Source organism: Bos grunniens, chromosome 16 (assembly GCF_055505025.1).
Source record: "Bos grunniens cultivar Pamir isolate PY7600 chromosome 16, Bosgru_T2T1.0, whole genome shotgun sequence".
NCBI lineage: Eukaryota > Metazoa > Chordata > Mammalia > Artiodactyla > Bovidae > Bos > Bos grunniens.
The window spans coordinates 74,832,464-74,904,552 of NC_141180.1; the positions used below are offsets into that span (position 1 = coordinate 74,832,464).

Consider the following 72,089-nt stretch of genomic DNA (forward strand, 5'->3'; position numbering starts at 1 on the left):
GTCTTCAATCTGTCACAGCATCAGGGTATTGTTCAGTGAGTCAGTTCTTCACATGGGGTGGCCAAAGTATTGGAGCTGAAGCTTCAGCATCAGTCCTTCCAATAAATATGCAAGATTCATTTGCTTTAGCATTGACTGGTCTGATCTCCTTGCAGTCCAAGGGACTCTCAAGAGTTTTCTCAAACACCACAGTTCAAAAGCATCAATTATTTGGCACTCAGCTATCTTTATGGTCCCAATTCTCACATCCATGCATGCCTACTAGAAAAACAATAGCATTGACTAGACTGACGTTTGTCGGCAAACTAATGTCTCTGCCTTTGAATATGCTGTCTAGGTTGAATCATAGCTTTTCTTCCAAGGAACAAGCTTCTTTTAATTTCATGGCTGCAGTTACCATCTGCAGTGATTTTGGAGCCCAAGAAAATAGTTTGTCACTGTTTTCATTCCTTCCCCAACTATTTGCCATGAAGTGATGGGAGCAGATATGATGATCTTCGTTTTTTGAATGTTACACTTTAAGCCAGCTTTTTTACTCTCTTCTTTCACTTTCATCAAGAGGCTGTTTAGTTCCTTTTCACTTTCTGCCATAAGGGTGATATCATCTGCATATCTGAGCTTATTGATATCTCTCCTGGCAATCTTGATTCCAGCTTTTGCTTCAGCAAGCTTGGCATTTTGCATGATGTACTCTGCGTCAGTTCAGTTCAGTTCACTCGCTCAGTCATATCAGACTCTTTGGGACCCCATGGACTGCAGCATGCCAGGCCTCCCTGTCCATCACCAACTCCTACAGTTTACTCAAACTCAGGTCCATTGAGTCGGTGATGCCATCCAGCCATCTCATCCTCTGTCGTCCCCTTCTCCTGGCTTCAGTCTTTCCAAGCATCAGGGTCTTTTCAAATGAGTCAGTTCTTTGCATCAGGTGGCCAAAGTTTTGGAGTTTTAGCTTCAGCATCAGTCCTTGCAATTAATATTCAGGACTGATTTCCTTTAGTTAATTAAGCAGAGGGACAATAGGCAGCCTTGATGTACTCCTTTCCCAGTATCGAACCAGCCTGTTGTTCAATGTCTGGTTCTAAATGTTGTTTTTCCTGCATACAAATTTCTCTGGAGGCAGGTAAGGTGGTCTGGTAATCCCATGTCTTTTAAGAATTTTCCACAGTCTTTTGTGATCCACAGAGTCAAAGGGTTTGGTGTAGTCAATAAAGCAGAAGTAAATGTTTTTCTGGAACTCTCTTGCTTTTTCTATGATCCAGCAGATGTTGGCAATTTGCTCTCTAGTTCCTCTGCCTTTTCTAAATCCAGCTTGAACATCTGGAAGTTCACAGTTCACGTTCTGTTGAAGCCTTCTTGGAGAATTTTGAGTATTACTTTGCTAGCATGTGAAATGAGTGCAATTGTGTGGTAGTATGAACATTTTTGGCATTGCCTTTCTTTGGGAATTGGAAGGAAAACTGACATTTCCCAGTCCTTTGGCCACTGCTGAGTTTCCAATTTTGCTTACGTATTGAGTGCAGCACTTTCACAGCATCATCTTTTAGCATTTGGAATAGCTCAGCTGGAATCCCATTATCTCCACTAGCTTTGTTCCTAGTGATGCTTCCTAAGGCCCACTTGACTTCACACTCCAAGATGTCTGGCTCTAGGTGAGTGCTCACACCATTGTAGTTATCTGGGTCATGAAGATCTTTTTGTGTAGTTCTTTTGTGTATTCTTGCCACCTCTTCTTAATATCTTCTGCTTCTGTTAGGTCCATACCATTTCTGTCCTTTATTTTGCCCATCTTTGCCTGAAATGATCCCTTGGTATCTCTAATGTTATTGAAGAGTTCTCTAGTTCTTTCCCATTCTATTATCTCCTCTATTTCTTTGCATTGCTCACTGAGGAATGCTTTCTTATCTCTCCTTTCTATTCCTTGGAACTCTGCATTCAAATGGGCATTGCTTTCCTTTTCTCCTTTGCCTTTTGTTTCTCTTCTTTTCTCAGCTATTTCTAAGGCCTCCTCAGAGGCATTTCTGCATTTTTAAAAATGCCTTTTTTTTTTTTTTTTTTTGCCTTTTTGCAACCATTTTGCCTTTTGCATTTCTTTTTCACAGGGATGGTCTTGATCACCGCCTCCTGTACAATGTCCCAAACCTCTATCCATATTTCTTCAGTCACTCTCAGATCTGGTCTCTTGAATCTATTTGTCACTTCCACTGTATACTTGTGAGGGATTTGATTTAGGTCATAACTGAATGGCCTACTGGTTTTCCTTCCCTTCAATTTATGTCTGCATTTTGTGAAAAAAGAGTTCATGAGCTGATCCACATTTAGCTCCTTTTCCTGTTTTTGCTAACAGTATAGAGCTTCTCCATCTTTGGCTGCAAAGACTAAAATCAGTCTGATTTTGGTATTGACGTTCTGGTGATGTCCATATGTAGAGTCATCTCTTGTGTTGTTAGAAGAGGGTGTTTACTATGACCAGTGCATTCTTTTTGCAAAACTCTGTTACCTTTGCCCTGCTTCATTTTGTACTCCAAGGCTATAATTGCCTGTTACTCTAGGTATCTCTTGACTTCCTACTTTTGCATTCCAGTCTCCAATGATGAAAAGGACCACTTTTTGGGGTGTTAGTTCTAGAAGGTCTTGTAGATCTTCATAGAACTGTTCAATTTCAGCTTTCTCAGCATTACTGATTGGGGCATAGATTTGGATTACTGTGATATTGAGTGGCTTACCTTGGAAAGGAACAGAGATCATTCTGTCATTTTTGAGATTGCACCTCAGTACTGCATTTTGGACTCTTGTTGACTATGAAGGCTACTCCATTTCTTCTGAGGGATTCTTGCCCACAGTAGTAGATATAATGGTCATCTGAATTAAATTCGCCCATTCCAGTCCATTTTAGTTCACTGATTCCTAAAATGTCGATGTTCACTCTTTCCATTTCCTGTTTGACCACTTCCAATTTACCTTGATTCATGGGACAAATATTCCAGGTTCCTTTGCAATGTTGTTCTTTGCAGTATCTGACTTTACTTCCATCATCAGTCACCTCCACAGCTGGGCTTTTTTTTTTTTTTTTCTCTCTTTGACTGTTTCTCTTCATTCTTTCTGGAGTTATTGCTCCACTCATCTCCAGTAGCATATTGTGTACCTACTGTCCTTGGAAGTTCATCTTTCAATGCCATGTCTTTTTGCCTTTCCATATTGTTCATGGGGTTCTCAAGGCAAGAATACTGGTTTGCCATTCCTTTCTCCAGCGAATCACATTTTGTTGAACTCTCCACTATGACCCGTCCATCTTGGGTGGCTCTACATGGCTCATAGTTTCATTGAGTTAGACAAGGCTGTGGTCCATGTGATCAGTTTGGTTAGTTTTCTGTGACTGTGGTTTTCATTCTGTCTGCCCTCTGAGGGATAAGGATAAGAGGCTTGTGGAAGCTTCCTGATGGGAGAGACTGATTTTGGGGGAAACTGGGTCTTTTTCTTACGGGCGGGATCATGTTTAATCAGTCTTTAATCCAATTTTCTCTTGATTTGGGCTTCTTTGTTCTTTCCACGTTGCTTGGCCTGAGGCCAAACTATGGTAAGAGTAATGAAGATAATGGTGATTTCTTTCAAAAGGAGTTGTGCATGCACTGTTGTATTCAGTGCCCCTGACGCTGCAGCAGGCCACTGTCGACCCATGCCTCCACCAGAGATTTTTGGTTACTCACAGGCAAGTCTGGCACAATCTCTTGTGGGGACGCTGTTCTTTTCTTCTGGCTTCTGGTGTGCACAAGATTTCCTTTGTGCTCTGCAAGAGTCTGTTTCCCCAGTCCAGTGGAAGTTCTGGAATCAAATCCCACTGGCCTCCAAAGTCAAATTCTCTGGGGTTCTCAGTACCTTTCCCAGACCCCAGGTTGGAAAATCTGATGTGGGTCCTAGAACTTTCTTAACAGTTCTAGAAGACTTAGAGTGTTAATGTATTTGTTAAAATATAAGATTAACCCATATAAAATTTAAATATAATAAAACACATAGCATGTGTCTCTGGGAAGGAAGATGGTAATATTTATGTGTATATAATACTGTGTTCCAGCTTGTAACTCAGCCCACCCAGCATTTCTCTGATGTCTTCAGCATGTAGGTTGAACAGACAGGGTGACCACAGACAGCCGTGTGGTACTCCTTTCTCAGTCTTGAACCAGTCAGTTTCCCACACAGGGTTCTCACTGCTGTTTCTTGAACCACATTCAGGTTTCTCAGGAGACAGGTAAGATGGTCTGATATTCCCATCTCTCTAAGCACTTTACACAGTTTGTAATGATCCACACAGTCAAAGGCTTTAGTATAGTTGATGAAAAAGAGATTGATGTTTTTCTGACATCTGATTATAGAGAAAGATGTTTTACTTTCTCTATAATCCAGTGAATGCTGGCAGTTTGATCTCTAGTTCCTCTTCCTTTTCTAAACCCAGCTTGGACATCTCGAAGTTCTTGGTTCACATAATGCTGAAGCCTTGCATGCAGGATTTTAAGCATGACCTTACTAGCATGGGAGATGAGAGCAACTGTCTGATGGCTGGCACATTCTTTGGTACTATCCCTCTTGGCAATTGTGATGAAGATTGACCTTTTCCAGTCCTGTGGCCACTGCTGGGTCTTTCAGATCTGCTGACATAAGGAATGTAAAACCTTGTTGGCATCATCCTTTAGGGGTTTGAATTGTTCTTCTGGAAGTTCATTACATCTACTAGCTTTGTTAACAGCAGTGCTTCTGAAGGCCCACTTGAACTCCAGAATGTCTGGCTCTAGGTCACTAACCACACCATCATAGTAATCTGGTTCATTAAGATCTTTTTAATACAGTTTTTCCATGTAATTTTTCCATCTTTATCTCTTCAGTGTCTACTAGGTTTTTATCCTTCATTGTGCCCATCTTTGGATATAATGGTCCCTTGATGTTTCCAATTTTCCTGAAGAGATCTCTAGTCTTTCCCCTTTTGTTGTTTCTTTTATTATTAAAACCTGTTCATTGAAGAAGGCCTTCTTGTCTCTGCTAGCTATTCTTTGAAACTCTGCATTTAATTGGATTTACCTTTCCCTCTTTCACTTGCTTTTCACTTCTCCATTCTTCTGATGTTTGTAAAGCCTCCTCAGATCACCACTTTGCCTTCTTGCTTTTCTTTTTCCTTGGGATAGTTTTGTTTTCTGCCTCCTGTACAGTATTACAAACCTCTGTCCATAGTTCTTCAGACACACAGTTAAGTAGATCTAATCCCTTGAATCTATTTATTACCTCTGTTGCGAATTCATACAGGATTTGATTTAAGTCATGCCTGACTGACCTAGTATTTTCCCCAGTTTTCTTTAGTTTAAGCCTGAATTTTTCTATGAACAGCTGATCTTCTGAGCCACAGTCAGCTCCGGCCCTTGTTTGTGCTCACTGTACAGTTTCTCCATCTTCAGCTACAAAAAATGTATCAGTTTGATTTTGGTATTGATCATTTGGTGATATCAATGTGTAAAGTCATCTCTTGTGTTGTTCAAAAAGGGTATTTGCTATGTCTAGTGCATTCTCTTGACAGAATTCAAGAGCCTCTTGATGAGCGTGACAGAGAGGAGTAGACGAGCCAGCTTAAGACTATGTATTTAAGAAACTAAGATCATCGCATCTGGGCCCATTACTGCACAGCAAATAGAAGGGGAGAAGGTGGAAGTAGTGATAGATTTCCTCTTCCTGTGCTCTAAAATCACTGCAGATTGTGACTGCAGCCATGACATCATAAGATGATTGCTTCTTGGCAGGAAAGCAATGACAAACCTAGATTCTGTGTTGAATAGCAGACATTACTCTGCTGACAAAGTCTGTATAGTCCAGGCTATGGTCTTCCCAGTGGTCACATACAGTTGTGAGAGCTGGACCTTACGGAAGCCAGAACATCAACAAATTGATGCCTTTGAATTGTCGTGCTGGAAGACACCGGAAAGTCCCTTGAACAGCAAGATCAAACCAATCAATCTTATGGGAGATCAACCCTGAGAATTCACTCGAAGAACTGATGCTGAAGCTGAAGCTCCGGTGATTTGGTCATCTAATGCAAACATGACTTGTTGTAAAAGTCCTGGATGCTGCAGAAGATTATGGGTAGAAGGAGAATAGGGCATCAGAGGATGAGATGCCTGGACAGCATCACGGATGCAATGAACATGAACTTGGGCAAACTCTGGGAGATGGTGAGGGACAGGGAGGCCTGTTGTGTTGCAGCCCATGGGGTTGCAAAGAGTTGGACACAGGTGGAAACAAATTCTATGCTAGTATATATATGTTTGTTTAAACATACATACATTTTCAGACATATTTAGATATATCTATTTACATATATGGAGAAGGCAATGGCACCCCATTCCAGTACTCTTGCCTGGAAAATCCCATGGACGGAGGAGCCTGGTAGGCTGTAGTCCATGTGATCGCTAAGATTCAGACACGACTGAGCGACTTCAATTTCTCTTTTCACTTTCATGCATTGTAGAAGGAAATGGCAACCCACTCTGGTGTTCTTGCCTGGAGAATCTCAGGGACGGAGGAGCCTGGTGGGCTGCCGTCTATGGGGTCACACAGAGTCGGACACGACCGAAGTGACTTAGCATAGCATAGCATTTACATATATATGCTACAGGTCATTCAAATATTGAAGTATTTGAATCTGCCAATCAGAATATTTGTGATTTTAGAATTGTCATTGGGTATTTTATTCTTTTTTTTTAATTTATTTTTTATTTTATTTTTAAACTTTACAATATTGTATTAGTTTTGCCAAATATTGAAATGGATTCGCCACAGGTATACATGTGTTCCCCATCCTGAACCCTCCTCCCTCCTCCCTCCCCATACCATTCCTCTGGGTCGTCCCAGTGCACCAGCCCCAAGCATCCAGTATCGTGCATTGAACCTGGACTGGCAACTCGTTTCATACATGATATTATACGTGTTTCAATGCCGTTCTCCCAAATCTTCCCACCCTCTCCCTCTCCAACAGAGTCCATAAGACTGTTCTATACTTCAGTGTCTCTTTTGCTGTCTTGTACACAGGGTTATTGTTACCATCTTTCTAAATTCCATATATATTTTATTCTAAATATAAAGAACAAGCTCTTTTTTCCTATATTTAAGCCCTAAGAGACTATTTGAAAAATAGCTCAAGCTAATTAGTGATGACCCAAAAGTAGAGGAAAAAATAACTCTTGGACTATGTTGGTTACTGCAGCACCTCTGAAGGGCCCAGAGGCATTCATACAAAATATTTAGGACTGGAATTGTTTTGTTTTTGTTAGGTTGTTTTAATGTGCCAGATCCCTTTAACACTTAGTACCTTACACAAATTGCAGTCACTTTTTGAAAGTGAAAAATAATGTTTTATTCTCAAATAACTTCACATCTTTTCCTTGGTCTACTGACCATACCAGATAATGGGGGTGGAGGGTTCAATTCATTACTCTTAAGATTCAGAAAGCACTATGCTCAGGCACAATAAATAAGACCTATGACAAAGATGATGTATATTGCTTTACACTGTTCTTTAATAAAATATACTTTTATTATTGAAAATAGTATACATTACTAAAATATATTTTATCATTTAAAAAGTCTCTAATTATATATAAAAATGAGTATTTTGTTAGCCATAAAACAAATGACATAATGCTATTTGCAGCAACATGGACCTAGAGATTATTATATTAAGTCAGACATATGATGTCATATTAAGTCAAATGTTTGATGTCACTTGTATGCAAAATCTAAAATAATGGTACAAATGAACTTACTTACAGAACAAAAATAGGCTCAGATACTGAAAACAGGCTGATGGTTACCAAAGGGGTTAGCAGGGGCAGGGGGATAAATTAGGAGTTCAGGATTGACAGATACACACTACTCTAAATAAAATAGATAATCACGGACTTCCTGATGGTCCAGTGGTTAAGAATCTGTGCTTCCAATGCAGAGAACATGGTTCAATCTCTGGTCCAGAGAACTAAGATCCCACAGTGCTATGAGGTATGGCCAGAACAACAATAATGAAAGGCAAGTTCCAGAATGGTGTACATAGAATTGAAAGGTTGTTGTTGAATCACACGAAGACACCGGGATTCTTGGCCCCTGGAGGAGAAGAATTCAATCCAGGGCCAGAGACGAGGCTTGATTGCTCAGAGCTTTTGTGTAGTAAAGTTTTATTAAAGTATAAAGGAGATAGAGAAAGCTTCTGACATAGGCATCAGAAGGGGGCAGAAAGAGTACCCTCTTGCTAGTGTTAACAATGAGGTTATATAATCCAAAGAATGTCTGGAGGGTGTAAAGACCTCATCAGACCTACTCCCATAATTTACATTTTAAGATAACACTGTCCTCAGGCAAGATACATCCTTGTAAAGACCAGGTCTACTCCCATAATTTTAAGATAACAGAAGGTTGAATCCAAAGACTGTCCTTAGGCAGGATACATTATTGTTATATAATCCTAAGGAATGTGGAGAAAGAAAAAAAGTGTGTCCTTTATTCCTCCTTGAGAATTCCAGACCCCTCTCTCCTTGGGGACCCCTAGACTCCCTATCAACCTGCCTAGGAAATGACTCTCTCAGAATGATATCATTGATTACAAAGGACCTACTGTGTAACATATAATGGAAAAGAATCTGAAAAGGAATATATATATTCAGATATATATATATCTGAATCACCTTATTGTATACCTGAAACTAACACAATATTGTAAATTATATATCACTTAAATTTTTTTTTTTCAAAGAGGAGAAACGTGTAATTTGTCAGCTAAAGCATTCACTTGGAAAATAGAAGTAAAACTGCTAATTTGTTACTAATTCATTTTTGTGCTTTAAGTTACTGTTCTCCTTTTCTCCTCTTTCCTCTTTTTCTTTTCACAGAAAGCAGTACTCACAATAAATCTTACCCAGACTTACAATTAAATAAAAGTATCAGAACATCTGGGTTTGTAATGTTCAAGCCAGGAGGTTAGCAAATTATTACATTCTGGCTTCTCTTTCTTCTTTACTACTGTTTTGAAGGTCAGGATATTACCGGGGGTGAGGGTTGAGAGGCTGAATTTATGATATAGATAAAACTGTTATCTGTTTGCATGGGAAAACTGAGGCAAAGAATGACTAAAACTCCCTCAGCCATAGATATTAGACTTTAAAAGAACTGCACTTAGGTTATTAAAAGATTGATTGCAATCATTTTCTTAAAACTTTGTGCATGCAAGTCTGAAGAGAAAATGGTGTAGTAGTAATGATAACAGTGTGTTGAACAATAGTGTAGATTTGTGCTTTTTAACACATTGCATATGTTTTAGCCCTCACCCTGAAGTCAAATCAATTTGAGTTTTGTAATGGGTGGAGTACAGTTATTAAAAATTTCCTTCTTATCCCCTGCCTTTTAGTATGAGTACAAATAGTGGTTTAAAATGACATTCTTATCATCTATATTCTTGTGATCTGTAGAATTTTATTGGAAACAAGGGAGCAATACAACAACTGATTTGAATAACCAACCTGCTTCAGTGTGAAAAAAATTAATGTGAAGTACTGGAGAAGTGGTGTTGAATATATGCTCCGTCTTTTGTAAGTTAACTAATTACACTGTTCAAAACTGTTTACAAACAGTTCAGTTGAGGTCAGTTCAATCGCTCAGTCGTGTCTGACTTTGCGACCCCATGAATTGCAGCACGCCAGGCCTCCCTGTCCATCAACTGCCAGAGTTCACCCAAACTCCTGTCCATCGACTCGGTGATGCCATCTAGCGATCTCATCCTCTATCATCCCCTTTTCCTCCTGCCCCCAATCCCTCCCAGCATCAGAATCTTTTCCAATAAGTCAACTCTTTGCATGAGGTGGCCAAAGTATTGGAGTTTCAGCTTTAGCATCAGTCCTTCCAGAGAACACCCAGGACTGATGTCCTTCAGAATGGATTGGTTGGATCTCCTTGCAGTCCAAGGGACTCTCAAGAGTCTTCTCCAATACCACAGTTCAAAAGCCTCAGTTCTTCAGTGCTCAGCATTCTTCACAGTCCAACTTTCACATCCATACATGACCACTGGAAAAACCATAACCTTGACTAGATGGACCTTTGTTGGCAAAGTAACGTCTCTGGTTTTTAATATGCTATCTAGGTTGGTTGTAACTTTCCTTCCAAGGAGTAAGCATCTTTTAATTTCATGGCTGCAATCAGCATTTATAGTAATTTTCCAGCCCCCAAAAATAAAGTCTGACACTGTTTCCCCATTTATTTCCCATGAAGGGATGGGACCAGATGCCATGATCTTTGTTTTCTGAATGTTGAGCTTTAAGCCAACTTTTTCACTCTCCACATTCATGTTCATCAAGAGGCTTTTTAGTTCCTCTTCACTTTCTGCCATAAGGGTGGTGTCATCTGCATATCTGAGGTTATTGATATTTCTCCCGGCAATCTTGATTCCAGCTTGTGCTTCTTCCAGCCCAGTGTTTCTCATGATGTACTCTGCATAGAAGTTAAATAAGCAGGGTGACAATATACAGCCTTGACATACTCGGTTTCCTATTTGGAACCAGTCTGTTGTTCCATGTCCAGTTCTAACGGTTGCTTCCTGACCTGCATATAGGTTTCTCAAGAGGCAGGTCAGGTGGTCTGGTATTCCCATCTCTTTCAGAATTTTCCACAGTGTATTGTGATCCACACAGTCAAAGCCTTTGGCATAGTCAGTACAGCAGAAATAGATGTTTTTCTGGAACTCTCTTTCTTTTTCCATGATCCAGTGGATGTTGGCAATTTGATCTGTGCTCCCTCTGCCTTTTCTAACACCAGCTAAAACCTGAGGAAGTTCACACTTCCTGTATTGCTGAGGCCTGGCTTGGAGAATTTTGAGCATTACTTTACTAGTGTGTGAGATGAGTACAATTGTACGGTAGTTTGAGCATTCTTTGGCATTGCTTTTCTTTGAGATTGGAATGAAAACTGAATTTTTCTAGTCCCATGGCCACTGCTGAGTTTTCCAAATTTGCTGGCATATTGAGTGCAGCGCTTTCACAGCATCATCCTCCAGGATTTGAAAGAGCTCAACTGGATTTCCATCATCTCCACTAGCTTTGTTCGTAGTGATGCTTTCTAAGGCCCACTTGACTTCACATTCCAGGATGTCTGGCTCAAGGTAAGTGATTACACCATCGTGATTATCTGGGTCGTGAAGCTCTTTTTTGCACAGTTCTTCTGTGTATTCTTGCCACCTCTTCTTAATATCTTCTGCTTCTGTTAGGTCCATACCATTTCTGTCCTTTATTGTGCCCATCTTTGCATGAAATATTCCTTTGGTATCTCTGATTTGCTTGAAGCAATCTCTAGTCTTTCCCATTCTGTTGCTTTCCTCTATTTCTTTGCATTGATCACTGAGGAAGCCTTTCTTACCTCTTCTTGCTATTCTTTGGAACTCTGCATTAAGAGGTGGCAAGAATACCAGAAGAACTATACAAAAAAGATCTTCACGACCAAGATAATTATGATGGTGTGATTACTCACCTAGAGTCAGACATCCTGGAATGTGAAGTAAAGTGGGCTTTAGAAAGCATCACTACAAACAAAGCTAGTGGAGGTGATGGAATTCCAGTTGAGCTCTTTCAAATTTTGAAAGATGATGCTGTAAAAGTGCTGCACTCAATATGCCAGCAAATTTGGAAAACTCAGCAGTGGCCTCCGGAATGGAAAAGGTCAGTTTTCATTCCAATCTCAAAAAAAGGCAATGGCAAAGAATGCTCAAACTACTGCACAATTGTACTCATCTCACACACTAGTAAAGTAATGCTCAAAATTCTCCAAGCCAGGCTTCAGCAATACATGAACCGTGAACTTCCTGATGTTCAAGCTGGTTTTAGAAAAGGCAGAGGAACCATAGACCAAATTGCCAACATCTGCTGGATCATGGAAAAAGAAAGAGAGTTCCAGAAAAACATCTATTTCTGCTGTACTGACTATGCCAAAGGCTTTGACTGTGTGGATCACAATACACTGTGGAAAATTCTGAAAGAGATGGGAATACCAGACCACCTGACCTGCCTCTTGAGAAACCTATATGCAGGTCAGGAAGCAACCGTTAGAACTGGACATGGAACAACAGACTGGTTCCAAATAGGAAACCGAGTATGTCAAGGCTGTATATTGTCACCCTACTTAATTAACTTATATGCAGAGTACAGCATGAGAAATGCAGGGCTGGAAGAAGTACAAGCTGGACTCAAGATTGCTGGGAGAATTATCAATAACTTCAAATATGCAGATGACACCACCCTTATGGCAGAAAGTGAAGAGGAATTAAAAAGCCTCTTGATGAACATGAATGTGGAGAGTGAAAAAGTTGGCTTAAAGCGCCACATTCAGAAAACGAAGATCATGACATCCGGTCCCATTCCTTCATGGGAGATTGATGGGGAAACAGTGTTAGACTTTATTTGGGCTCCAAAATACCTGCAGATGGTGGTTGTAGCCATGAAAGTAAAAGACACTTCTTGGAAGGAAAGTTACAACCAACCTAGATAGCATATTCAAAAGCAGAGACATTACTTTGCCAACAATCCATCTAGTCGAGGCTGTGGTTTTTCCAGAGGTCATCTATGGATGCGAGATTTGGACGGTGAAGAAAGCTGAGCTCTGAAGAATTGATGCCTTTGAACTGTGATGTTATAGAAGACTCTTGAGAGTCCCTTGGACTGCAAGGAGATCTAACCAGTCCATTTCGAAGGAGATCAGTCCTGGGTGTTCTTTGGAAGGACTGATGCTAAAGCTGAAACTCCAATACTTTGGCCACCTAATGGGAAGAGTTGACTCACTGGAAAAAGCCTGATGCTGGGAGAGATTGGGGGCATGAAGAGAAGAGGACAACAGAGGATGAGATGGCATCATCCCTCTCGATGGACATGAGTTTGAGTGATCTCTGGTAGTTGGTGATGGACAGGGAGGGCTGGCATGCTGCATTCATAGGGTCACAAAGAGTTGGACATGACTGAGTGACTGAACTGAGTGAACTAATATTCCTTAGGTTTCAAAGGGCAGATCCAAACAGTTGCTGATAAGAGAAGAGAGGGGATATAAAAACAGAGGAGAAACAATCAAAGGGTGGTACAGCCTTAGGGCTAGATCTGGTTCTTACTCAAGGAAGACACATAACAATATCTTTGAGTTCTTCTATGGAGCTGGGAACCCCACCCAGGTGGAAGATGTTAACTTTAGGATGAGCACAAGATTCCTGGAACACCACCCTGTTGCCTTACCCCAAATTTTGCCTTCCTTTGCTGGGGACCAGTGATAACCATCTTGTAAGGTGTACTGTTTGGCCCCTATTTCTTCTCTGACAGGGTCCGAGAGTTTTAGACTAAATTGCTGTTACTACAAGGATGGAATCCAGTTTCAGATACAGAATACCTCAACCTAGATCAGGTAGAGAGAGACTTTTACTCTGCTAGGCAGAACTACATGCATGAACAGCAGGAAGAAGTTACAGAAGAAAGATACCTCTGTCCCAGTTCCCAAGAAGTCTCTCAGGGACAGTTGTTTGGGGAAGCTCACTGACTGAAATGACCTACCCTTCCCAGATACCAGAGTAACCATTTGCATGAATTGTTTTATGACAGGAGGTCCTGGTAAGGAACATGGAACTAATAAATGACCACCAACTGGAAGAGTCGGGGAAGGTCAAAAGGAGACACCACATGTCTGACGACCTCCCTGAATCCTTCTCACTGGCAGCCATCTTGGCTGAGCAATGCATGCACAACAAGGAAGGACTCTGAGTCAGAATGATTGGTCAGTGACAACCTCGAAATTAATCCCATCACTGTAAATCTCAAGACTGGGAGCCACGTGGCAGAGCAGTTCTCCTGGGTTCCCTTACCCTACCTCTCTCCACCTGGGCACCCCTTCCCAATAAAATCTCTTGCTTTGTCAACACATGTATCTCCTCAGCCAGTTCATTTCTGAGTGTTAGCCAAGAGCCCCATTTGGGCCCTGGAAACAGAAGTCCTTCCTGCAACAGAAGGACTGATGCTGAAGCTGAAGCTCAATACTTTGGCCACCTGATGGAAAGAGCTGACTCATTAAAAATGACCCTTATGACGGGAAAGATTGAAGGCAGGAGAAGAGTACGACAAAGGACAAGATGGTTGGATAGAATCACTAACTCAATGGACATGAGCTTGAGCAAGCTCCAGGAGATGGTGAAGGACAGGAAAGACTGGCGTGCTGCAGTCTGCAGTCCATGGGGTTCCACAGAGTTAGACACAGCTGAGTGACTGTACAAAAACAACAAAACACACATAAGCAGAAACACACACACACACCTCTCATAAATATTACCAAATTTATTAGTTTCATTCTATTAGATATATTTTTACTGCAAAATGTATCTAAATGGCTTGTGTCATTGAATACGGTGTCATCGAATACAGTGTAGTGGTAGTTCCAAGAGGTTGTCCTTATACAAATGCAGTAAAAGTGAATGAAAGTGTCAAATTTAGTGTGTGTGTATTTAACTCTTAATTTAAAAAAAAAAGTCAAATGCTTAGTTTTGATGTTTAGTCATTAAGTCGTGTCTGACCCTTTTGCAGCCTCATGGACCATAGCCCACCAGGCTTCTCTGTCCATGGGATTTCCTGGGCAAGAATATGAAGTGGGTTGTCATTTCCTTCACCGAGGGATCTTCCCAACCCAGGGAGTCAAACCTGCCTCTCCTGTAATTGTAGGCAAATTCATTACCACTGAGCCACTAAAGGCTTATAGCAACCAAGTAAAAGCCTAATCAAGAAGGCAACTTAAAAATAGTTGAGGAGCTTTGAAGTGTTTTTACTTGCCTTTGTCCTACCTCTCTCCTGGCTCCAACATGGTCTTGAAATGACAACCAGTATTCCAATATGTCATTCTGGTCCCTGGCTCCAGAGGAAGCAAAGTCGAACTTATTCTCAAATAGGTATTTGTATTTGTTTTAGTCTAATGCCTACCTATAGGACTGACAAAAGCACTCGCCTCTGCTTCACCTGATCCAGAACTTCCTCAGGGCAGAAAAGTGGCTACACAGAGGGCATTTCTCAGAAAATGTGGAAGGCAAATGAAGAACCCACTGCTGCATAGAGCAAATGATTACAACTTGAGGAACAATAACAAACTGCTAGAAGCCTGAGAGGAAAATTTGTGAAGAAAGTGTCTTTGAAGAATTATGGCATTGAAAATCTCACATGAGTATTAGGGAATATAGAAATTTATGTGCATGCCCAGAGAAAAATTTTTGTTAAAAACAAACAAACCAAAGAACCTGAGATGACTCTAAACTGTTACCTCAGACTGATCTTTAGGCTCTGCACAAAGAGGAAGTAAAGACTGAGCAAGGTCGGTAACTGGCCAGCTAAGGCTAAAGGAGTGTTGCAACAAAGAGCTGGTGTGCAAAGACTAAGAGAATTTTGGGTTCTGTTTTCATTGATAAGCATCCAAAGACATCACGCAACATCACCTAACCAAAAGAAGAAAGACTGCAGACCACACATATCAATGAATACATTCTTTACAAACATAGATTAGAAAACTCATTAAAAAACCAACCAAATAAAAGCAGAGAAAGCAACAACAAAAAATTTCAAGGTGGCAGAGGAATCTAATTTCCAGAATTAACAAGTCTAAAATTTTAAATGTTCAGGTTTCAACAAAAAATAATGAAACATGTAAAAAAAAAAATGTATGCTCCACTCATAAGAAAATTAACCAAAATTGTCTCTGTGGAAGTATAGACATTGGACTTACTAGAAAAAGACTCTACTGTCTTATAGTCAAAGAGGTAAAGGAACTATGGACAAAACTAAAGGACATTATGCAAATAATGCCTCAGGAATGATAGATATCAATAAAGAGAGAAACTATAAAAAAGGAACCAAACAAGAATTCTGGAGTTGAAAAGTATAAAAGGTACAAAATGATTGTATCTCTCTCTCTACAAACACAGTAAAAGTAAACAAAAAAAATCTGAATTGATTTTGCTTAACTCTTGAAAAAAGTCAAAGCTTATAGCAATCAATAAATATCAAATCAAGAAGGCAAGTTAAAAATAGTTGGAGAGCTTTGAACTATTTTTTATATTAAAAAAATCACTAGAGAATTTCAACAAGAGATTTAGGGAAAGCAAAAGTGTATATATATAAGAGAGATCAATTGCAGATATCCAGTCAGAGGAGCAGAAAGAAAAACTAATGGAGACAAAAAAAAAAAAAAACCAGCATAAAAGGCTTGTAAGACATCATCAAACTTACTGATAATGCAGACTAGGAGTCCCAGTGGGAGAGGAACAAGTGACACAGTATGTGATGATACAATGGCTGAAAGCTTCCTAATTTGACGGAAGATACGATTTTACACAAATAGGATATTTAATGAACTCCAAGAAGAATGAATACAACAGTATCCACATTGAGACACATTATAATCAAACTGTCAAAAGACAAAGAGAACACCCTGAAATCAAAAGGAGAGAGGCTACTTACCACAAACAAGTGGTTGACAACATTAAGTGTCAATTTCTTAGCAAAAATGATGGAGGCCAGAAAGTTGTGGGGTGGCATTCCTAAACTGCTAGATAATAGCAACAAAATAATCCACTGAATCCCATATCTGATTAGCAAAATTTCAAACTCAATAAGAAATTTAAGCAGTTTATAGCATATGGAACTATATTCAATATTTTCCAATAACCCACAATGAAAAATAATCTGAAAAAGAATATACATATATATAGACACATATATGTAAACACACAACTGAAGCACTTTGCTGTAAACCTGTTTCTAACACAGAACTGTAAGTCAACTAGACTTCAATTTAAAAAAAAATCAAGGTAAACAAAAGTTCAAGGAATTTGTTGTTTGTAGACCTGCCCTGCTGCTGCTGCTGCTGCTAAGTCGCTTCAGTCGTGTCTGACTCTGTGCAACCCCATGGACTGCGGCCTACCAGGCTTCTCCGTCCCTGGGATTCTCCAGGCAAGAACACTGGAGTGGGTTGCCATTTCCTTCTCCAAGACCTGCCCTAGAAGAATGCAAAAAAAGGAGTCTTCCTGATGTAAACACAAGGACACCAGACAGCAACTTGAAGCCATACATCAAAATAAAGAAGACTGGTGGAGATAACTACATAACCAAATGCAAACTCAATTATTATAATATTTCTTGTCTAAAATCTCTCTCCTTGTCCCTGTATGATTTAAAGGACCAAGGCATAACATAGATATAAATAAATTTATGTTAATGCATATATAATATATAAATATGTAATTTATGATGACAACAAAACATCAAGCCCTGTCTCCCATCATGATTGTGTTTGGATATAAGGGCTTTGAAGAGAGTAATTAAAAGTGAAATGAGGTCAAAAGCGGGGCCCTAATCTAACAACATTGATGTCCTTGTAAGAAGCAGAATGGACACCAGGAGCACATACAGAGAAAAGGCCATGTGCCAATACAGTAAAAAGGGTCTGCAAGCCAAGGAGAGAGGTCATACCAGAAATCAACTTTGCCAGCACCTTGATCTTGGATTTCCAGCCCCCAGAATTATGAGAAAATACAGCTGTCTTGTGGCTCAGCTGGTAAAGAATCCGCCTGCAGTGTGTGAGACCTGGGTTGGAGCTCTGGGTTGGGAAGATCCCCTGGAGAAGGGAAAGGCTACCCATTCCAGTATTCTGGCCTGAAGAATTCCATGGACTTATGTCTATGGGGTCACAAAGAGTCAGACACGACTGAGCAACTTTTAATTTCACTTTTCACAATTCTCTTGTGTCAGTCAGTCTGTGGTATTTGTTATAGAAGCCTTAGCAGATAAGCACATGCATTCGGTCCTTAGTCCTAGTACGGGTAATATGTTCTTTTCTTTTTTTTTTTTTTCTTCATTTTTATTATTTTTTTTTGCCTTTTTTTATTAATATTTTTATTTTTAAACTTTACATAATTGTATTAGTTTTGCCAAATATCAAAATGAATCCACCACAGGTATACATGTGTTCCCCACCCTGAACCCTCCTCCCTCCTCCCTCCCCATACCATCCCTCTGGATCATCCCAGTGCACTAGCCCCAAGCATCCAGTATCGTGCATCGAACCTGGACTGGCATCTCGTTTCATACATGATATTTTACATGTTTCAATGCCATTCTCCCAAATCTTCCCACCCTCTCCCTCTCCCATAGAGTCCATAAGACTGTTCTATACATCAGTGTCTCTTTTGCTGTCTTGTACACAGGGTTATTGTTACCATCTTTCTAAATTCCATATATATGTGTTAGTATACTGTGTTGGTGTTTTTCCTTCTGGCTTACTTCACTCTGTATAATAGGCTCCAGTTTCATCCACCTCATTAGAACTGATTCAAATGTTTTCTTTTTACTGGCTGAGTAATACTCCATTGTGTATATGTACCATTGCTTTCTTATCCATTCATCTGCTGATGGACATCTAGGTTGCTTCCATGTCCTGGCTATTATAATCTCATATATAACTTCTTTATTAATATAATTAAGAATTATTAAGAGGTTGATTGCCTTATTTAATTAAATGAAATTTTGTATAAAATCTTTTTCATGAAATTTTCAATCTGAATATACAGCTTTAACTTACTGGAATCACATACAGTATTAACATAAAATTTATTCCTTTCTAAAGAAACCATCAATGTAGATCATAATTCTCTTATGGCCATCTGAAACATGCTTACTAATATTTTTTAAGACAATATATATATTCATTCATAAATACCACTTTAGTGCTCAATCGCTTCAGTCATGTCTGACTCTTTGCGACCCTATAGGCTGTAGCCTGCAAGGCTCTTCTGTCCATGGGATTCTCCAGGCAAGAATGCTGGAGTGGATTGCCGTGCTGACTTCCAGCAGCTCTTCTGGACACAGGGATCGAACCTGTATCTCCAGCAATTATTTTGAAGTGATCCAGCTTAGAATCAAGATTGCTTAAACTTAGTGAAGACTGTATTTTTCCATGCTCACTAGCTGTTTTATAAAATGAGAATTGTTATTTGTCATAGAAATAGGATATGCCTTATAAAATTAATTTGAACTTGACTAACTTTTAGAAGCCATTATTTGTTTTTTTTTTTAAATTTTTGATTTGATGACTATTTACTCTGAATACTGATTCATTAAGTTATTTGTGCTTCATTGGATTAATTTTATGAAATTCTGGCTCTGCTTGAGTATAATTTGTTTCAAGATTTTCAAATTCATTGAATTGCCACCACAATCTAGTCATATATACACAAACGCATGCACACACACATGCACACATACATTTTAGCTATTCCATTTTAGTTACTATTTTTTTTTTACTCTTTTCATCTTTATTTAGATTTACCAGAAACCATTTCATCTTTTTTTAAAGCCATCAGTTCCTGAACTGTTTAATACATTTTACGGATTCAATTTGCTTTGTTTTTGGTGTATTAATTTCCATCTATAAATCAACTACATTTATTTTAATCATTTGAAGTAAATCATTAGTTAAATTTAAAAAATTATTCTGTTTAATGTTTAACAAACTTGGTCTCTTCATCTCTGAGCATAGTTTTAGGTTTCAATTTTGATTTATTATTCATTCTATATAGTATTATCTAGGTTTTTTTATTACCTTATTATTGTGGTTTATTTTTATACTTTTATTATTAAATTGTTAGATTTTTAGTTATGTGCACATGTTTGTATATTTGATATGTATTAATGTAACTGAAAAATAATATTAATTGAACAATGTATTTTATCTATCTACTCGCTCAGTCATGTCTGACTCTTTGCGACCCCATGGCCTATACCCTACCAGGTTCCTCCATCCATGGGATTCTCCAGGCAAGAATACTGGAGTGGGTTGCCATTTGCTTCTCCAGGGGATCTTCCCGACCCAGGGATCAAACCCAGATCTCCCGCACTGCAGGCAGACACTTTAGCCTCTGAGCCACCAGGGAAGCCCATGTATTTTATAGGAGCATTCAAGTTTTTTCACTAACCTAAAATATAAAATTACACAAACATATTCATAGGTACTGACAACACCCACACATATTTTGTCTCTAATATTATTTGCTATTTTGGTAGCTAAATATTGCAAACAGTTGCCAGGGATCCATTTCTTTTCTGGAGACCATGTTTCAAGACATCACAGTAACAGAGGCTGAAGCAGTCTTAGGGTGGTTAGGGTATCTGGTAGCTAGAACTCTCAGCTTGTAGGCATTATTTCATGAAGTTAATGTGAGTTAAAGGAAAGACTCTTTTTCTACATTATTGCTATGTCTCTTGGCACCAACTATAGGCAAAAAATGTTAGATAGAATGCCTGTATTTTCTACATCCTGGATTTCTTTAAGTACATTTACACTTTCAAAAACTTCTAGAATACAATAAATATCAATGAAATATAACAAAATGTTTTTAAATGTGCCTTTAGACACAACCTAGTACACAAACAGGTATTCCTACCTTAATAGTCAACTCACCCCCAAAGCAGCTCGTAATCACATATGACAAGTTGCAAGAACTTAGTCTTTAGCAGCTAGTCACCAGTGAAGATCAAGAATACTGGAGTGGGTAGTTTCCCTTGTGGCTCAGATGGTAAAGATTCCACCTGCAATGCAGGAGACCTGGGTTTGATCCGTGGGTTGGGAAGATTCCCTGGACAAGGGAACAGCTACCCACTCCAGTATTCTGGCCTGGAGAATTCCATGGACAGAGGAGCCTGGCAGACTACAGTCCACGGGGCTGCTAAGAGTCAGACACAACTGAACAACTTTCCCATCACGTTGAGTCTAATATTCATTGATCAATCTGAACTATGCAAAATGAGTCATCTTGTCAAATCAGAAGAGTCCAGACTTGCAAGCTCAGTTTTGCATACCAGTGACCAAAGGAGAGACCATATAGTAACTCAGTACCATTTAAGATATTTACTACTGTGCCAAAGTTACATATTTTCATGTTATTTGAGATATTTATTACCATATCACAGTTATGTATTTTCATGTTAAAGAATGATAAGGGTCAAAGAAGTCCTAGGAATGCTCTATGCTGGGCGAAAGTGAAAGTGAAGTCGCTCGGTCATGTCTGACTCTTTGCGACCCCATGGACTGTAGCCTACCAGGCTCCTCAGTCCATGGGATTTTCCAGGCCAGAATGGGCCTGGAAAGTGGGTTGCCACTTCTATGCTGGGTAGTAAACTAAAATTAAGACCAACTTGGAAGGAGCCCAAGTCTTTAAACCACCACGTTTTTAAGGCTTATCAACACCAAGGGAAAGACCGGAGTGTGCCAATTTTATGCTCCACAAGTAGAAGACATTCCAATATGTCTCACAGCAAATTTTGAGAAGAGTTGCACAGAGCTCAAGTTGTAAAACAAAATCTGTCATTAGTGTCATTTAATAATCATGGATTTACTGCAATGAGGAATGACTGCCTATTTAAGCTGCTAGATAGGTTTTCTTACTCTTTGAATATTAATCAGAAAATTTCAACCTTTGCCCTTTCTATTACCTAAGCTACATCCAAGATAACATTAGCTAGTTTTTCTTTACTATGAGAGAGCATGTTATAATAAGTAATCAAGGAAAGCTTAAATGAATACTTGAAATTAGCATCATGCGTTAGAGAGGGGATAAGAATTCTTCCACAGTCTACCATGTATCATCTTACACAGTATCGATTGGTGAGGAATATACATAAAAGCAAGATTTTCAATAGAGTTAATATAGAAAAGGGCTTCCCTTGTGGCTCAGCTGGTAAAGAATCTGCCTGTAAGGCGGGAGACCTGGGTTCCATTCCTGGGTTGGGACGATCTCTTGGAGAAGGGAAAGGTTACTTCCTCCAGTATTCTGGCCTGAAGAATTCCATGGAGTGCATAGTCCATGGGGATGCAAAGAGTTGGACACAACGGAGCAGCTTTCATTTCAAGGTTAAAGTGCTACACTCAATATGCCAAACAAATTTGGAAAATTCAGCTGTGGACACAGGACTGGAAAAGGTCAATTTTCATTCCAATCCCAAAGAAAGGAAATGCCAAAGAATGCTCAGACTACCACAAAATTGCACTCAGCTCACACACTAGTAAAGTAATGCTCAAAATTCTCCTAGCCAGGCTTCAACAGTACGTGAACTGTGAACTTCCAGATGTTCCAAGTGATTTAGAAAAGGCAGAGGAATCAGAGATCAAATTGCCAAAATCCGTTTAATCATTTAAAAACTAAGAGAGTTCCAGAAAAATATCTACTTCTGTTTTATTGACTATGTCAAAGCCTTTGATTCTGGTGGACCATAGCAAAGTCTGCAGAATTCTTAAGGAGATGGGGATACAACAACACCAGAACTGCCTCTTGAGAAATCTGTATGCAGGTCAGGAAGCAACAGTTAGAACTGGACAAGGAACAACAGACTGGTTCCAAATCAAGAAACGAGTACGTCAAAAGCTATATATTGTCACCCTGCTTATTTAACTTATATGCAAAGTACATCATGAGAAGCACTGGGCTGGCTGACGCACAAGCTAGAATCAAGATTGCTGGGAGAAATATCAATAACCTCAGATATGCAGATGACACCACCCTTATGGCAGAAAGCAAAGAATAACTAAAGAGCCCCTTGATGAAAGTGAAAGAGGAGAGTGAAAAAAACGGTTTAAAGCTCAACATTCAGAAAACAAAGATCATGGCATCTGGTCCAATCACTTCATGCCAAACAGATGGGAAAACAATGGAAAGAGTGGCAGATTTTATTTTTGGGGGGGCTCCAAAATCACCACAGATGGTGACTGTAGCCATGAATTTAAGACACTTACTCCTTGGAAGAAAAGTTATGACCAAACTAGACAGCATATTAAAAAGCAGTGACATGTCTTTCTAGTCAAAGCTATGCTTTTTCCAGTAGTTATGAATGGATGCGAGATTTGGACCATAAAGAATGTTGAGCACCGAGGAGTGATGCTTTTGAACTGTGGTGTTGGAGAGGACTCTTGAGGGTCTCTTGGACTGAATGGAGATCGAACCAGTCCATCCTAAAGGAAATCAGCCCTGAATATTCATTGAAAGGACTGATGCTGAAGCTGAAACTCCAATACTTTGGCCACCTGATGGGAAGAACTGACTCACTGAAAAGACCCTGATGCTGGGCAAGACTGAAGGCAGGAGGACAAGGGGATGCCAGAGAATGAGTTGGTTGGACGGCATCACCCACTCAATGGACATGAGTTTGAGTAAACTCCGGGAGTGGTGATGGACAGGGAGGCCTGGTGTGCTGCAGTCCATGGGGTCCCAAAGAACTGGACACGACTGAGTGACTGAACTGAAGTGAACTGAACTGAATTGTCAGTCTAAATAATTCAGTTATTTAGAAAATACCCACTTTAGACATTAGGGTGAATTGTTGGGTAATATCTTAGGTTATATCCTCTAAGTATGGAGTTTTCCCAAAAATTAAAAACAGAAATACCATATGATTGAGCAATTCCATTTATGGGTATTTTTTCAAAGTGTGTATCAAGAGATGAATGAATAAGCTTTGGTATGCATGGATTATTACTCAGCCAAAAAGAAGAATAAAATCTTGTCATTTGTGAGAACATGGATGGACCTAGAGGGTTTTATGCTAAGGAAAATAAGTCTGACAGAGTGACAAATACAGTATGATGTCACTTGAATGTGGAAACTGAAAATCAAAACCAGTGAACCAAAATAACTGAACAGTAATGTAGTCATTGAAACAGAGAACAAAGAAGTGATTTACAGGGAGGAGAGGGATGTGGTGATGAGAGAGCTGGGTGAGAGAGATTAAGACTTACAAACTTACCTTATAAAATAAATGAGTTTGGGAGACAAATGTACACCATGAGAATACAGTCAATGAGAATAGTCCTTTGGGCAGCTGGAATAAAAGAGCAGGAGAAATATAAGGAATGACAACTAAAATTTAAAGAGCCTTTTTGGAGAGAAATCCTCTGTGTCAGAAGAAAAGAGAGAAACACGCTTAAGCTACAAATGGAGATCAATGATGGATCATGAACTTTTTACCCTGAAAGCAGACTGAGTTCTGAAAAATCCTGACATGCAAGTCTTGAAAGGGTAATATTGACCTCCTATGACTACTGGAATGAGCAGATATGAGAAAACAGAATTCTTAAAGACAATGACAGAAGGATAGATGTTAGAAATAAATTTGCAGTTTCTTAAACAACAAAGACTGAGTTGTGTGAAGGGGGAAATGATCCCAGTGGTAGACACTAAGGTGACTGGCTTAAGACAATTTCTTAAGTTCTACCTCTGTTGAGGGGGTTACTTTATACATATTTGTTTTTACAAAAAGTTATTTTGAAAGTAAATAGATAAAAACATTTAATGAAAAAACTTACTTATAAATATGGAACATATAGATATATACAGAACAAAAAGATAAAACTGTAGATAAAACTAATACTAAATCGACAGAGCAAAACAAATGAAGCTGTACAAAATGAGGACTCTCAGTAGAGAGGCAGTGAGGCCTCCCCTGATCTGGTCCAGATGAGGCTCCTGGTGCTGTGGGGGCTCCATCCCCTTTGGGGTCCAGGATGATGTCCAGGTCCAGGTCTTCAGGGATTCAGAGCAGAGCCTGCAACACCAACACAGGTGATGGAGTCCCTGGAAGATGCAGAGTCAGACAGAGGAGGGCTCCCTGGGGAGGGTGTGCAGGACCCAGAAGACTTCCCAGCATCTAGACTTGGCTTTGGAGCTCAGATCTGCAAGGCACTGGGTCTGTTTGCTGCTCTTTGCTGAGGGTGTTGTCTGTTAGTAAGGAGTGTCTAGAAATGTCCCCCAGGAGCAAGTACACCTGGGCATCTGGCTGGCAAACCTCAACTGATGGGTCCCCTGGACAGTGAGACTCAGGCAAAGGAACAGGGGACTTGAGATTCAGGATTGAAAGTTTGGGTCCCCCCTTCCCTCTAGGCCCTGGGAGAAGCAGGAGGTCAGATGACACAGAGGGTAGGAGAACCTGCCCACCCATCCTACACAGTACAACTGCTCCTGAGACCTGAGCATTGGAAATGGACAATCACCTGGAATCTCTGTTTTCCTGAATAATTATTTCTAAGCCCCAACCAAACTCTCCTGAGGTTTCTGCCTTTAAACTGTTTTTATATTATAAAAAGTACATTTTAACTGTTTAGCATATCGCAACATTGAAATTTGAGAGAAAACATTTCTTTTCAAACTATAATAAAACAAGATATGTTATTAATGACAGACTTGGGAACAAAATAAAAGGAACATGAGTAACTTGAATCCTGCCACTCATCCCAAGTGTGCGGCTCAGTCGCCTGAGTCATCTCTGAGTCTGCGCAACCCTATGGATGATAGCTCACCAGGTTCCTCACTCACTGGGATTCTTCACACAAGAACACTCGAGTGGGTTGCCATCTACTTCTCCATTGGATCTTCCATACCCAGGGATCAAACCCTTTTCTTATGTCTCCTGCATTGGCAGGAGGGTTCTTTACCACTAGCAACACCATCCCAAGTGCACAAAGGACTAAATTGCTTTCTGATGTGTCTTCAGTTGGACACATACACAGAAAAATCTACAGAACCTCCAAATTCAGGTTGAGAGATGCTGCCCTGAGGTGACCTAGGACCCCAGGGTTCCAGATCCTGAGAAACCCCAGACTTGGGCACCCCCAGGCTGGCTGGGACCCTCAGGACCAGGGAGCACCCACAGGGATGCAGAGCTGCCAGGTGATGCCCTGCCTGCATGACCTCTGGGCACCTGTGTCTCCTTCACTCTGTTCCCAGAGCCCAGGACTGGGGAGGGCAGGGCCGCCCCAACCTCTCTCTGCAGCTGGTAATGGACTAGGGATTCCCCCTGCTGCCTTTAGCAGGGTTGGGAGGGCAGAGCTGGATCCTGCAGAGGGAGATGAGGAAACCCCCACGGGGAGATCTTTAAAGAGAGCACTCTGGAACAGCAGCTCCTGGACTCCTGCACACGGTGGCCCCACAGTGCCCCCCAGCCTCCCTGCAAATGTAAGAGCTGCCAGAGAAGCCAGTCCTGCAACCTCGGGGGCATCTCTGGATGGGACCTGTGCCCTGGGGAGACATGCTCAGGGCATCCTCCACTCGTCTGCACAGAGTGTTACCACCCTCTTGTCTCTACGTTTGTGGTAACCCTCAGAAGCAGACCCCATGGTTTCTGCTGGTGATTCTGAAGCACCAACAAGCGAATGGGGTCATGACAGAGACACAGGCCCTCGTCTGCCTCACCTTTCACCCCAGGTCCCACGTTCACTCTTGCTCTTCCAGGTCTTCCTCATCATCGCTGCTGACTTCTCCTGAAGCAGTCTTCAAAAAGATGACCAGAGATCTTTTTGGTATCTGGAAGGAAGAGATCAGTCAAGCAGGTCCAATCCCTCCCAGGGTAGGAAAGCAACCATATGGGGTAGCTCAGGGCAGTGCAGACTTCATGGGGGCCCTTCAGCTGTGTGGGTCCAGACCTGCTGACTCCAGCCTCAACTCCTGCTCAGGCCACTCATGGTGACAAAGCCAGGTTCAAGGGTGCAGACATGAGGACAGGAGTAGGGAAATGCTCAGAAAATGGGGGAATAGGGCTTAAGATAGATTCATAGATTTTATATAAGCTCCTAGGTCCCCAAGTGCCTATAAGACACCAGGTCCTGCAGAAGGCTAATCAGAAAAAGAGGGAAAGAGGAGAAAGGGAAGGGCTGCAAAGAAGAGTCTATTGATCAGGATAAGAGAGAACATTTTTAAAAGATATGAAAGAAGAAATAAATGACCTCTATAGTCTTGCTCTCCTCCAAATCCTCAATATGCACCATGCAGTTTCTTGGTGTCTGAGGGCAGCAGTCATCTGGAGTGGCTGTGGGAAAGCAAAGGGGAGATTTAGAGTCAGGATGTGACCAGGGGACCCTGTGCTCCTCACAACCTGGCCTTGGGACCCCTGGTGCCCTTGTCTCCAGGGACCTCCCAGGGCCTCAGTGTTTCACTTCTGCAATGAAAAAGTGGGTCTTTGACATCCAACATCCTGTTGCCACCCTCAGCTTGTCTATGAGTGATGAGGAATGACGCCATTTCCACGTGTTCCTCCTCCAGGTGGTCACTGTCTCCATGCATCTCTGCCCATGACCTTGCTTGCCTCCTTCTCCCGCTGTTTCCCCTCTACTTCCTTCATCATTTCTCTCCTCTAGTCACTGTTCTTTTCCTTCCTCCTTGAGTCTCCACCAACCCTAGAGTTCTCCAACATGGAAACATTAGAAGAAGGACCATGTGTGTATGGCCACAGTCTCTAATGAGTCCATTATTTAATTAAACAATCCATCACTCTCAGAAAAGGGCCTGACATGGACATGAGAATCTTCTGAGTCCTAGGGGAGGGAAGGACAAAAAGTTCACATAACAGAGACTATCCTGTTGCCTGACGTGACCTCAGTGGTCTGGGAGATACTTAATGCTCTCAGCAACACCTTAAGTTTCCCAGACCCTAAGAGAGGATAGAGGCAAACACTTTCAATTTCATTTAGCCAGAAATGGAAAAAAGAAATCCAAAAATATATATGGAACCCCTAAGGACTCCAAACAGCCACAATAATCTGGAGAACTAATTTCAAATTTTCTCACCTCCTGATTTCAAAATACAGTACAAAGATATAGGGATCAAAGCTGTATGATAGTGACATAGGAACACATACATAGCCCTAAAGACCAGAACAAAGAGCCCCAAGTAAACTCATGGTTATAGGGTCAAATGAAATTCACCAAGTTTCTAAGACAAGAAAAGAGTGAAAGCATAGTCTCTTCAACAATCAGTAGGATGAAAAGATAACCTACAGAAAAATTACAAACAATATATCAGAAAGGGAGATTATACTCAAAGTATATAAGAAAATACCACAACTCAAATGTAAAACAAGTAAAAAAATGAAAGGTAAATAAACGAGTTGAGGAGTGTGCAAAGATTGTGATCAAAACCACCGAGAGCTTCTCTCTGGAGGGAGTACTGGGTTCTAAGATGAGTAGCCACACTGAGTCCTGCTGCTCTGAGTCTCTGACCTAGGTCTGGTCAGTCCCAGAAGACCAGATCAGTAGGGCTCCTAGAACATGTGTAAAGAAAGCCAGCAGCCCCTTCACAGTCTCTAGAATCTGCAGCCATGCTGGTCTCTAGGGACACATGGGCTGCTCTCACATGGAAGCACCTTCAGCACAGCATCCTTGGGGAGGTGTGGTTCTGAGAGGAACTCCAGCAGACTCAGCCCAGGCAGGGACTCAGTAGCACGTGTGTTCTGACTCATTCAACCCTGAGAGCACCCTTTACATGAGGAATAAACAGTGAGGACAAACATGAGGGCAGGCCACACGTTCTGAAAATGCACAGGGAGAGAGTTCATATCTCACCCACAACCTGACACTCACTGCCAGAACTTGGTCTCCAGTGTCAAGTGACTATGAGACTTTTGTGCCACTAGGATATGGCCATCATAGGAGAATTTAAACATGAAGCCAAAGTCCTTCATGTATACTACACTGCAGGTAATAACCAGAAGCCAAGGTTTCATATTTGGCAGGTGAAAAGGCAAGGAACAAGGAGTCTTGTGAGAAAGGATATTTCTAAATGGAAAAGCAAGAAGAAATGGCTATAAGCACAACAGAATAAACTACATGGACACATAGCTCTATTATATTGTTAAAATATGAAAAGAACAAACTACAACTCTAGACATATTTCCTTCTTCTTCCTTGGTTTATATTCATCTCTGAAGAAGCAGGTGTAACTCAAATGGTCCAGGAACCCTCTCCCTCTAAATCCCACCTGAGAGTTGTTCCCTACCTGCATTCTCTTCCACATCATTGCTGCTAACGTTTTCCACAAAACAGTCTGTAGAAAGATAACCATGAGCAATAATACAGTTATTACACAAGTTGAGCTACCCATTTCTCCTCCTCCACTTGGCTCACACAGCATCTCCCTGGTCTTCCTTCCAGGCTTAGACCTTCCCTGTGCTTTGTGGAGTCAGAGCCCTTCAACAAGACGGTGATCACATTTGAACATATTCACATGAGAAAGAGGCTGAGAAAATTACCTTTTAACCTTCTACTTCTACAGGCCCAATAGAGCTCTTATATTCCAGCTTATGAAGCTGAAATGCCAATGCTTATGGACACTTTTGAAATATGACTAGTGTGACCAAGCTATGTGTGCTCTTTGTGATTGTTTCAATATAACAAGTTAAGTATTGTTGAAATATGTTAATTATAGATAGGCAGCTCTAGCTAATGGCTACTACACTGGAAAGTTCAGCTCTAAGGGCTCCACAGACAAGAAAAAGGCAACTAATTGCCTGTTCTGTTTTTCATTTATTCCAGATGATATGATGGCCTGATAAGATCATTCATATGCAGGTAAATCTGGGGCTCTTGAACCCAGTCCAGGCACTGGGAGAGTGCTTGTGAACATCCCAATAGTGCTGGAGTGGGTAGCCGTTCCCATTTCCACGGCATCTTCCCAGCGCAGGAATTGAACTCGGGTCTCCTACATTTCAGGCGGATTCTTTACCAGCTGAGCCACAAGTGAAGCTCGAGAATACTGGAGTGGGTAGACTATCCCTTCTCTAGCAGATCGCCCTGACTCAGGAATCGAAACAGGATCTCCTGCGTTGCAGGCAGATTCTTCAACAATTGAGCTACCAGTGAAGCCCTAGTAAGGTGAACACTCAGATTCAAAGAAAATTCTCAGGAGGGAGCTCATTTGTGGGTAGAGGTAAAGGGCATGGCCCAGCATTTGTGTACTACAAGTAACCAGAAAGTAGGTATGGAGGGAAGGGAGGAATATTCACTCTCTTCCTGAGCCCATCTTTCCCATCCCTGATTCTACAGGACCCAAGGAAGGCAGTGGAAAGGGCTTATTAGGAAGTGAAAGTTTTGTGCACTGGAAACCATAGAACACTGTTAAAAGAAGAAGAGACAAGTAATCAGAATACCGTACCATATTCATAGACTGGAATATTTAGTGTTGTTGACCTTCCTATACTCCTAAAAGTGATTTACATATATATTGAAACCACTTACAAAATCCCATGTCATTTTAATAAAATGGAAAAAAAAAAATCTCCCAAACTACGGAACCCAGAAGAAACCCAAAGAACAAAAGCAGTCTTGAGAGCAAAGAACAACAATGGGGCCTTCAGGCTTCCTAAATTCAGAACAGGCAAGAATGCCACAGCAGTCAAAACTGTGTTCTACCTGCAGCTAAATAGGCAGAGAGACCAATGAATCGTAAGGAGGGAATCTTGAATATACTGACCCCTGTGGCCAAATGATATTTGCAAAGGTTCTAAAATTATCAAGTGAAGAAAGGATCGTCTCCTCAAAAATCAATAGACAGGCAACCTATAGAATCAAAGAAGTATCTGCAAACTTTGTATCTGAATAAAGGGCCAATATCCCGAATATAAAAGCAACTGCTAAAACACAACTTCACAATAATATCAGGCAAATAACTGACTTTAAAACATGTTCAAAAGCTTCCATAGACATTTCTTCATAGAAGACATAGAAATGATCAATATACATAGGAAATATGCTTAGCATCACTAAGTAGCAAGTGGGGTACTTAGTGGAAATGGAAACCAAGTCAAAAGGAGATATCACCTTTCAGGAGGTGTATTATATGAAGAAAATAATAGATGTTGGCAAATATGTAGAGAAGTGGAACTTCCATGCCTGTTGGTAGGAATGATAAATGGCATAGCCATTATAGAACAGTTTGGAAGTCCCTCAAAAAATTATTAAGATTATCATAAGATCCAGCAATCATTTATTTGAGTTTATATCCAAAGGAGATAAAACTAGAATGTTCCAGGAGATACCTATAATCTCATACCCATTGTTGCATCGTACACAACAATCAAGGTAGAAAAACTGCTCAGTGTCCAAGGGCAGATAAATCAAGAAAGAAAATGTGGTGCATACATACACTGGAATGTGATTGAGTCTTTAAAAATGAAGGCAATCCTGTCATTTGAAGCAAAGTGGGAAGCTATTGGTAAGGGCGAAATAAGCTAGTCGCAGGACAAATATTGAACAATTCCACTTACCTGCCATATCGAAAGGAAAGTTCAGGGAAGCAGCGAATAAAAGGGTGGATCCAAGACCTGGGAAGAGGTTGACACAGGGAGTGTCTGTTCAATGGTTACAGGATTTTAGTGGCAGGATGGAAAAGTTCTAGAGATGTGCTAAACAACATGGTGCATTGAGTTAACAGGACAGATTGGACACTTCAAAGGGTAAGAGGCAAAGCTGGAATGAACTTCCTCCATTTGTGCCTGGAGCCTCCTCCTTTCTCAGATTCCTCTGAAACTAGGTGTTGCTCTTGGGTACCAGGGGCTCCCTGCAGAAGGAAGGAGCCTCCCCAGTACTTGGGGCCTTGGATGAAGTGGGTGATTCATTCTGAGGCTCCAACAGAAAGAGTTTGAATGAGGGAAGTGGCAGAGTGGTGAACCATGAACAATCAAAATCCTACAAGACCTACTAAGTGATGAGATTTACTATTAAATGAAGGTGTGGTTGACCCAATAAAGGGGATTCTGAAACACAGTTTTGCTCATTAAGAATCTTATAGGACTTCTATGGTGGCTCAGTGGTTAAGAATCTACCTGACAATGCAGGAGACAGGAGTTCAACCCCTGGTCTGGAAAGATTCCACATGCTGTGGAGCAACTAAACCATGTACCACAACTACTGAGCCCACGTGCCAAACTATGGAAGCCCAAGAGCCCTGGAAGCCATGCTCTGCAACAAAGAAGCCACTAAAGTGAGAGGCCTACGCACCACAACTAGAGAGTTGCCCTTGCTCTCCATAAGTAGAAAGAAGCCTGGGCAGCAAGGAAGGCCAAGAACAGCCAATAAAAATTTTAATAAAAATTAAAAAGAATCCTGTAAACATCTTCCTCGGCAGTGATGGGATTTGTCTTCCTGGGAAAAGGATGTTCACTTGGTATAAAATCAATGGATACAGTGAATGTATATACTTTGTTTTCTTTTTATACACATAAACATTCATGGTACATTGTGATGGAAAATATTTTGGGGCTGACACCACTAACAGTGACGTTTAGGGTGATAGATATTTTGGAAAACACATCCCAAAAATTCAAACACACAAAGAATCACACTATTCATTATACATAAAAACACACCCAGTCCCATGGACACAAACCTAGACTATTAACCATAATACAGCTTCTTCCGGGAACTACAGTAATCATCCACATTGATCTCTTGTAAATTACTTTCTATCACCAGGGCCCCTATACTCATTCCCAGCAGGAATTTGGAATCAGTTTGGCCTCTACACTAAAACCAGCAAGAAAGCCCCAACTTTCTCATCTACAAAGTTTTTTCTCCCAAAGGGAATGATTCTAGAATACATACCACTTTCACATCCTGAAAGGGCCACCTGCAAGTACAGAAGAGAAGATGCTATGAGGGTAAGATCACATAGATGCACAGTCTTTGGTTCATTGGGTGACAGTAGAAAACCTGATGAGGAGCAGTGTGGAGTCCAGGAAACCCAGCAAGATCAGCACACACATCCTCAGGATGAAAGGCACGACCTGTGCCTGGAGGATGGAACTCCAAGTCCATTTAGGCTGGAAATTGCACAATTCTTTTCCTAGAAGAAATGTTGCTGCAGGAGAGAGAAATCTGTACTCTACAGAGTGTAATGGATGCTAAAAATTTTAGTATCTTGTGGACTGAGGAATCATGAGTTGGTAATAAGACTCTCGTCTACATTATTCCAACAAAGGGAACTGTCTCTAAATGAAATAAAAACCATCAGAGTCACAACTTAATTCTACTGAAAGAGAAATGAAACAATATTTCTATCTCATACAAAACAAACAAACAAACAAACAAACAAAAACAGCTTGCCTTGGAGAAACACTGAGTCTCTTCTGTGTTGTCACATGGTAGGTTGACTGGCAGGTCCTCAGTGAAGTCTAGAGGGACACAGAGTAGCTGTTAGAACACTGGTGAAGCTGTTCAGGAATCATGCAGGGGGTTTTCTCTTTGTGTGGACATGGGGTGGTGTGTCCAGATGTGGGAGGTTATTAAGCATGAGGTGAACTTGTGTTCATCCATCCTCTTTGGAGGAGGAAGGAAAGTAAAGGAGAGGAAGAAGGAAATGAAAATAGTACTTTGGCTTTCTAGCTAGAGGAACCTAATCAACATGAAATATTCAATCTTAAAAAAGGAAAGCTCTAAAATGTGTGTATTGTTCAATGAAAGAGACCCATGACTCCTCCTGCTTAATGTGAGGTCCTGCTAAATTACCACTGTCCCTTGATTTTTCCCAGATCACTCTTCTCCAGGATCTACAATTGCCGATATTCTAATCATCATGTTTTGTATGAGACTTTGTACTTGATTAAAAGTGATCTCTGTTAGGGAACTGAATTCAATATTGGGCAAAGTATGCTATTCTCTTAATTCACTAGCCAATTTTCTTAAATGAAATCAAATATGCAGTATTTGGCAATACTGAGTTCCTGCCATTTAATAAGAGCCACTATGAATGATATCATATTTTTCTATCAATATTTGTTTTCTATAGTGTGCATGTCCACTGAGTCAGTTCCTGTCCACATTCACAAGGGCAATATGTATAGTGGGAAAGTTGATTATAGAAAGCACAGTTTCTCCACCAGGTCTTCCTGGGGAGCTAGAGGGACACAGAGTTGCAGTCAGGACATGGGTGAGGATGCTTATCAATCTCTCAGTGTTTCTTTCTTCTTTTTTTTTTTTTTTTCCTTTTATTTGAAGGGGACATAGGGTCGAGTGTATGCATGAGGGAGGATAGTAGCTATGGACCGAGCTGCTGTTGAATCATCCTTTTTGCTGGATGAAGGAGAGCAAAGGAGAGGAGAAGGAAAGAAATGAAACACAGTTTCTGCGTTTTGACTAGGGATAACCTGAATGATCGGGAAAAAAGTAACACAAAAATGTACGCCAGCTTTCAATGACAGAGACCCATGAACCTCCTGCTTATTTAGAGCATCTGTTAAATGGTCCCTGTCTTCTGCGTTTTGACTAGGGATAACCTGAATGATCGGGAAAAAAGTAACACTAAAATGTATGCCAGCTTTCAATGACAGAGACCCATGAACCTCCTGCTTATTTAGAGCATCTGTGAAATGGTCCCTGTCTTCTGGATTTTTTCTCAGATCATTGCCTCCCCAGGATCCACATTTGTAGCTACTGAATTTAGAATGTTTTCTCTCAGACTTTGTTCTTGATTAAAAGCAAACTCTGTTAGAGGACTGAATTCAATCCTACCTTTCCAAATAGCTACTATTAACCATGTGATATTCTTTCCCAGTCTTCATTTTCCAAACAATGTTTGCATGTCCACTGAGTCAGTGGCTGTTCACTCACAGAAGTCATACATTTAGTGGGACAGTTCATTGTAGAGAGGAAACATAGGCTGAACGCTGACTTTGTCTAACCCAGGATTACAACAATGTTCAGGAGATTACAACAAAAGTAATGGTCATTAGACTAACTACCAAGTTCCACTGTGAGATCTATTTGACACCTTCCATTGACTGTGTGATACAGGGTCTAATCAATGTAAGGTTTATGGTTATGTCACCCAGTACAATGAAATGTTTCCTTGATAGGATCTGCTCTTGTTCTTGTTTAAGCAATCACACTAGCATCAACACATATGACCAACATTGTCTACACAGCCACACAACTCTCAAGATCTGAGAGCTGACCAGGAAGATGCGACCACATGGTGCCTTTTACCCTGATGACTGTGCCAAAGTTGGCTGTTAATCCACCTTTGGTTGCCCTGGGTTTCATGACAACTGAGCCCACCTTAAAATGAGTCTGGAACTCTGGAGCTGCTAGTACCTCCAGGCATGGACATAGATGCAGGGACCCCTTTCTCCATGACTGAGGACCATGGCTGAGCAATAAGTGCAGGTCAGGGGTCCAGAGCAGACACACTGGGACCACCCATAGGTTTCCAGTTTGGCTTGTCCACTTAGGAGGTCAAGAGCTTGGGCTGTTTTTCTCAGCACCATCTCCATTTGAGGACAATGAATATTAACCAAACTTGAGGAATGGCTGAGTTGAGGGAAGAGTCAGATAATGTATAGACAATGTCCAGTGGGGATGAGAACTGTTGAGACAATTCACAGTTGACTTGTGTTGTGTAAGAGGGAAACATCGCCTGAGGAAACACACACACATAGAGCTTCAGAATGACAACACATGGGCCCACACATGTGCCCCAAATCTGATTCACAGAAACCCACAGTATCTAAATGATGTATCTGTTTCCAAGTACCATAGAACACAGACATTGTTCTTTTCTGGGAGATCAGTCTCTTCTCTGGACCCCCCCGTAGGAATCCAGCATCAGGGTGACTCTGCAAAGCTAGCTGGAAAGAGAGCCCCCAAATCATCAGCTAAATTGTTCCTCAGAAGAGGGACTGTCGCTCAGTATTTACCATGTTCATTGGCTGCTCCGGCTGCCTGTGATTAGAGAGAAGAGAACAGTGTGAGGGTAGCCAGCACCATCTGTTCTCTGCAGTAAGTTTTATGGTATCTGAGTTTTTGTTTTCCTCAGGTAACTAAACTTTTAAAAAAATCAATCGTTCCAAAAGAAAACAGAGAGGACCCTTGTTGAAAAGGCTGGGCTCTTTCACTTAAGATCTTTCAGTTTCCAGGAGGAAAAAATTCTACTGAGGAAAGTACCTACAGTAGTAATTGACGGTATTTTTTAGTGTCCTTTTGAATCAGGTCTCTGTTGGTAAGAGAATTAACGTAAATATTTCACCAGCAAGGAACTGCATACAGAAGTGCTAATAATATACATTGTCAGATTACTATAACTGTATTTCACTGAATGAAACATAAAGAAGTGAAGCAGCATCTATGTGAGACACAGAGAGTTGAGCTTACCTCCAGGGGTCCGAGGGGCAATTCCTCAGCCCCGGCATGGGGCAGTTCCACCATGAGGTGCTCCTGGGGAACTAGAGGGAAACGAAAGTCATCAGGACTGAGGAGAGGCTGCTTCCAAAGATCTCAGGTTTCTTGTTTGTTTGTTTGATGGGACATGGGGTGGAATGTGTACATGAGAGAGGTTAGTAACTGGGGACTGAGCTGCTCTTGAACCCTCCTCTTTGCTGGATGAAGTACAACAAAGGAGACAAGCAGGAAGGCAATGAAAGAGAGTGCCTGCACTTAACTGGTGATAACCAAAGTAATCGGAAAAGCGAAACATTACAATGCTTGCCAGCTTTCAATGACAGAGACGCATGTCCCTCCTGGCTGTTAGAGCTTCTGGGAAATCACACCTATCTTCTGGATTACTTCCTAGATCACTGCATCCTCAGAATCCACTGTTTCAGCTATTGTACTTACCAAGTCTGTGAGACTTTATTCTCGATTAAAAGTAAACTCTTGTTAGAGGACTAAAGTCAATACTACCTTTCCAAATAGCTATTATTAATCATGCGATGTTGTTTTCCGGGCTTGATTTCCCAAACAACGTTTGCAAGTCCACTGAGTCAGTGGCGATTCACACTCACAGAAGTCACACTTTTAGTGGGACAGTTCATTATGGAGAGGAAGCATGGGGTGAACCTGACTGTCTCTGACCCAGCTGTGTATGAGATTTACGACAAGAGTCATGGTCACTAGACTATCATGTTCCACTGTGAGCTTTATTTGACAATTTGCCTTGAGTGTGTACTACAGGGTTTAATCAATGTGAGGTTATGGTAATTACCCGGTACAATGAAATACACCTCTGATGATAACATGCTTTTGTCCTTGTGTATACAAAGATAGGAACACCAACACATAGGACTTACACTCTACAAAAGGCCACCCAACGCTCAGAATCTGTGACTTTACCAAGAGGATGTGAGTCCCGAGATTCTTTTCCCAATAATGACTGTGCCAAAATTGGCGTTAATCCACCTATGTTTACCCTGGGTTCTTTGACCACTGTGCCCACCTTATAATTATAATGACGGGCAGGATCTGGACCCCTGGGCCTGCTAGTACCTCCAAGGATGGATATAGATGCCAGGACCCCCTTTCCACATGACTGAGGATCACGTGGCTGACTGGTAGGAGCAGCTTACTCATTCAGAAGAGCCAAATTTGGATCAACCCTAGGTACTCAGTTTGGCTTTTCCAATAGGAGGTTAAGACTTTGGGCCATTTGTCCAATTGCCATCTTCACCTGAGGAAAATTAATATTAAGCTATGTTGGGGAATGGATTCCCTGATAGCTCAGTTGTTAAAGAATCCGGCTGCAATGCTGGAGACCTGTGTTTGATCCCTCGGTTTGGAAGATTCCCTGGAGAAGGGAAAGACTACCCACTCCAGGATTCTGGCCTGGAGAATTCCATGGACTCTAGTGCATGGGGATGCAAAGACTCGAATACACACTGAATGACTTTCACTTTCGCTTCTGAGGAAAGACTGAGTTGAGGAAAGAATCAGGTAATGTATGGCCAGTGTGCAGTGGTAGTGAGAAGTGTTTAGAAAGTTCACAGTTGACTAGTGCTGTGTAACAGGGATGCATCTCCAGAGGCAACGCACACAGACACAGAACTTCAGAATCACACCACTTGGGCCCACACATGGACCCCCCAACCCTGATTCACACAAACCCACAACATCTAAATGATGTAGTTGCTTCCAGGTACCCTAGAACAAAGGCATCGTTCTTTCCTGGGAGATCAGTCTCTTCTCTGCACCCACAGCCCACACCCTAAATAGGAATCTAGCATCAGGGCCACTCTCCAACCAGAGCCAGTCAGAGAACCCCACCTTTATCAGTTGGATTGTCCCTCAGCAGAATGATGATCCCTGAATATTTACCGTGTTCACAGGCGTCCCCGGATTCCTGTGATTGCAGAGAAGAAAACAGAGTGAGTGTCTCAGCTTCTTGAGTTTTCTGCACTAAGTCTTCTGTTACCTGTTTTTTTGTCCTCAGGTAACTAGCACTCTTCATTTCAGTGGCTCCAAAATAAAACAGACAATCTTCTGTTGGGAAGACTGGTCTGTTTCACATAAGATCTCTCAGTTTTAATTTGACCAACGTTTACAAATTTTTTTCAAGAAAGAACACTTTCTGTTGAGCAAAGTACCTACAGTAATAAATGATGCTGTCTTATTGAAATGTCCTTTTGAATCTGGACTGTGTTAATAATAGATTTATCCTCTCTACTTTCCCAGCCAAGTATTTGCATGCCTCAGTGGTAACGTAAATTGTCAGATTACTATACCTGTATTCGACTAAAAGGAAAATAAAGCAGTGAAGCCGCAGCCTTGCCCCGGTTAAGAAAGGTGCACTTACGTCCACAGTCTTCAGAGCCTTGTCTTCAGCCCAGTCCCGGGGCAGCTCCACCACCATATCCTCTTGAGGAACTGGAGGGACACAGAACAGCACAGGGACACAGGTAAGGTGCTCACTAACCTCTCAGGAGCCTTGTTCATTGGAGGGGCATGGGGTGGAGTGTGTGCATAAGGCATTAGTAACTATGCACTGAGTTGCTGTTGAGTCCTCCTCTTTGTTGTATAAATAAGAGCAAATCAGAGGAGCTGGAAATAACGAAACAAAACTTCTGTATTTTAACTAGTGATAACCTAACAGTTCGGGAAAAAAGAACCACTGAAATGCATGCCACCTTTCACTGACAGAGACTCATGAAACTCCTGCCTGTTTATATCTTCTGCAAAACCACCCCTATCCAGAAGGATTTCTTCCTAGATCACTGCCTCCCCAGGATTCAGTTTCAGCTGATGCACTTATTAAGTTTTCTGTGAGATTTTGTTCTTGATTAAAAGCAATCTCTGTTAGAGGACTGAATTCAACCCTACCTTGCCAAATAGCTATAATCTATCATGTGATGTTTCTTCCTAGTCTTCACTGTCCAAACAATATTTGCACGTCCACTGAGTCAGTGTTTGTTCACACTCATTGAAGTCATACATTTAGTGGGACAGTTCATCATGGAGAGAAAGCATGGCGTAAACGTTGACCTTCTTGGACCCTGGTGTGCAGGAGGTTCACAACAAGAGTCAAGGTCACCAAGCAGAGTGTCAAGTTCCACTGTGAGATCTATTTGACACCTTCCCTTGAAAGTGTGCTACAGGGTTTAACCAATGTAAGGCTTATGGAAATGTCACCCAGTACAAAGAAATATCTCCCCGATGACAATCTTCTTTTGTTCTTGGTTAAGCAGTGACACTAGCACCAACAGATATGGCCTGGACTGTCAAAACAAGGGAACACAACTTTCAGATCTTTGAATTGACCAGGAGGACAGGAATCCCAAGGTGTCTTTCACAATAATGACTGTGCCAATGTTGGCGATAATCCACCTACGTTTGCCCTGTGTCCCATGACCACTGAGCCCATTTTACAATGATGGGCACAATCTGAACCTCTGGAGCTCTAGTACCTCCAAGCATAAACGGAGATGCAGGGACCCCCTTGCTCCATGACTGAGGATCCCATGGTTGAGTGATAAGTGCAGGTCAGGGGTCCAGAGCAGACACACTGGGACCACCCATAGGTTCCCAGTTTGGCTTGTCCACTTAGGAGGTCAAGAGCTTGGGCTGTTTTTCTCAGCACCATCTCCATTTGAGGACAATGAATATTAACCAAACTTGAGGAATGGCTGAGTTGAGGGAAGAGTCAGGTAATATATAGACAACGTCCAGTGGGGATGAGAAGTGTTGTGACAGTACACAGTTGACTTGTGCTGTGTAAGAGGGCAACATCGCCTGAGGAAACACATACACATAGAGCTTCAGAGTCACAACACATGGGCCTACACATGGGCCCCCAAACCTGATTCACACAAACCCACAGTATCTAAATGATGTAGCTGTTTCCATGTACCATAGAACATAGACATTGTTCTTTTCTGGGAGATCAGTCTCTTCTCTGGACCCCCCGTCTTTACCCCCCATAGGAATCCAGCATCAGGGTGACTCTGAAAAGCTAGGTGGCAAAGGAGCCCCACAGTCATCAGCTAAATTGTTGCTCAGCAGAGGGACGGTCGCTCAATATTTACCATGTTCGTTGGCTGCTCCAGCTGCCTGTGATTAGAGAGAAGAGAACAGTGTGAGGGAGGCCAGCACCGTGTGTTCTCTGCAGTAAGTTTTATGTTATCTGAGTTTTTGTTTTCCTCAGGTAACTAAACTCTTAAAAAAATCAATCGTTCCAAAAGAAAACAGAGAGGACCCTTGTTGAAAAGGCTGGGCTCTTTCACTTAAGATCTTTCAGTTTCCAGGAGAAAAAATTTCTACTGAGGAAAGTACCTACAGTAGTAATTGACGGTATTTTTTAGTGTCCTTTTGAATCAGGTCTCTGTTGATAACAAAATTATGGTCAATATTTCACCAGCAAGGAATTGCATACATAAGTGCTAATATACATTGTCAGATTACTATAACTGTATTTCACTGAATGAAACATAAAGGAGTGAAGCAGCATCTATGTGAGACACAGAGAGTTGAGCTTACCTCCAGAGGTGGGAGAGCCGATTCCTCAGCCCCGGCCTGGGGCAGTTCCACCACGAGGTCCTCTTTGGGAACTAGAGGGAAACATATAGCCATCAGGACAGAGGAGAGGCTGCTTCCAAAGATCTCAGGTTTCTTGTTTGTTTGTTTGATGGGACATGGGGTGGAATGTGTACATGAGAGAGGTTAGTAACTGGGGACTGAGCTGCTCTTGAACCCTCCTCTTTGCTGGATGAAGTACAACAAAGGAGACAAGCAGGAAGGCAATGAAAGAGAGTGCCTGCACTTAACTGGTGATAACCAAAGTAATGGGAAAAGCAAAACATTACAATGCATGCCAGCTTTCAATGACAGAGACACATGGCCCTCCTGGCTGTTAGAGCTTCTGGGAAATCACACCTATCTTCTGGATTACTTCCTAGATCACTGCATCCTCAGAATCCACTGTTTCAGCTATTGTACTTACCAAGTCTGTGAGACTTTATTCTCGATTAAAAGTAAACTCTTGTTAGAGGACTAAAGTCAATACTACCTTTCCAAATAGCTTTTATTAATCATGCGATGTTATTTTCCAGGCTTGATTTTTCCAAACAATGTTTGCAAGTCCACTGAGTCAGTGGCGGTTCACACTCACAGAAGTCACACTTTTAGTGGGACAGTTCATTATGGAGAGGAAGCATGGGGTGAACCTGACTGTCTCTGACCCAGCTGTGTATGAGATTTACGACAAGAGTCATGGTCACTAGACTATCATGTTCCACTGTGAGCTTTATTTGACAATTTGCCTTGAGTGTGTACTACAGGGTTTAATCAATGTGAGGTTATGCTAATTACCCGGTACAATGAAATACACCTCTGATGATAATATGCTTTTGTCCTTGTGTATACAAAGATAGGAACACCAACACATAGGACTTACACTCTACAAAAGGCCACCCAACGCTCAGAATCTGTGACTTTACCAAGAGGATGTGAGTCCCGAGATTCTTTTCCCAATAATGACTGTGCCAAAATTGGCGTTAATCCACCTATGTTTACCCTGGGTTCTTTGACCACTGTGCCCACCTTATAATTATAATGACGGGCAGGATCTGGACCCCTGGGCCTGCTAGTACCTCCAAGGATGGATATAGATGCCAGGACCCCCTTTCCACATGACTGAGGATCACATGGCTGACTGGTAGGAGCAGCTTACTCATTCAGAAGAGCCAAATTTGGATCAACCCTAGGTACTCAGTTTGGCTTTTCCAATAGGAGGTTAAGACTTTGGGCCATTTGTCCAATTGCCATCTTCACCTGAGGAAAATTAATATTAAGCTATGTTGGGGAATGGATTCCCTGATAGCTCAGTTGTTAAAGAATCCGGCTGCAATGCTGGAGACCTGTGTTTGATCCCTCGGTTTGGAAGATTCCCTGGAGAAGGGAAAGACTACCCACTCCAGGATTCTGGCCTGGAGAATTCCATGGACACTAGTGCATGGGGATGCAAAGACTGGAATACACACTGAATGACTTTCACTTTCGCTTCTGAGGAAAGACTGAGTTGAGGAAAGAATCAGGTAATGTATGGCCAGTGTGCAGTGGTAGTGAGAAGTGTTTAGAAAGTTCACAGTTGACTAGTGCTGTGTAACAGGGATGCATCTCCAGAGGCAACGCACACAGACACAGAACTTCAGAATCACACCACTTGGGCTCACACATGGACCCCCAACCCTGATTCACACAAACCCACAACATCTAAATGATGTAGTTGCTTCCAGGTACCCTAGAACAAAGGCATCGTTCTTTCCTGGGAGATCAGTCTCTTCTCTGCACCCACAGCCCACACCCTAAATAGGAATCTAGCATCAGGGCCACTCTCCAACCAGAGCCAGTCAGAGAACCCCACCTTTATCAGTTGGATTGTCCCTCAGCAGAATGATGATCCCTGAATATTTACCGTGTTCACAGGCGTCCCCGGATTCCTGTGATTGCAGAGAAGAAAACAGAGTGAGTGTCTCAGCTTCTTGAGTTTTCTGCACTAAGTCTTCTGTTACCTGTTTTTTTGTCCTCAGGTAACTAGCACTCTTCATTTCAGTGGCTCCAAAATAAAACAGACAATCTTCTGTTGGGAAGACTGGTCTGTTTCACATAAGATCTCTCAGTTTTAATTTGACCAACGTTTACAAATTTTTTTCAAGAAAGAACACTTTCTGTTGAGCAAAGTACCTACAGTAATAAATGATGCTGTCTTATTGAAATGTCCTTTTGAATCTGGACTGTGTTAATAATAGATTTATCCTCTCTACTTTCCCAGCCAAGTATTTGCATGCCTCAGTGGTAACGTAAATTGTCAGATTACTATACCTGTATTCGACTAAAAGGAAAATAAAGCAGTGAAGCCGCAGCCTTGCCCCAGTTAAGAAAGGTGCACTTACGTCCACAGTCTTCAGAGCCTTGTCTTCAGCCCAGTCCCGGGGCAGCTCCACCACCATGTCCTCTTGAGGAACTGGAGGGACACAGAACAGCACAGGGACACAGGTAAGGTGCTCACTAACCTCTCAGGAGCCTTGTTCATTGGAGGGGCATGGGGTGGAGTGTGTGCATAAGGCATTAGTAACTATGCACTGAGTTGCTGTTGAGTCCTCCTCTTTGTTGTATAAATAAGAGCAAATCAGAGGAGCTGGAAATAACGAAACAAAACTTCTGTATTTTAACTAGTGATAACCTAACAGTTCGGGAAAAAAGAACCACTGAAATGCATGCCACCTTTCACTGACAGAGACTCATGAAACTCCTGCCTGTTTATATCTTCTGCAAAACCACCCCTATCCAGAAGGATTTCTTCCTAGATCACTGCCTCCCCAGGATTCAGTTTCAGCTGATGCACTTATTAAGTTTTCTGTGAGATTTTGTTCTTGATTAAAAGCAATCTCTGTTAGAGGACTGAATTCAACCCTACCTTGCCAAATAGCTATAATCTATCATGTGATGTTTCTTCCTAGTCTTCACTGTCCAAACATATTTGCACGTCCACTGAGTCAGTGTTTGTTCACACTCATTGAAGTCATACATTTAGTGGGACAGTTCATCATGGAGAGAAAGCATGGGGTAAACGTTGACCTTCTTGGACCCTGGTGTGCAGGAGGTTCACAACAAGAGTCAAGGTCACCAAGCAGAGTGTCAAGTTCCACTGTGAGATCTATATGACACCTTCCCTTGAAAGTGTGCTCCAGGGTTTAACCAATGTAAGGCTTATGGAAATGTCACCCAGTACAAAGAAATATCTCCCTGATGACAATCTTCTTTTGTTCTTGGTTAAGCAGTGACACTAGCACCAACAGATATGGCCTGGACTGTCAAAACAAGGGAACACAACTTTCAGATCTTTGAATTGACCAGGAGGACAGGAATCCCAAGGTGTCTTTCACAATAATGACTGTGCCAATGTTGGCGATAATCCCCCTACGTTTGCCCTGTGTCCCATGACCACTGAGCCCATTTTACGATGATGGGCACAATCTGAACCTCTGGAGCTCTAGTACCTCCAAGCATAAACGGAGATGCAGGGACCCCCTTGCTCCATGACTGAGGATCCCATGGTTGAGTGATAAGTGCAGGTCAGGGGTCCAGAGCAGACACACTGGGACCACCCACAGGTTCCCAGTTTGGCTTGTCCACTTAGGAGGTCAAGAGCTTGGGCTGTTTTTCTCAGCACCATCTCCATTTGAGGACAATGAATATTAACCAAACTTGAGGAATGGCTGAGTTGAGGGAAGAGTCAGGTAATATATAGACAATGTCCAGTGGGGATGAGAAGTGTTGTGACAGTACACAGTTGACTTGTGCTGTGTAAGAGGGCAACATCGCCTGAGGAAACACATACACATAGAGCTTCAGAATCACAACACATGGGCCTACACATGGGCCCCCAAACCTGATTCACACAAACCCACAGTATCTAAATGATGTAGCTGTTTCCATGTACCATAGAACATAGACATTGTTCTTTTCTGGGAGATCAGTCTCTTCTCTGGACCCCCAGTCTTTACCCCCCATAGGAATCCAGCATCAGGGTGACTCTGAAAAGCTAGGTGGCAAAGGAGCCCCACAGTCATCAGCTAAATTGTTGCTCAGCAGAGGGACGGTCGCTCAATATTTACCATGTTCGTTGGCTGCTCCAGCTGCCTGTGATTAGAGAGAAGAGAACAGTGTGAGGGAGGCCAGCACCGTGTGTTCTCTGCAGTAAGTTTTATGTTATCTGAGTTTTTGTTTTCCTCAGGTAACTAAACTCTTAAAAAAATCAATCGTTCCAAAAGAAAACAGAGAGGACCCTTGTTGAAAAGGCTGGGCTCTTTCACTTAAGATCTTTCAGTTTCCAGGAGAAAAAATTTCTACTGAGGAAAGTACCTACAGTAGTAATTGACGGTATTTTTTAGTGTCCTTTTGAATCAGGTCTCTGTTGATAACAAAATTATGGTCAATATTTCACCAGCAAGGAATTGCATACATAAGTGCTAATATACATTGTCAGATTACTATAACTGTATTTCACTGAATGAAACATAAAGGAGTGAAGCAGCATCTATGTGAGACACAGAGAGTTGAGCTTACCTCCAGAGGTGGGAGAGCCGATTCCTCAGCCCCGGCCTGGGGCAGTTCCACCACGAGGTCCTCTTTGGGAACTAGAGGGAAACATATAGCCATCAGGACAGAGGAGAGGCTGCTTCCAAAGATCTCAGGTTTCTTGTTTGTTTGTTTGATGGGACATGGGGTGGAATGTGTACATGAGAGAGGTTAGTAACTGGGGACTGAGCTGCTCTTGAACCCTCCTCTTTGCTGGATGAAGTACAACAAAGGAGACAAGCAGGAAGGCAATGAAAGAGAGTGCCTGCACTTAACTGGTGATAACCAAAGTAATGGGAAAAGCGAAACATTACAATGCTTGCCAGCTTTCAATGACAGAGACACATGGCCCTCCTGGCTGTTAGAGCTTCTGGGAAATCACACCTATCTTCTGGATTACTTCCTAGATCACTGCATCCTCAGAATCCACTGTTTCAGCTATTGTACTTACCAAGTCTGTGAGACTTTATTCTCGATTAAAAGTAAACTCTTGTTAGAGGACTAAAGTCAATACTACCTTTCCAAATAGCTTTTATTAATCATGCGATGTTATTTTCCAGGCTTGATTTTTCCAAACAATGTTTGCAAGTCCACTGAGTCAGTGGCGGTTCACACTCACAGAAGTCACACTTTTAGTGGGACAGTTCATTATGGAGAGGAAGCATGGGGTGAACCTGACTGTCTCTGACCCAGCTGTGTATGAGATTTACGACAAGAGTCATGGTCACTAGACTATCATGTTCCACTGTGAGCTTTATTTGACAATTTGCCTTGAGTGTGTACTACAGGGTTTAATCAATGTGAGGTTATGCTAATTACCCGGTACAATGAAATACACCTCTGATGATAATATGCTTTTGTCCTTGTGTATACAAAGATAGGAACACCAACACATAGGACTTACACTCTACAAAAGGCCACCCAACGCTCAGAATCTGTGACTTTACCAAGAGGATGTGAGTCCCGAGATTCTTTTCCCAATAATGACTGTGCCAAAATTGGCGTTAATCCACCTATGTTTACCCTGGGTTCTTTGACCACTGTGCCCACCTTATAATTATAATGACGGGCAGGATCTGGACCCCTGGGCCTGCTAGTACCTCCAAGGATGGATATAGATGCCAGGACCCCCTTTCCACATGACTGAGGATCACGTGGCTGACTGGTAGGAGCAGCTTACTCATTCAGAAGAGCCAAATTTGGATCAACCCTAGGTACTCAGTTTGGCTTTTCCAATAGGAGGTTAAGACTTTGGGCCATTTGTCCAATTGCCATCTTCACCTGAGGAAAATTAATATTAAGCTATGTTGGGGAATGGATTCCCTGATAGCTCAGTTGTTAAAGAATCCGGCTGCAATGCTGGAGACCTGTGTTTGATCCCTCGGTTTGGAAGATTCCCTGGAGAAGGGAAAGACTACCCACTCCAGGATTCTGGCCTGGAGAATTCCATGGACACTAGTGCATGGGGATGCAAAGACTGGAATGCACACTGAATGACTTTCACTTTCGCTTCTGAGGAAAGACTGAGTTGAGGAAAGAATCAGGTAATGTATGGCCAGTGTGCAGTGGTAGTGAGAAGTGTTTAGAAAGTTCACAGTTGACTAGTGCTGTGTAACAGGGATGCATCTCCAGAGGCAACGCACACAGACACAGAACTTCAGAATCACACCACTTGGGCTCACACATGGACCCCCAACCCTGATTCACACAAACCCACAACATCTAAATGATGTAGTTGCTTCCAGGTACCCTAGAACAAAGGCATCGTTCTTTCCTGGGAGATCAGTCTCTTCTCTGCACCCACAGCCCACACCCTAAATAAGAATCTAGCATCAGGGCCACTCTCCAACCAGAGCCAGTCAGAGAACCCCACCTTTATCAGTTGGATTGTCCCTCAGCAGAATGATGATCCCTGAATATTTACCGTGTTCACAGGCGTCCCCGGATTCCTGTGATTGCAGAGAAGAAAACAGAGTGAGTGTCTCAGCTTCTTGAGTTTTCTGCACTAAGTCTTCTGTTACCTGTTTTTTTGTCCTCAGGTAACTAGCACTCTTCATTTCAGTGGCTCCAAAATAAAACAGACAATCTTCTGTTGGGAAGACTGGTCTGTTTCACATAAGATCTCTCAGTTTTAATTTGACCAACGTTTACAAATTTTTTTCAAGAAAGAACACTTTCTGTTGAGCAAAGTACCTACAGTAATAAATGATGCTGTCTTATTGAAATGTCCTTTTGAATCTGGACTGTGTTAATAATAGATTTATCCTCTCTACTTTCCCAGCCAAGTATTTGCATGCCTCAGTGGTAACGTAAATTGTCAGATTACTATACCTGTATTCGACTAAAAGGAAAATAAAGCAGTGAAGCCGCAGCCTTGCCCCGGTTAAGAAAGGTGCACTTACGTCCACAGTCTTCAGAGCCTTGTCTTCAGCCCAGTCCCGGGGCAGCTCCACCACCATGTCCTCTTGAGGAACTGGAGGGACACAGAACAGCACAGGGACACAGGTAAGGTGCTCACTAACCTCTCAGGAGCCTTGTTCATTGGAGGGGCATGGGGTGGAGTGTGTGCATAAGGCATTAGTAACTATGCACTGAGTTGCTGTTGAGTCCTCCTCTTTGTTGTATAAATAAGAGCAAATCAGAGGAGCTGGAAATAACGAAACAAAACTTCTGTATTTTAACTAGTGATAACCTAACAGTTCGGGAAAAAAGAACCACTGAAATGCATGCCACCTTTCACTGACAGAGACTCATGAAACTCCTGCCTGTTTATATCTTCTGCAAAACCACCCCTATCCAGAAGGATTTCTTCCTAGATCACTGCCTCCCCAGGATTCAGTTTCAGCTGATGCACTTATTAAGTTTTCTGTGAGATTTTGTTCTTGATTAAAAGCAATCTCTGTTAGAGGACTGAATTCAACCCTACCTTGCCAAATAGCTATAATCTATCATGTGATGTTTCTTCCTAGTCTTCACTGTCCAAACATATTTGCACGTCCACTGAGTCAGTGTTTGTTCACACTCATTGAAGTCATACATTTAGTGGGACAGTTCATCATGGAGAGAAAGCATGGGGTAAACGTTGACCTTCTTGGACCCTGGTGTGCAGGAGGTTCACAACAAGAGTCAAGGTCACCAAGCAGAGTGTCAAGTTCCACTGTGAGATCTATATAACACCTTCCCATGAAAGTGTGCTCCAGGGTTTAACCAATGTAAGGCTTATGGAAATGTCACCCAGTACAAAGAAATATCTCCCTGATGACAATCTTCTTTTGTTCTTGGTTAAGCAGTGACACTAGCACCAACAGATATGGCCTGGACTGTCAAAACAAGGGAACACAACTTTCAGATCTTTGAATTGACCAGGAGGATAGGAATCCCAAGGTGTGTTTCACAATAATGAGTGTGCCAATGTTGGCGATAATCCCCCTACGTTTGCCCTGTGTCCCATGACCACTGAGCCCATTTTACAATGATGGGCACAATCTGAACCTCTGGAGCTCTAGTACCTCCAAGCATAAACAGAGATGCAGGGACCCCTTGCTCCATGACTGAGGATCCCATGGTTGAGTGATAAGTACAGGTCAGGGGTCCAGATCAGACACACTGGGACCACCCCGAGGTTTTCAGTTTATCCTTTTCCACTTAGGAAGTCAGTAGCTTGGTCCATTTTTTCTCAGCACCATCTCCATTCCAGCAAAATGAATATTAACCAAACTTGAGTAATAATTGAGTTGAGGAAAGAATTAAGTAATCTATAGCCAGTGCACAGTGTGATCAGAAGTGTTTAGAAAGTTCACAGTTGACTTATGCTCTATAAAAGGGAGACAGCTCCTGAGGAAACACACACAGACAGCTTGAGAATCACACTGCATGGGCTCACACATGGGACCCAAACACACGCATCTAAATGATGTAGTTGTTTCCACCTACCATAGACCACAGACATTTTCTTTCTGGGAAATCAGTCTCTTATCTGTACCCCCTCCCTTCACCCCCTTTAGGAATTCAGCATCAGGGCAACTCTCCAAACAGAGCTGGCAAGAGATTGCCACCTTCATCAACTAGATTATTTTCATCAGAGGGATGATCCCTGAATAATTACCATGTTCACTGGCTTGCTCACGTGCCTGCAATTAGAAAGAAGAAAACGGTGTGAGTGTGTCAGTGTCTTGAGTACTGTGCATTCAGGTCTTTTGTTCTCTTTTTCTTGTCAGAAAACCGAATGGGAATGTGCTGTTCAGTCCGTAGCCCCAAAAGAACAATAGAGGACACCTGTGGGAAAGGCTGGCGCTCCTCCTGGAAGAGCACTCCAGCTCATTTTCAGCAGTAATTAAAACTTTCATTTCAGGAAGGAACAGTTTCTGCTGAGGAAACTGCTCCCGATTCCAGTTTTTAATTCATGTTGTCATTTTTGAAAAACATCCTTTTGAATAAGTTATCTGCTGGGAGAAATTCATCCATCAAATTAAAAACTGTTTCTATGAACTGTCTGGAATAATTTGAACCTTTATCTGAATTCAGCTAGAAAATAAAGTTATGAAGCAACACTTTTATCTCAGATGAATAGGAGGCACTTACTATGGAGTTGGGCAGAGCCTCTCCCTCCAACGGTGAAATGGATAGCCCCTCAAGATGGTTCTCAGGGAGCTCTAGGAAGACATAGAGGAATTGTCAGGACATCTCTGATGCTGATCGGGAAGACCTTGTTAATGTGGACACATCGGGGGAGTGTGTGGATGTGGGTGGTTAATAAGTGTTGGCTGAAATCTGCTGGACAACCTTTCTCATGGGTGGAGGAAGGCAAAGGAGATGAATGTTTCAGAAATGAGTCAGAGAGCCTTAAGCTTTCTGGCTAAGGGGAACCTGATCGCCCTGAAACTCGGTCTGAGAGAGGGAAGCACTAAAAATCACACTAGGCTTCAATAGTCATGTACAGTTGTGAGACTTGGACCATTAAGAAGGCTGAGTGCCAAAGAATTAATGCTAATTAATGCTTTAGAATAGTGGTGCTGAAGAGACTCTTGTGAGTTCCTCGGACAGCAAGGAGATCAAACCAGTTAATCATAATCAATCATGAATATTCATTGGAAGGACTGATGCTGAAACTTCAATACTTTGGCCGCCTGATGTAAAGAACAGGCTCACTCAAAAAGCCCCTGATGCTGGGAAAGACTGAGGGCAGGAGGAAAAGAAGGGGCCACAAAGGATGAGATGTCTGGATAGCATTTTTGACTCAATGGACATGAATTTGAGCAAACTCAGGAAGATAGTGAAAGACAGGGAAGCCTGGTGTGCTTCTGTCCATGGGCTCACAGACATAACTTAGCGACTGAGCATTGTCATAAAAAATACATTGTATTTATTCTTTTCATAATTTTTAAGAATTAAAAAGTTCCATCAGTTCAGTTCAGTTGCTCAGTCGCGTCCGACTATTTGTGACCCCATGAATCACAGCACACCAGGCCTCCCTGTCCATCACCAAATCCCAGAGTCCACCCAAGCCCATGTTCATTGAGTCGGTGATGCCATCCAACCGTCTCATCTTCTGTCATCCACATCTCCTCCTGCCCTCAATCTTTCCCAGCATCAGGGTCTTTTCAAATGACTCAGCTCTTCACATCAGGTGGCCAAAGTATTGGAGTTTCTGCTTCAACATCAGTACTTTCAATGAACATTGAGGACTGATCTCTTTTAGGTTGGAATGGTTGGATCTCCTTGCAGTTCAAGGGACTCTCAAGAGTCTTCTCCAACAGTGCAGTTCAAAAACATCAATTCTTTGGTGCTCAGCTTTCTTTATAGTTCAACTATCATATCCATACATTACTACTGGAAAAACCATATCCTTGACTAGATGGACCTTTGTTGACAAAGTAATGTCTCTGCTTTTTAATATGCTGTCTAGGTTGGTCATAACTTTCATTCCAAGGAGTAAGTGTCTTTTAATTTCATGGCTGCAATCACCATCTGCAGTGATTATGAAGCCCAGAAAAATAAAGTTAGCCACTGTTTCCCCATCTATTTGCCATGAAGTGCTGGGACCAGATGCCATGATCTTAGCTTTCTGAATGTTGAGCCTTAAGCCAACTTCTTCACTCTCCTCTTTCACTTTCCTCAAGAGGCTCTTTAGTTCTTCTTCAGTTTCTGCCATAAGGGTGGTCTCATCTGCATATCTGAGGTTATTGATATTTCTCCTGGCAATTTGATTTTTCTGTATTCACAGTTTAGTGTACCTATCAACATCATCTACATCTTTTTCATCAGATCCAATAGAACCTCTGTACCCATTAAGTCATAATCCACCTTCTCCATTGCCTCCTCGCTTTGGTAACTTCTATTTCCAACTTCCATGAGTTAGCCTATTCTGTGTACCTTAAACCAGTGGAATCATACAATATTTGTCTTTCTGTGCCTGCCTTATTTCACTAACTATAATAAATGTTTGTGTTAATCATCCATCCATTTTATAGCATATTTCAATCCTTAATTCATTTTTATGGCGGGATAGTATTCCATTCTGAGTACATACCACATTTCATTTATCCATTGATCACATGATGGTCTTTGGGTTGTTTCTAGTATTTAAGTACTAATAATACACTGTGAACATTTAGTGTGTAGATTTTTGTATGGTGCTATAATTTAAATGTGCATATTTAAAATATCACTGTATATAACAATACAAAGTGTGAATGTTAGGTGAACTAACAATGTTAGACTTTGAATTACTAAAAATATATTTTCTCACTAATTGTAAAAAATGTAGCACACATATGTTATTTGTGAGTAGAATTTGATAGCTGAAACTGAAGTGATATGATACAGGAATTTTCTGTATAATCCGTACAACTTTTATGGCAACGTAACCCTGCTTTAAATAAAGTCTAATAATTTAAAGAAATCCTGAAACATGACTTCAGGGGGGAACACATCACAGCTAGTGTTAAAAAATTAGCTAATGTCCAAACCGTAGCTAGAGACCATCGTCATTTTTAAGCATGAACCAAATGTTGAATTTAGAATGCATCTTTCCTTTCATAGTTAAAGCAGTACCAACTGATATAGTTTCAATTTGAACACATGAAATAAAAGAACATTGCTTAATATTTCTGGTTTTTTTTTTTCTTAAATATGAGGCCCTGAACATACTACAATAATCATTCTTGAATGAACTTAATGAGAAAATTTCCACAGTACCTTCAGTCGAGTCACTTATAGGGTGCACCCTATTATGTGGCCAACAACAAACTCTCTTCATCCAGCTGGTTCTTGATGTTCTTGACACTTGAGGGGTGTCGCTTCTCGCCTTCTGACTGAGACATCCTGTGAAATGCATTATAATGGTGAGAGCTGTTGACATGTTGCCGGCAGAGGACCACCCAGGAACTAATAATAATTGATCCATAATTCAATCCTCTGGTCCCCTTCCTCACCAGATGCCTAGCAAGGCCTCCTGAATCCAAGGTGGACTTAGGAAGATCTGCAGTTTGAGGTGCACTGGAAACATCCAACAGACTGGCTGTGTGTGCAAATATCTGTATTTAACTGAGACCTAGAAGCTCAGCAAAACATGGTGACCATGGCTGATGGACTGGATTCAAATCACATTTAGGAGAAGCAGGTACTTGGGAAAGACATATGGATCCCTCTTTGCCTCAGTTCCCTGTCCTGAGTTGGAGAAAGGTTAACATGGCCTATTTTTAGTATTATGAGGCCAAGAATGATTAAGTACAGGTAAAATATTAGAAAAATAAAGGAGGGACTTCCTGGGCAGTCCAGTGGGTAAGAATCTGCCTCTCAACGCAAGGGACAGGGTTTGATTTCTGACCAGCAAACTCCGGTCCCACATGCCTCTGAACAGTTAAGCCTACATGTTGCAACTACCGAGGTCAAGCACCACAAGCAGAGAGTCAGTGCCCTGCAACGAAAGAGCTGCACAATGTGATGAAGATTCCACGTGCCACAAATAAGACCCGATGCAGCCAAATAAATAAATGCTAGACAGACAAATAAATAAATAAATATAAAAGTAAAGGACTGGTGCTTCATAATTTCTCTGTAAGTGTTCAACCTTGAATGATGGCAAGAATAAGATGGACCTTCAGTAGTGGTTGAAAGCAGAGAGGGCATTTTGATGGCTCCAATAAGTGCGGATGGAAGCTTATTCTTCAGCTTTTTCACCAAAACAAGTTTTTAGAGTGCATGGAGAGTATCTATTATCACCTCTTCGGACACCCAGCCCTGTACAAGAGGAAGGGTGGACAAAGTGTGGGCTGTAATCCATATGTTACATTAGATGGTGTTGAAATTTAGAGAGATGAAGTGATTTTCCAAGGGTCACACAATAATAAATAGTGGATCTGGGACAGGATTGTACATGGTTCCCTGAGGACACAGATGCCTGCACCCCTGAGACCTGTGCTAAAACCCCTTAACCAGGACCTCAACCCTACCTCCATTTCAAATTATTCTGTCCCTAGTTTTCTGGGGATGAGAGCAGATGCCCTGAAGAAGATGCCTCAGCCTTAAAAAGAGCTCAAATCCTCCTTCTACCACTCGTCTCTATATCTCAGTTCCTGATCCCAAATACAAGTTTCTTCTGAGCAAAGCACCTCAGAAAGACCACAAGATTCCAAGTCTGTCCATCCTCCAAAGCTTCTTCACACACTCAACCATCTCACAAGCAGCCTTCCCAAAGCCCAGTTCACCTTGCTAAGTGACCAGTGGTCTGTTTGGCCAACAAGTTGGCTCAGAGCTCAGAACCTTCTAAACCAAAGGCCACACGATGGCTCTACCAAGAATTAGCTTCCCTTTAACTTGACCAAGTCTGGATGAGCAGTTAATGTGAGTTAACTAGGGAGGTGGCCATCTGTGCTGGCCTTTGGTATCTTAATTAAGTCTGAGATGCTCAGTCTCACAGCTGATCTGAACTCTTATTTGAGCAGCCTGGACCAAGTGCTAGTTAAGAATGGGCAGGAATTCAACCTTTCCCCACTAAAATTCTGACTCTATCAACTTCTCATCATGCTCTAGACCCTGGAGTGGAAGACAACAGAGCCCCATATTCTTTTTGAAAATCATCTCCATCCTCACAGCCTGGAGACTCTAACCCTAGATACTCCTTGAGGATCAACAGACAGGCTCTCCTTCCCTTAGTGACCAAATGTTCATCCTACCAACCCAACAGCACTATGCCATCTCACTAAACTCCTTGGCAACAGCCAAACAATGATCCAGCCCACATCCACCCATGGGAATCCCACCAGTAAATCCCAGTTTCTTTCCTTTTTAAGTCTCACGATTTACACTGCTAGTGTTTGTAGATTTGGGCAGCAGCATTTGAGAACAGTTCAGATGTAATTCCCTTTACTATAATGTCAGATGTTGGGGAGACATCATGGTTCTCCTCTGTTAGTTCTTTCCATCTGTTCTCTGGTAAGAGTGTGTACAAAACTGGCATTGGGAAATTGGAAATTTAGGAAGATATTTAAGGCAGCCAGCTGACAGCAGAATCAAAACATAATTTAAGGAATAATACAAAACTATAAGATACAGTTATAACTCTGTAGATAAATTAGAGTGATGGAAAAGAAAAATAATAAGATGAGGAAAATTCATCAGTAAAGGTTAACCAGCCCATTTGAAGAAACAGTGTTCATATGATCAGTGGGAACCTACCTCCCAAACAGTTCAGGTTACCCATTTCTCTTTGCCACCATACATGAAGCTCTCAGCTCACAAACACACTGAATGCGGAATGTGTATCACCACATTACCATGGCGACCACACATCACAGAACCTTCAGAATTAACTGAACTCTGCACAGGATGAGTCCAACTGCCTCTGTCCAACTGCTACTGTCATTCTATGGACAAGTTTGGCTTTTCAGAGTAAACATTTTATTTCAAAAATTGAATCTCAGGCTCACACATTCCTCTCTGATTATGAAAATAATTTATATGAATGAAAATGTTCTGTCCCCAAGTATAGCTGATAGTGAACATTTCGGGACGAGGAGGGACAAATCTAACACATTGAGAATAAAAACAGATTCTATTATTGATTAGAATATCATCTTGGTACTGATCACAAGTTTGTGCTCCTAACACACAGTGAGGAGAGAAAGCCTTCCTGCAGGGCCACACAAGGAGAAAAGACAAAAAAAGCTGAGCACCCAGAAAACTTTTAGCAAAGTGCTTTTCTAGGAAAGCTGAGGGAGTGGCCTGGTTACTTCTGGGGTCAGAATCTTTGTTCTTGATGTCAGGGCATGGTCAGGTCACCATGTTCTTGTGGTGGTGGTGGTGGTTTAGTCACTGAGTCAAGTCCGACTCTTGCGGCCCCATGGACTGTAGCCTGCCGGGCTCCTCCATGGGATTCTCTAGGCCAGAATACTGGAGTGGGTTGCCATTTCCTTCTCCAGGGGACCTTCCCAACCCATGAATCAAACCCTGGTCCCCTGCACTGCAGACAGGTTCTTTACCGATGGAGCTAAGAGGGAAGCCCTAATGTTGCTGTAAACCTCCCCACAAAACAAACGCTACTCTCAGTTCTGACAAGAAAGCATCAGGTCTCAGGCACCACCCTCTACCTCTGGGGTTCAGGCCCAGGCCAGGAGGAGGGGTCCTGGGCATGCAGGGTATCCGGCACCCAGCCGGGGTCCTATGTCCAATGCTCGGCCCTAGATGAGGGGGCGGGTCTCAGTGGGCAGCACCTCAGAGCCAAGTCCCAGACCCCATCCAACTTCCATCTCTCTCGGTGCCTGGCGCCCAGGACCCATCCGGGCCTCAGGCTGTTCATATAAGCTGCAGAGACACACTTGTAGCAATTTCCAACTGGGTTAATCTTTAGTTCACAACAATTACTCTCTTTGAGAGAGGTCCCAACTACAGAGGCGAGCCTGAAATGATGTGTAAGGTCCTTGCACACCAACCTAACCTCCTGCCACCTCCTGGGGGTGGACAACTGATCAGTGCTGGACCAAGTGTGAAACGTGAATGGAGAACAGGAGCTGGGAAACTCTTCCCTTAGTAGCCAGGGTCATATCCTCCAGCTGCCCAGGGCTCTGGGGACCATGCCCAGATCGTCCTCTGCAGCTTATAGGTCATGGAGGCAGGGACTGGGGAGAGGTGCATTGCTTTGTGTTGGGAAGAACCCCTGGAGAAGGGAAAGGCTACCCAATCCAGCATTCTGGCCTGGAGAATGCCATGGACTGTATAGTCCGTGGGATAGCAAAGAGTCAGACACGACTGAGTGACTTTCACTTTCACTTCAGCAGCTTTGTGGCCTGGATCTGGCCTGTGGGCACCCATGGCAAGGGCTCTGGGACTCTGTGGGACACAGTCTCCAAACTGTCCTGGGCCCCTATCTCACCCGCCTGCCCTGAGGCCTGAGGGCCTGGATAGCGCATGGAGAAGGCCTCTGTCCCGGACTCATCAAACTCTGGCGAGGACTGCTGACAGGTATCCTGTTGGTGGAGCATGACCTCTAACCCTAGTCTAAGGGTCCCACTGAAGGTCTTACAATATTGACTGTGTGCCCACCCCACCCCTAGTACAGTCTCCTCCACCCATTTCTACTCTTTCCGAGTCCCCAGACTTCCCTAGAAGAAACAAAGCCTAAGATTTAATCTTATAAACAAAATTAAGTTTCATACCTAATGTATCTACTTGTACTCTTTATTTGGACCCCAGTAAATTCTTCTCACAAAAATGAACGTTTTTGTCGTGTGTTGCAAGCATGTTTTCAGTTTATCACTATCTTTAATTTTTATTTGTTTTTGTCTGTGCTAGGTCTTCCTTGTCATGCTTGGCTTCTCTCTAGCTGTCCTGAGTAGGGACTTCTCTCTTGTTGTGGAGCACAGGCTCTAGGTGCACAGGCTTCAGAAGCTGTAATTCATAGGCTCTAGAGCCCTGGGTCAGTAGCTGTGGTGCACAGGCTAGTTGCTCAGCGGCATGTGGGATCTTCCCAGACCAGGGACCAGATCCATGTTCCCTGCACTGGCAGGCAGATTCTGAACCCCTGGGCCACAAAGGAAGTCCCATCACTGTCTTTTTATTATGGTTACTTTTACTTATATCATGAAGACATTTATTTTCAAAAACATCAGTAATTTAAATATTTTTGTTATTTTGGTTGTGAGAAGGTAAAGGGGAATGATGTTATAACTAATATTTTTATTAAGGGCCAAGTACTCCTTTAAAAATATTTTAATAAATAGGAAAATAACAACAGGTGTTTAAAGACAACTTTTTTATTAAACAATTCTAAATATTTCTAAAGATGTTTGTCAAAATGGACTAATTAATTTTTTAGGGTAATGATAGAAAATTTCCCCCAGAAATGATATAGAGTAGAAATATCCTGATATAGTCATAAATGGAACTGAGTGTTTTGTAAAGCACATGTGATAATTTATGTCTCAAAAACCTTAAAACATTTTGGAAGTGATAATGATGGTATATCAATGATTCAGTCATTTTAATAAATTTCATTTACAATGTGTCTATTCATCAGATAATGAACTTGCAGTTGTTTTCTGAGACAAGAGGGGCGTGTTCAATTAATGTTAGTTAAAGAACTTTAAAAGAATTTGTGATTAAATTTGTTATGTCCTATTAATGATTTCAATGGTGGAGAATTCACTGAGTTTTAATACAGCTCCAATTTGCCAAGTATATTTGTATTTCTTTGACCAAGCAACATATTGGACTTTTTGAAAGTTTTCCTATAGCTGATTCAAGAACTATTTATAAAAGTTGGTGAATATTTATAATAATTAAACAGGATAAATTATGTAAAACAAGGAAATGGGACCAACTTAGAGAATATCACTCTGTTAAGTGCATAGTGCCTCGAACATCCTAACTAAATTCTGCTGACTCTAAGTAGTGTGAGCTATTCTTGTTATGGACTAAACCCCTGTGTCCCCACATAAATTTATATATTGAAACCCTAACCTCCAGTGAGATGGTCCCAGGAGGTGGAGCCTTTGGGAGCTAATAACATCATGAGGGTGGAGTCCCCATGATATTACCATCTTTCTAAAAAGAGAAATAGAGCTCATCCTTTCTCTCTTTCTGCCACATGAAGATAAATGAGAAGGTGGCAAAATCTAAGGAAGACACATTCACCAGAACCTGACCTTGCTGAATCCTGACCTCGACTCTCAACCTTTAGACTATGAGAAACAAATAATTATTGTATAAGCACCCTCATCCAAGGTATTCTGTTACTGCACCCCTAACTGACTGAAGCACATATCATTATGGATTTTGAGAGTAAGATTTTTCTTTAGCTATTTAGTTAATAGACAGGAGCCACAGATCCTCCCAAATACACTGCACTGGAAAGAGTTAAATAGGCAAGGAAAACTTTATTCAAGACATTGTGATAAAGGTCAAGACTATTGCAAGGAGAAAGATTGAACTCAACTCCCCTGAAACAAGTGACTGGGGATAGGGGGATTTGTAAACACTGAGTGAGCTAATGAGAACATAACACAGGCCCTCAGCCTCAAGGTTCCCATATGTGCTTAGTCATTGGCACTTGTGGAAATGAAGCTTCCACGTTTCCACACAGACTGGGACAAAGGGACCCATTTTTCAGATGATCACTTTTGGGAAGGCGGGCTCACAGGTTCTCGAGAAAGACATTCCTGGGTTGTAAAATGTTCACAGATCATCATGGTAGAGAAGGAACTCACACACCTTCTAAAGTAGATGGTCAAAGAATAAGGAGATAAAGAAAAAGTGTCTGGAATAAATTGGGAGATTGGGATTTATATTTACACACTGTTACATACAAAGTAGACAACTAATAAGGCTCTACTCTACAACACAGGGGACTCTCTTCAATACTCTATGTGCTGTGCTTAGTCAATCAGTCGTGCCCAAATCTTTGTGACCCCATTGACTGTAATCCATCAGGTTCCTCTGTCAATACTCTATAATTGATATATATATATGTATAAAGAATCGAAAATGAGTGTATATATGTAACTGATTCACTGTGGTGTGCAGCAGAAACTAACACAACATTGTAAAGCAACTGTACTCCAAGACAAATTAGTTTTTAAAAATGTCTGAAGTTTATACAAACTGTGGGGACTGTTAAAGCCCTTTTCGTAAAGCCCTAGTTCTTGCTTTTTTACTCTTGATAGAAAGGGAAAAATAAACAAAAGAAAATCTGTTGATCTGGTAGACATGCACTGCTAATCATTTTACATTGTGGTTTATTCATGAAGAACCTCTGAATAAACAAAACAGTAAAAATAATCCCTCAGCATTCTTGATAATACCTTTTTATTAATACATACTTTACAATTGTACATTTTAATGAAGGACAAATATGATAATTACAACAAATCAAATCTTTTGGATGTTTTGCTCAATGATATTAGAGAATATATTATAATGACTAATCTTGTAATGGTAACAGTGTGAGGGGCTAGAAGTCATCCCAGACTGCTATCAGTTTGGGATCCCCCTGAGACACCCAGACCCCTGAACACATACAGACATGTGCTTATTCCTATTTGCAAGTGTATTAGCCAGGGTAAAATTGATGAGAACTTATTAAAATACAGTTTCTTCTTGTTGTTCAGTCACTAAGTCACGTTGGACTCTTTGTGACTCCATGGACTGCAGCATGCGAGGTTTCCTAGTCCTTCACTGATTATTGTATTTGTATCATAATTAAATCCATTAATGAGCACCTGGCATCACTTATTTCTCATTGAAAATATTTCCTGTATAATACAGTCTGCTGGATATGAGTGTAATTAAATAAGTCTTGATCTTACTTTTAAATCTAAAACCATCACTGTGTGACACTGCTGTTGTTGTTCAGTCAGTAAATCATGTCCAGTTCTTCACAACCCCATGGACTGCAGTATGCCCGACTTCCCTGTCCTTCACTATTTCCTGGACTTTGCTCAAATTCATGTCCATTGAGTCAGTGATGCTAACTAACTACCTCTAACTACCTCATCCTTTGCTGCCCTCTTCTCCTTTTGTCTTCAATCTTTACCAGCATCAGGGACTTTTCCAATGAGTCTGATCTTCAAAACAGGTGGATAAAATATTGGCACTTCAACTTCAGTCATTCCAATGGGTATTTGACGTTGATTTCCTTTAAGAGTGACTGGCTTGATCTCCTTGCAGTCAAACGGACTCTCAAGTGTCTATTCCAACACCACGGCTCAAAAGCATCAGTTCTTTGGCACTCAGCCGTCTTTACAGTCCAACTCCTCCATTTGTACAACTACTGGCACAACCATGTGACCTAGGACCTTTGTCAGCAAGGTGATGTCTCTGCTTTTTAATATGCTGTCTAGGTTGGTCATAACTTTCCTTCCATGGAGTAAGTGTCTTTTAATTTCATGGCTGCAATCACCATCTGCAGTGATTTTGGAGCCCCCAAAATAAAGTCAGCCACTGCTTCCACTGTTTCCCCATCTACTTGCCATGAAGTTGAAAGGCTGTTGCTGAACGATGCAAAGACCTCTGGATTCTTGGTCTCCGGAGGAGAAGAATTCAATCTGGGGCCAGAGACGAGGCTTGACTGCTCAGAGCTTTTGTGGAATAAAGTTTTATTAAAGTATATAGGAGATAGAGAAGGCTTCTGACATAGGCGTCAGAAGGGGGCAGAAAGAGTACCCCCTTGCTAGTGTTAGCCATGGAGTTATATACTCTCTAATTAGTTATTACAGTGAATCAAAAGAATGTCTGGAGGTTGTAAAGACCTCACTAGACCTACTCCCATAATTTACACCTTAAGATAAGAGGATTAGCCAGAAGCTTTTTTTCCAGAGACTGTCCTCAAGCAGGATACATTATTGTTATATAATCCTAAGGAATGTAGAAGGACACAAAAGTTTGTCCTTTCTTCCTCATTGAGAATTCCAGACCCCTCTCTCCTTGGGGACATCTGGACTTCTTATCAACCTGCCTAGGAAATGACTCTCTCAAAATGATGGGACCGGATGCCATGATCTTCATTTTCTGAATGTTGAGCTTTAAGCCAAATTTTTCACTCTCCTCTTTCACTTTCATCAAGAGGCTCTTTAGTTCTTCACTTTCTGACGTAAGGGTGGTGTCACCTGCATATCTGAGGTTACTCTTATTTCTCCCGGCAATCTTGATTCTAGCTTGTGCTTCCTCCAGCCCAGCATTTCTCATGATATGCTTTGCATATAAGTTAAATAACCAGGGTGACAATATACAACCTCGACGTACTCTTTTTCCCATTTGGAACCAGCCTGTTGTTCCATGTCCAGTTCTCACTGTTGCTTCCTGACATGCATACAGGTTTCTCAAGAGGCAGATCAGGTGGTCTGGTATTCCCATCTCTTTCAGAATTTCCCAGTTTATTGTGATCCACACATTCAAAGGCTTTGGCATAGTCAATAAAGCAGACATAGATTTTTTTTTTTTTAACTCTCTTGCTTTTTGGATGATCAGCGGATGTTGGCAGTTTGATCTCTGATTCCTCTGCCTTTTCTAAAAGCAGGTTGAACATCTGGAAGTTCACAGTTCATGTAATGCTAAAGGCTCACTTGGAGAATTTTGAGCATTACAGAGTGAAGTAAGTCAGAAAGAGAAAAAACAAGTGTTGCATATATAAGGGATATAGAAAATGGTACTAATGTATGTCTTTGCAAGGCAGGAATAGAGATTCAGGCCTAGAGAACAGACTTCTGGACACAGTGGGTGCAGGAGAAGATAGTATGAACTGAGAGAATACCATTGAAATATATTCATTACCATATGTAAAATAGATAGCTAATGTTAACTTTATGTATAACACTGCTGCTGCTGCTAAGTCGCTTCAGTCATGTCCGACTCTGTGCGACCCCATAGACGGCAGCCCACCAGGCTCCCCTGTCCCTGGGATTCTCCAGGCAAGAACACTGGAGTGGGTTGCCATTTCCTTCTCCAATGCATGAAAGTGAAAAGCGAAAGTGAAGTCGTGTCCTACTCTAGTGACCCCATGGACTGCAGCCCTCTAAGCTCCTCCGTCCATGGGATTTTCCAGGCAAGCGTACTGGAGTGGGGTGCCATTACCTTCTCCATGTATAACACAAGGAGCACAAACTGGTGCTCTTTGATAACCTAGATGGGTGGCATTGGATGGGAGGTGGGAGGAGGATTTAGGAAGGAGGGGACGTATGTAAACTTATGGCTGATTTATGTTGATGTATGGCAGAAACCAACACAACACTGTAACACAATTATCCTCCAAATAAAAATGAATAATTTTTTTTAAAGTCCCTTTTAAAATTGACTGAAAAAATATACTTAGGAATAAACCTGACTAAGGAGGCAAAAGAACTATATGCTGCCAAATATTAAACATGGATAAAGGAAATTGAAGATGATTCAAAAAAATGGAAAGATACCCATGATATTTGATTGGAAGAATTAATATTGTTATAATGCCCACACTACAGAAGGCAATCCACAGGTTTAATGCAATCTCTGTCAAGGCAACTATGACATTTTTCACAGAACTGAAACAAATATCCCAAAATTTATTTGGAAACATACAAATAAACAAAAACAACTGCAAAAGCAATCCTAGGGTAAATGATCAAAGCAGGAGCCATAACCTTCACAGACTTCAGACAATGCTACAGAACTATGGTAATCAGGACAGAATGGTATTGGCACAAAAATAGACATGTGGATCAATGGAATAGAAATAACCCACATATCTATGGTCTATTAATCTTCAACAAAGGAGGCAAGAATACACAATGGAGAAGAGATAGTATCATCCACAAGTGGTGTTGGGAAAGCTGGAAAGTCACATGTAAATTGATGAAGTTAGTGTACACCCTCACACCATACACAAAAGTAAACTAAAAATGGCTTAAAGTTTTAAATATAAGACATGACATGATAGAACTAGAAGAGAATATAGTAAAACATTCTCTGACATAAATCACAGCAATATTTTCATAGATCAGTCTCCCAAGGCAATAGATATAAAAGCAAAAATAAAAAAGGAACATAATCAAACTCATAAGCTTTTCCACAGCAAGGGAAATCAGAAACAAAATGAAAAACAATCTACGGAATGGGAGGAAACATTTGCAAATGGTGTGAATAACAAAGGATTAATCTCCAAAATATACAAACAGCTCATACAACTCAATAACAAAAAAAAAAACAAAGAATGCAATAAAAAACTGAGCAGAAGACCTAAATAAACATCTTTCCAAAGAAAACATAGAGATGGCTCATAAGCATATAAAATGATGTTCAACATCACTAATAATGAGAAATTCAAGTCAAAACTACAACGATGTACCACCTCACAATAGTCAGAATGGTTATCATTAAAATGTCAATAACAAATGCTAGAGAGGGCATGAAAAAAATGGGACACCCCCCACCTCATACTGTTAATGGGACTATAAATTTGTGAAACCATTATGGAATAGAGTAGTTACATTAAAAACTGAAAATAGAACTATTATGTTGCTATTGTTCATTTACTTAGTCATGTCCAACTCTTTGCCACCCCTTGGACTATAGCACTCCAGAGTTCCTTGTTCTTCACTATCTCCCAGAGTTTGCTCAAACTCATGTTCATTGAGTCGATGATGCCATCAAACCATCTCATCCTCTGTTATCCCCTTCTCTTCCTGCCTTCAATCTTTGCCAGCATCGAGGTCTTTCCAAATCAGTCAGTTCTTCAAATCAGGTGGCCAAATTATTGAAGCTTCAGCATAAGTCCTTCCAATGAATATTCAGAGTTGATTGGTTTGATCTCCAAACTGTTCAAGGGACTCTCAAGAGTCTTCTCCAACACCACAGTTCAAAAGCATCAACACTGTGGTGCTCAGCCTTCTTTACAGTAGAACTCTCACATCCACACATGAATACTGGAAAACCATAGCCTTCACTATTTGGAGGTTGGTTGGTAATGTGATGTCTCTGCTTTTCAATACACTGTCTAGGTTTGTTATAGCTTTTCTTTCAAGGAACAAGTGTCTTAATTTCATGGCTAAAGTCACTGTCTGCAGTCATTTTGGAGCCCTCCAAAAAGAAGAGACATTACTTTACCAACAAAGTTTAATCTAATCAAGACTATGGTTTTTCCGGTGGTCATGTATGGATGTGAGAGTTGCACTGTGAAGAAAGCTGAGTGCTGAATAATTGATGCTTTTGAACTGTGGTGTTGGAGAAGACTCTTGAGAGTCCCTTGGACTGCAAGGAGATCCAGCCAGTCCATTCTAAAGGAGATCAGCTCTGGGTGTTCTTTGGAAGGAATGATGCTGAAGCTGAAACTCCAGTACTTTGGCCACATCATGTGAAGGGTTGACTCATTGGAAAATACTCTGATGCTGGGAGGGACTGGGGGAAGGAGGAAAAGGGGACGACAGATGATGAGATGACTGGATGGCATCACTGACTTGATGGACATGAGTGTGAGTGAACTCCGGGAGTTGGTGATGCACAGGGAAGCCTGGTGTGCTGCGATTCATAGGGTTGCAAAGGGTCGGACATGAGTGAGTGACTGAACTGAACTGAAAATAAAGTCTCATTGCTTCCATTGTTTCCCCATCTATTTCTTATGGAGTGATAGGACCGGATGCCATTCAGTTCAGTTCAGTTTAGATACTCAGTCATGTCCAACTCTTTGCTACCCCATGGACTGCAGCACACCAGGCCTCCCTGTTCATCATCAACTCCCAGAGTTTAGTCAAACTCATGCCCATTTAGTCAGTGATGCCATCCAACCATCTCATCTTCAGTCGACCCCTTCTCCTCCCGCCCTCAGTCTTTCCCAGCATCAGGGTCTTTTCAAATGAGTCAGCTCTTCACATCAGATGGCCAAAGTACTGGAGTTTCAGCTTCAACATCAGTCCTTCCAATGAATATTCAGGACTGATTTCTTTTAGGATGGACTGGTTGGATCTCCTTGAACTCCAAGGGACTCTCAAGAGTCTTCTCCAACACCACAGTTCAAAAGCATCAATTCTTCAGTGCTCAGCTTTCCTTAGAGTCAAACTCTCACATCCATACATGACTACTAGAAAAACCATAGCCTTGACTAGATGGACCTTTGTTGGCAAAGTATTATCTCTGCTTTTTAATATGCTGTCTAGGTTGCTCATTATCTTAATGATATCAGATTCCATTATCTTAATTTCTTCAATGCTGAAGTTTAAGCTAGCATTTTTTTTTTTTTACTCTCCTCTTTCACATGTAGTTCCTTTTTGCTTTCTGTCATGACATTGGTGTTGCAGTAGAAATTACTAGGCAGTCAGTGTAAAACTCTGAAACCTCAGGCTTGTTTTCAGTAAACATCCTGCTCCACTGTCCTGGATTCCTGGAATGTGTCTTTAGTTTGATCAATTATCAGCACTCAGATCCAAAGAAGAGCAGCAATTAAATTCTGTTCCATATGCTTGAGGGAAAAACAATGGTGATCATTAATCTTAAGACCATACATTTGGCCCATGGTAAAATGGACAGAGGGCATGAAAAAGGGCAGTGACTTAATCCAAGGATCAAAAGAAGTCATAAAGATGATGTTAAGTATCTTGACCTTTAAAGTGAATGTTTAGAAATAATGTGATTTAAAGGGTATAAAAACCTCCTTGGGGTGATTCTTTACCCCCTCTCTATGCTGAGTGTCTATGCTGAGAGCTTTGCAATTTCCTCCTCTTTAATAAATCTTATTCAGTTACTACCATGTGCTTTTGCATGTTCACGAACTCCATTCTCTGGCTGCATGGACAAGAACTCGGATTCCTGTCTCATCTTTTGGGGGCTCGTCTGGAAATCCTGAATGCCTACTCAAGGTAAGCACAGACACTCATTCTCAAATCTGTCATTCACTTCTCATTACCTAATCTAGCTGCACGGTCTCTTGAGGCACTCTATTACACAACCCTGCACGAGTTCCAAAGGCAGACAGCGTTAGTAGACAGTGGCCTTGGGTCTCGGTATTAGCCAGCAGATTGACCTGGGGTGCTGAGCAAAATCTCTGCTAGGCTGCTGCCTCAGTGAGAACCGCAGGACATCTACCATTTCTCTTTCCTAACATTTAGAGGTTTTGAGATTTTTCACTTAAGGTAGGATCATTTTGGAGTGTGTGTAAATACTACTAACCTTGTGCACTACATAGCTTGCTTTAGGGGAACTCCAGTTCAGGCACACCCAATGTTCAAGAGCACAGCAAGTCCACCAACTTAGGCTCTCACTCTATATCTGTCTCTAGGTGGAAAGGAAGATGGAGACAGGAAGAGGACAACAGTCTAGGGTAACCGGATAATGATGCTCCAGACCAGGTGCACTCCAGAGTTGAGGGAAGCATACTTTATTGGTGTTTCTTTGCTCCCACAGTGCAAGGTGGGGACACCCTCTATCAGAAGAATCAGAGAAAAGACGAAGAGCACTGGACGCTGGTCTTTTGTCTTTCAGATGGGAGCCACCTCTTCTTGCCTTACACCCAGCTCAAAGCAGATGCCTTTGGCAAGTATACTGAAGAACTAGAAGAAGTTTGACCCTTAGACCTTGTTAAAGAAGTGTATGATCTTTTTCTGCACCAAGGCATAGCCTCAATAGGACCTATCTGATGGTGAAAAATGACCCCCTGAGGGCTCATTTGATTATAATACCATCCTCCAACTAGACCTCTTTTGTAGACCAGAAGGAAAATGGTCAGAAGTGTCATATATACAGATTTTGTCTTGAGAGAGACAACCCTCTTATCCAGGAGTTGTGGGCTTGCTACTTCCATGCTGCCTATAACTTCCTCCAAGTCCTCAGGTCCAAACTGTCGCCCTTAACCAGAGCTGCCCAAACCTAGCCCGCAGGAGCCTCCACAATCTCTGGTAATGCCTTGGGTACCAGCAGCAGCTCCTACCCCAGTGGCTCCTAACCCAACACTGGTGATCTCTAGGCTGTATCCTCCCCTCCTTCCATTACAAGAAGCTCCTAATGGGGACTTGGGAGCCACAGGAGTCCATGTTTCTTTCCCCCTTCGAGATTTAAGGCAAATTAAATTAGACCTAGGAAGCTTTACTGAAGATCCTGACAATTATATAAGTGTTTTCCAGGGTCTAAACCAGTCTTTGAAATGGCACGGAAAGATATTATGCTAATCCTGACTAACGCCCTTACTGACAATGAAAGAAGTAGTAATTAAAAATGCCCCAGGGATGGGGTGATGAATGGTATGCTATTGGCATGCAGGGGAGATGTGACAGTGAGTCAGCATGGTTACCTACCGGGCTCCAGGCAGTGCCCATAGCCGATCCTAACTGGGCACATGACAAAGACAGTGATGACTGGAAGAGAGTTCACTTTATCACTAGCATTAAGGAAGGCTTAAAAAAATCACGGGCTACTCCAAACTATCTGGAGTGACTCAGGAAAAGGAGGAAATTCACACAGCTTTTCTCGAAAGGCTCAGGGAGGCACTGAGAAAGCACACTAATTTGCATCCAGATGCCTCAAACTTATTCTTAAAGACAAATTTATTACTCAGTCTGTTCCAGATATTCAGAGGAAAGTCCAAAAACTGGCCTTTGGCCCCCATATAGATTTAGAGGGCCTCGTTTAAGGAAAGAAATATTGCTCAAAATAGTCTGGAGTCAAAACTCCCTCCCAGGTCCTCCTCACCATTCTATGCAAAACAAAGAACTCTGACCTGAAGAAAAAAAATGGACAATAAGGTTGATCACACCCAGCTCCTAGCTGGTCCCAGCTGGTCTCCAGAATTCCTTGCCCCAGCCGTTTATGAAATAACTACTCCGAACACTTCCCTGGCTTCCCTGTGGCTCAGACAGTAAAGTGTCTGCCTACAATGCAGGAGACCTGGGTTCAATCCCTGGGTCGGGAAGATCTCCTGGAGAAGGAAATGGCAACCCACTCCAGTATTCTTGCCTGGAAAATCCCATGGACAGAGGAGCCTGGTAGGGCTACAGTCCATGGGGTCACAAAGAGTTGGACATGACTGAGAGACTTCACTCACTCCAAACAACCTTGGAGAAGAACAGGCCCCCTTAACAGTAGATGTCCACATATATGCCTATATATACTTACTCTTTTCTTGGGTTAGTGCAGCAGCTCACTAATCTGATGCTGCCCCTTCTTGCCTCATTAAAGGTGAATCCGTTCCGTTAAGTGCCGGTCTCCTTCTTTTTCTGAACCTCGCCTCCTCTGACTCCCTTACCCTACACTGGTAAGAGCTGCCACATCAGTACTCCTAAACAGAAATCAGGAAGAACCTAAAGAAAAAGAGAATAGAGATAAGAGAAAGGCCGAAGCTCTCATTATGGCCCTACAGGGAGTTAACTTTAGGGCTACAAATGTGGGAGGACACAAGCAAAAACCTGGAGTCTGTTTTTGTTGTGGCAAGAATGGACACTTTAAGGGACAATGCCCCCAAGGCAAGCAGAGGCCACCACCAAGGCCCTGCCCCACTTGCAAGGGAGATCACTGGAAGAGTAATATCCCCAGGGACGTAGGTTTCAGGGGTCAGAAACTCAGACACAAGATCAAGATTCACGGGGCCCAGGGCTTCCCACTTTGGCTTCTGTCCTCATTACCACACAGGAGCCTCAGGTGACTCTAACTAGAGCAGGCCATCCTGTTAAATTCCTACTGGATACCGGAGCCACTTTCTCAACCCTCCTGTGTAATCCGGGTCCTCCTTCTACTAAGTCAGCTACTAAAGGTGGCATTTCTGGAAAGCCAATTACAAAATTCTTTACACAACAGTTGAGTTGTAACCGGGATTCTCTTCTTTTTTCTCATGTGTATATGTGCATGTGCTCAGTCGTGTCCACCTCTTGGACTCTATGACCCCTTGGACTGCAGCCCGCCAGACTCCTCTGTCCAAGGGATTTTCCAGGCAAGAATACAGGAGGGGGTTGCCATTTCCTCCTCCAGGGCATCTCCCCCACTCAGGGATCGAACTTGCATCTTTGCAACTGCCTGCATTAGCAGGCTGATTCTTTTCTACTGCACCACCTGGGTATCCCAAGTGAGCACAGGGCGCCTGGTGTGCAGGCGTGGGGTGAAGGGCAGTGGCAGCAAAACTCCACGAGGTGAAGAAGCGGGAGGGCGATCACCCGAGGCCAGGTGATCCGCTCCTCCCATGGGGAGGCCGAAGGATCCCCCATGCTCCATCCACGAGGGATGCAGCATCCTTCCCCAAAGTTCTGATGGGGAGACCCTCCTCGAGGGCCCGGTGGGCCGGAAGTGGGGCTACGGACACCAGCCGGGCACATCAGGGACAGCCGTGGCACCCTCACTTCCACCCCCCCCCCCCCCCAGGGGTGGTGGTACAGGCATGGCACTCCACTCCAGTACTCTTGCCTGGAAAACCCCATGGACGGAGGAGCCTGGTAGGCTGCAGTCCATGGGGTCCCTAAGAGTTGGACACAACTGAGCAATTTCCCTTTCACTTTTCACTTTCATGCATTGGAGAAGGAAATGGCAACCCACTCCAGTGTTCTTGCCTGGAGAATCCCAGAGACGGGGGAGCCTGGTGGGCTGCCGTCTATGGGGTCGCACAGAGTCAGACTCGACTGAAGTGACTTAGCAGCAGCAAGCCGGTGACCTGCGCACACTTGGACGAGGGCACCGAAGGGGGTGTCTCGCCGGGGGCTCAGGCGCTCTTCCTGGTCCAGCACGCGACAACATCAGCAGACAGAAGGAGGCAAAGGGCAATGGAGACTGGGGAAGGCAGGCCAGGGAAGCGAGACGCACCAGGGCGCAGCCCCAGGGATCAGAGGACAGGACGGACGAGGCACCAATGAAGTGCTGCCACGTAGGCCCACGTGGCATAGACATGGCAGAGGCATAGAACCAACAGTGGAGGTGGGGTGGCCGCCAGCTAATGCGAGGGGCCCGGAAGTCATTCTGAATGACCCGGAAGCGAAGCTGCTTCTGCCTCAGGACACGGAATCTCACCGCAAGAAGCCTCCAGCGCAGGAGCGGTCCCCTGGCACCCAGGATGTCTATTGACCTTCCTGGCCCCCATGGAGCCCCCGTATCGGGGCTTGCGCCCACCACCGCCAACACCCAGAGCCACAAATGGCCCAGGAGAGCACTTTCCCGCCGTGTACCGGTGCCTCTACGGCCCTCACATGCAACTTGCTGTGCCCAGCTTCCCCCCTCGGGGACCGAGGGCACTTCTGTGCCCGGAGACACCACCAGCCATGGAGGCCAGGGAAGGACACCACATGAGGCAAGACCGGTTAGGTCCTAAACAGGGTAAGGGGGCACTGGGCGGTCACCTGTGTCGGGTGGGCCGGGAGCGGGGAAAAGCTGGAAGTGACGGGGAAGAGCAACAAACACGCACAGGGAGGGCCGGCGGACAGGAGCACGTGCGCTGTCTGGTGATCAGAAAGACTGAGTCACGGCCGGCCACCTAGTTTTCAAGTAGGAATATTGCTATTTTTAAACAAAAACACGTCCACACCTGTTAAAGGATTTTGAGAGGCAGGTTGGAACCGCTCACCCTTATATATACTATCAGCTGACTGAGTAGAATGATTTGAATTTGTTTCATGAATATAAAGATATTTTGCTGCTTTGTTTTCCTAACGTATACTACAGATTTACACTCCAAATAGTAACAGAGATGAATTTCAGGTGTTTAATACATTCATCACCTTTTGGTAATTTTTTTTCTTTTTTGTTTTATTCATCCTGTTGAGTATGTAATGGGTCCTAATTTTCTTAAATACATATTTTTCCTGATGACTAATGGTATTATGCAAGTAAGCTTTTGGGTCATCACGTTCTTTTGCCAACTTTTGTTGGGTTATTTGCCTTATTAGTACATTAAACTTCTTTATAATTGGGACCATGAGTCTTTTCTTAGAATAATATATATTTCAAATAACTTTATTCATACTTTGTTCTGTGTATTTACTCAGAAAATGCATTTGGTAAGCAGAAGTTCTTATTTATAATATATTTCAGTTCCTTATATTTTCCTGTGTAGTTATTACTTTTCAAATCCTGGATAAGAAAAAATTCCTACTCCAAAATTTTGAAAATGTTTCCTTATGCTTTATCTTCTAAGAGACAATTCTATTATTGTTTGCACTTATATCTAAAATCTATCTAGAATATATTTATGTGTTTAGTGTGAGGTTGCTGTTGTTTAGTCACTAAGTCCAACTCTTTGTGACCCCATGGACTATAGCCCTCCAACCTCCTCTGTCCATGTAATTTTCCAGGCAAGAATACTGGAATGGGTTGCCATTTCCTCCTCCAAGGGATCTTCCCAACCCAGAAATAGAACCTGTGTCCCCTGTCTCCTGCTTGGCAGGTGGATCATTACCACTGAGCCACCTGGGAAGCCCTTAGTATGAGGTAGGTGGTTACATTATTATTATTTTTCCTGTGTACTTATTTAAACAAACTCATTCAATTTCTTAAAAATAGTACAATTTCCTCTCACTTCACTGCAGTGGAACATTTCTTACACATAACATAACTTTGTAAAGTATTAATGTATCTTTGTCTGGCTTCTGTTTTACTGGCCATTTTTTTTCTTCCTATTTTTACACTAATGCTTCACAATCTTATTTACCAGTGGTTTATAAGAGCCTTGATATCTGGTGGTAAATGATGATGATACCAGCAATTGATGTACCGGGCTCCTCTGTCCCTGGGATTCTCCATGCAAGAACACTGGAGTGGGTTGCCATTTCCTTCTCTAATGCATGAAAGTGAAAAGTGAAAGTGAAGTCGCTCAGTAGTGTCTGACTCTTAGCCACCCCATGGCCTGCAACCTACTAGGCTCCTCCATCCATGGGATTTTCCAGGCAAGAGTCCTGGAGTGGGGTGCCATTGCCTTCTCCAAAATTGTGTTTACTAATCTTTATAATAA

At 42.1% G+C, this 72,089-nt stretch overlaps 1 protein-coding gene and 1 long non-coding RNA gene across 2 annotated transcripts in view; one reads left to right on the top strand and one right to left on the bottom strand.

The window, feature by feature from the left end:
- Positions 1–24,377: 24,377 nt before the first annotated feature.
- Positions 24,378–49,869, bottom strand: LOC147357021 (uncharacterized). The gene is made up of 16 exons (XM_086345537.1): positions 47,620–49,869; positions 47,142–47,166; positions 45,206–45,276; positions 44,755–44,779; positions 43,030–43,100; positions 42,552–42,576; positions 40,616–40,686; positions 40,165–40,189; positions 38,439–38,509; positions 37,961–37,985; positions 36,026–36,096; positions 35,572–35,596; positions 32,483–33,051; positions 26,833–31,203; positions 26,303–26,413; positions 24,378–24,659 (listed from the first exon to the last, which is right to left on the bottom strand). Exons 1-13 carry the CDS (start codon positions 47,674–47,676, stop codon positions 32,894–32,896), a joined length of 720 nt encoding a protein of 239 aa, XP_086201663.1. The 5' UTR covers positions 47,677–49,869; the 3' UTR covers positions 24,378–24,659; positions 26,303–26,413; positions 26,833–31,203; positions 32,483–32,893.
- Positions 49,870–70,119: 20,250 nt separating this feature from the next.
- Positions 70,120–72,089, top strand: part of LOC147357022 (uncharacterized) — a 1,980-nt gene continuing 10 nt past the window's right edge. Inside the window, exons 1-2 of the long non-coding RNA XR_015143729.1 lie at positions 70,120–70,459; positions 71,434–72,089. The exon at positions 71,434–72,089 is cut by the window's right edge and continues 10 nt beyond it. This is a non-coding gene — a long non-coding RNA (uncharacterized LOC147357022). The remainder of the gene's footprint in view (positions 70,460–71,433) is intronic.

Excerpts from the sequence above, each read along its gene's own strand:
- LOC147357021 (XM_086345537.1), bottom strand. The coding sequence starts at position 47,676 with ATGGTGGTGGAGCTGCCCCGGGACTGGGCTGAAGACAAGGCTCTGAAG. Across the intron at positions 42,577-43,029 it reads AGGCTCTGAAGACTGTGGAC|GAATCCGGGGACGCCTGTGA; the intron begins GTAAGTGCACCT and ends CTGCAATCACAG. Across the intron at positions 40,190-40,615 it reads CGGCTCTCCCACCTCTGGAG|GCAGCTGGAGCAGCCAACGA; the intron begins GTAAGCTCAACT and ends CTCTAATCACAG.